Below are 72,089 nucleotides of genomic sequence, written 5' to 3'. Positions count from 1 at the left end.
TCTGCACGATCTGTGCCAAGGGGTCCGAGGACTGAGTTGACATGATCTTAGGCTTCTAATTATGTTACTCACCACACCAAATCAGCTTGGGGCATTGATTAGACGTCCTTGAATCAAACAAGTGGATCAAAGAGTAGAACAGCGAGTAGATTCTTTCCAGATCCCCAATCAGTCCGAATTCAATAAGGACCCAAGAATTCAGACCTCCTCAACCTGAGAGAACTCTTCTTTATGACATACCCCTCTACTGTTCTAGCAAAGACAGACAGAGGTGTTGACCGTATAAAAGAGCGGGGAACATGCGCACCGCCAAACCAATGCTGACAGTGATGCAGACCGTAACCGATCCAAGGCCAGCACAAGGGTCCCGAGCGTCATGACAAAAAGGGTTGAGCGGAGAGGAATTAAGATACAATTAGCTAGGTCAAGAATAGATAGCAAATACAAGTGTTGAAGTAATGCCGCAATTAGAAGCCCCTTGTAAAGGCCAGCGCCAGATTTAAATAGCACAAATGCAGGGTTTATGCGTAACGCGTTACCGGAAAAACAGCTGACGAGTCACGTGACACGGGCGATTGGTCCTTGTGGATAGTCTCCATGGCAACTTCCATTTATGCATTACGGGGGCCCTTGCATGTCGCTTTAGGTGGAAGAACAGTCTGCGAGGCGGTGATGCATGCGAACTCCGCTGACATGTAACAAACACTAAGGCTCTCATAAATAACTCGGGAATACCACCTGATCGGGTGATTGATCTGGAAATGAGATCAATAGCAGTGCAAATGATGACAATGCGCATTAGTGTAAAAGCCCATTTAAAAGAGTTTGGGTACCCACAGACCGAATACTGCCAGAACCCCAGGGAGTATGTCTATGGGACTGGTTCATTCACTGTGCTGTCGTGAGATAAAGACTCCTAAAAGACTAAATCAACTCCTGATTTTTGGTTGAGGGTGGGAGACCAGCAGGGATTCTGTCCCATGGAACTTCCATAGCTGCAATGTTTGAATAAACATAGCCCAAATCAAATTGTAACAGATGGTAGTAAGGTCTGTTTGGAAGGAGCAAGTCAAGATTTCTCCCTAGATGATAAGAAGTTATTCGGTGTCAAGGATAGCTGTAGCTTGATCAATGATGCATTATGCATGACTTCCACTTCCCCATAAACACATGTTCCTATATATAATGTTTACTGGCCAGCATAAAGTGTGAGACAGGTATGGATTAGTTACAACATCCATCAGGGAAACCTTAGTGCCTCAGGCTTTTCAGAAACAAACTCTTAAAACAGACAGAGAAGAATATAGATATTGAAAAACAAATACCTGTTTGTTTGTTTATTTATAGAGCGCGCGGAACCCAAAGGTATCTGGGCGCTTTAGTACAATGAGAATACAATTGGTAGAAGCATTGTGTTACAGATCAAGGCTATTACCAGACAGAATCATTACTTAAGTTACATTCAGTAGTTGAACATAACATGCCGCTTGCCTAGTGTTACAGATCTAGGCAACTAACCGGATAACATAAGTGACAAATGTGTGGCAGAGGAGCTTGGTGACCTTAGTCCTGTTTTGCAAAGAGCCAACATTTAAAACATTTCCAAAATATCCTGAATGAGAGTTCAGCTCTTAGTGCTAAGGGCAGTGAGTTTCAGAGCTTGGCTGCAAGAACTGGGAAGCTGATCCCGCCATACCTTTGTAATTTGTATCTGGGGATGTTTAGACAATGTCTGTATTGAGATCTGGTAGACCTGCTTGACTGGCTTCTGGTGAATTTGTCCACCAGGTTTTTAGGGGCAGAGTTCGATAGGCATTTATGCGTAATCGCTAGAGTCTTAAAATCTGTTCTGTCTTACACAGGGAGCCAGAGGGCTTCGTCTTACTGTGGATATGTGATTGGCTCTCAGGATATTGAGCGCCATTCTAAGTGCATTATTTTGGAGCACTTGTCATTTCTTTAGGTTCTGTTTGTTGGTGCCTAGATACAAAGCATTACAGTAGTCCAGAGGGATAGGGTGGAATCCAGGTAGATGCCTAAGGTTTTAAGTTTGCTAGAAAACTTTGATGTTATTACCATCAATGTTGAAGGCAGTGTACTGGTTGTCCAATTTGTTTAGTCGAGATCGTGAGCCAATCAGCAGAAGCTCAGTCTTGTCGTCATTCAGGCAGAAGCCGTGAGTGGCCATCCATGCCTGAATTATTTAGTAAATTTCATTCAACAGTTTAGCGTCTTTATCGTAAGAACCTGACAACGTGAAGAGGATTTGTGTCTCATCCGCATAGTTATTTTAGGTGACACCCAAATCATCCAGGTGGACAAATAAAAGCTTTGTGAAAATATTATGTAGCATCGGGGAAACACAAGACCCTTGAGGAATTCTGCAAGAGATTGTGGTAGAGTCGTTAGAGGCCGTTGGTACGAGAACCCTCATAGTCCTCTCTGCTAGGAAGGACTGAATCCAAGCGATGGCCTTCGTGGAAAAGGCGGCTGCTGATGTCAGGTGTCTAGTGAGGATTTTCCGGTCGACTAAATCAAAGGCCGCTGATAGGGGTCGAGCAGGAGGAAGAGTGCCAGATTTCCTTTATCTTTTAATTCATCATTCTGAATTTTTAAATCAATGAGGGCTGTTTCAGTACCATGTCTTAAACCCAGATTGTTGCAAGCGTAGAAGGCTATTCTTTCTAAGTGGTTTTGGATTTGAAGGTACGCCGCTCTATCAAAGATTTTCATGGGCCTAAAATTGGTCAGGATACTTGGGTCTAAGTTAGGTTTTTGAGACGAGGCATGACCAATGAATCTTTAAGATTGTTGGGGACTGTGCAGTTTTCAAACAAGGCATTGATCAGAGAGGTAATGAATGGAGTGAATTCCTTAGCCACTTCTTTTATGACTGCTGCAGGGCAGATGTCGCCTTGACATCTTGAGGGCTTTAGGCTGGCTATGATTCCTTCTACATCCTTAATTATGACAGGTGAGAATTCGAAAGGGCAGCAAGGTTTGGGCAGTGGGTCTTGAGGATCAGGGAGATGCCTGATGTCAGGCTATATTTTGTGGCTTCAATCTTGGTTTGTAGGAGAGATACTTTATCTAATAAAGCTTTTTGAATATTGAAGCACCAAGATGTATCTTTAGTACAGGAGTCAGTGGGTGGTGATGGGGACTCTAGCTCCCTAATGATGGTAAACAGCTCTTTAGTGCTCGATTTGGCATTGAGGATTCTATCGTTGAAAGTATTACTTTAATTTTTTATTATGGCAGCTTTGTATTTATTATATGCAGTTGTAAATAGATCCTTATTCAAGTATCTAGGTATTTTTCTCCAATTAGCTTACTTGATTCTTTTGGATCTACGTAGATCTTTCTAATCCGGGGTGAACCACTTATTGAGGTGAGCTCGTGGTTTGGCTTTACGCATTTTTAAGGGGACGACTTTGTCGACGGCCTGGAGAAAGGTGTGATTAGACAATTCTACAAGAGATAACGGGTCCATATTATTGAGCTTAGAACGGTTCGTAATAGGCTGGAGAAGTGGCAGTAGATTTCCCAATGTGACGTTACAAATGTTTCTAGTAAGCACTGGAGGCACTAGAGGAGCGCTCAGGTTTGGTTGCAGGCAGTCCTGGATGGTGAAGGCATGGTGGTCAGACCAAGCACAAGGAGAGTTGGACAGAATCTTGGTTTTGCAGTTTAAATCTGCTATCCAGTCCAAGGTTCTACCTTTATTGTGTGTTGAGATGGATATGTAGTGTGAGATACCTAGTTCTGAGAGAGCATTGGCCGAGGATGTAGCGTTATCATCATTTGTGCCATTAAGTCCTAGGTTTAGATCTCCCAGCATCATGATTTGAGAGCCTGGCTTGGTTTTCCAGGTGTGGAGATGTGTAATGTCTTTCTCCAAAGAGGAGAGTGAGCTAGGGGGTCTGTAAAGTAGATATATGGATAAGGTGCATGTCGCTGATAACGGGAGTTTGACTGAAGAAGTTCTCCCGAGGAGAACGGTTCATTAGTGATTTCTCTATGGCCTAATTGATTTTTAGCAATTTCTGCTACTCCCCCACATCTGCTGGCTTCCCTATCTGTTGTGAACATTGTGTAACTTTCAGGTATCGCTAAGGAGAGGGTAGGGGCAACTGCAGGGTGTAGCCACGTTTCCATAATAGCTAGGAAGTCAAGCTGGTTAGATGAAATGAGGTCGGCAATATCAAGTGCATGGGCTGACAGAGACCTGGAGTTTATGAGGGTTCCTTCGATATGAGGTGTACTTATGTTTGGGAGGTTGAGAACAGGTTGGCAAGTGGGGCTGGTAATGATTTTGGATTCCAGGTTGTCTCTCGTAGTCTTAGTGCCGGGGTATGTTTTGCTATGGGCGCTAGACACACGGTTGATCTTTAAACGAGAGCCTAGTCTTGAGTTTCTAGTATTTACTGGGCAAGGTTGGTTCAGTGTAGGGTGGGTGGCGAACTGCTGGATCCATTGTGTAGAAGTGAGGCAACAGTGACTGGTAGTTAATGTTCTTAGTTTATCATTGTCTACGGTCCTAACAGGCTAAAGAGAGGGGGTAGGAACTTGGTGGGAGCTATGGAATTGAGTAGTAGTAGAAAGGTAGCCATGGTTAAGATTACCTTGCGTAAGTTGGCCATGTAATCTGCGAGGGCTGGGCTGCACTAGGCTGGATGTGTAAAGGTTGCTGATAGAGTAGAAGGTTGTAGGTAAGTGTGGCAAGTAAGGCTGAGGTCGTTCTTATAATAGTGCTTACAACTAGTAAAGACTCAATGGAACCCCGGTGCAAAGCCTCTCTCTGAGGCAGGCTACCTAAGACAAGTGAGCTGTGGTTAGTAAAAGTGTTAGCTAGAAGAGCACTTGAACGCACACAGTAGGGAATATTTTCAAGGTGTCACAACATAAATTCAAGGCGCATTAGTGAGGTGGTCATGATATTACTGGCAACTCAGAGGAGCAACCGGGATACGACAAGTAGGCTGAGGCAAGTAACAGTGTTATCATGACGAACGCTTGGGCACACACACAGTTGCGAATTATCACGGTGTCACAGCATGCACATCATAGGTTCGGAACACATTAGGATGGTGGACGTAATGTTGCTGTGAACTCAAGAAGTGGCCTGATTCAGACAAATGATCTGTGGCATGTAATGGTATACTCAATGAGGCTAGAACAGGCGAGAGTGTAAAAAACAATCATGGGGTAACGACATAAATTCGAACACATTCGTGAAAAGCCTGTAGGGTTACTGTATTATCATGGCAAAGCGAGTGCCGGCAGCGTTCGTCGCCGGTGGGCGTGTAATGCCGAGGTATAGAGAGCAAAGGAAGCCGATAACATATGACATTGAGAAACATACCTTCCAGGCAGCACAGAGAACAGCCACTCTTTGTACACTTCTTAACATTCTGTTTTCTGCAGGAAAAGCAGTAAGTCAGCCACACCATTCCCTTGGTGCCTTTCTGTTAATCTTTGTATTGATTTTAGTTATTGTCTTGCTTTGTTGTTGTCATAAGCATTGCCACTAACAAAATTCTACGAACAAAATTCATTCTATATCCCTACTGAGCCTGAAGGTATAGAAATAAAACTTGTTCTGTACTAATAAAATAGATGTTCTTAAGCCTTGAAGATGACATTAATGTATCACGTATATAGAAGCTGTTTAAGATTTCATTAGCAAACTGTTTCAACAGGGTCAATAACATAAATGTCCGTATGCAGTGACTCTTTTATGGACAGAGAAAATACTTCTTTAAAATACTGAAGATATTGACACGGGGCTCATTTTACAAAATGTACTCATTGCAAACAGTGGACCTCAAACATTAGCACTGAACTTGCTACTGGGTCAATGCATGTAATTTTCAACTCTTGCAAAACGCAGAGCAAAAATAAACTGTCAGAACAAGTACAATCTCTTTTACTCGTTGGTTTAATGCTGTTTTGTAAAAAAATGTCAATATATACAGCAAATTATGATTTGCAGACAGTATTTACAATGGATTCCTTTGAATTTGGCCTGCCTTTTGCAGATTCTAAAGGCTGACTCATTCCACAGGAATCTGTTGTTTTGTGTCTGCGTGAAAATCTCATGCAAGTGTAAAACAAAGTGCACTTTCAAGACTGAGAAGGAAAGCACAACAAACATGAATTCTGTCTACGCCTCTTTACCTTCAAAGGGAATTAAAATGTGCTTGAGTGGTAAAATAAGGTGTAAGCGCTTTACACCTTGCTTTTATACCATGGTGTCCCCCTCCCCAAATCAGAAAATGAGTCTTTTTATTTATTTTATTGTTCATTTATAATGCGCTAAATACCAGCAAGTGGTTTCTAAGCGCGGGATCGGGATTCGAACCAGTTTTGCTTCGCATTGTCTAGCTTCCAAAACAAACGTGCTGCCCCTGAACTATCCATCCTCCCCTCATAAGCTATTTTGGAGGATGATTGTGCATAAAGCGCAAAAAGCACAATATACACATGAACCATCATGAAATAAGGTATTAGCACATCTCTAAATGGAGCCAGATTGTTGAAGTGGGAAATTATACAAGTAGCCAAATAAAGCAGAGATGAACAAGCATGTATTATGTTTCTACAAGGTCAGGAAAAAAGCACTGTCTAGCTTATTTAATGAGTTACCTGTTCGTTAGATATTGTGAACTCGAGTTTGTGCTCCAACAATAATTCAATATGAAAGAGCAAGCTTGGAACCAATAACGACAAATGTTAACAAAATCTGAAAGCCTGATTCAACATATTAGCTAGAGCTTTTTTAGAAGTCGCTGATGGGCTGCTGTGAACTGGAACCAATAGTGGGAAAGGTGTAAGATGATTCTGAGAAACAGAAGACCACAAACTTTCTCAGGCTTCCCACTCTGGTGTGTGGCAAAGTCGCAAAGACCTCCTACTCTTAAAATTACCTATAACACAACCAAGAAACCATGATGGGGGCCATATGTGTGGCATGTATGCCGTTTGTGGGGTACACACAGATCCAAATAACCTTTAGATGCCAAGCACTCACCTCTGAGAGGTTAGCTTTAGCACATACTGGTGATGTGATCCAAGATGGTGATGGAGAATGTATAATCTCCCCTTCTTGGTCTATGTGATCGCAGTTCAGAGACTGAGAATGCTGGCAAATGAGGAGAAACCGGATATCAATAAACCACCGAGAACAGGTAATGGGACTATCCACCAATGAGTTGAAGCTGGAGAGGTATGAGAAGGGAAAGAGACAAAACAGGAAGGGAAAAGCAATGGAGACCTGAAATAGGCAATATGGGCGTGGTAGCTGCAGAAGCCTAGAGGCGAGCTGGCACGAAGAGTAATGTGAGGAGGAGGTGCTCTGAACTTATTGAGGAGGAACCCGGGTGGAGGACTGCACAAGAGAGCCCATGTTGTTGAAGGGGTTCAAAACCTAAAGTCTGTGATGGGAAGAGGATGAAGATGATGATCATGCTCTCTAGAATGAACACAAGAATAGAGGTACTGAAAGAAGCATAAGAGAAGTCAGAAAAAACTCTACTAACCTGTTACATGAGTACTACTGTAGATATCTTTGACGCAATAGGTCTTGCATGGAATAATAATGTTCCTTTCTTGACACAAATAAAAACTATGAAACGGAAGGTGCACTTACAGGATTGGTATACATATTTAACAAGGGTACCTGGTAAAGTCTTGATCCTCTAGGTCAGTGGCCTTCAAACTTTTTTGGTTGGCCCCCCCCTGAGCAAAATATGGGCAGGCCGGGCTCCCCTGAGCAAAATTTACGCAGGCCGCCCCCCCACCCCAAAAGTGCCAGATGGACAATATGTAGAAATGGCTATGAACATTTGCGCGCTGTCACCGCACCCTACTCCCTGTACAGACCCTGGGCTCTACCCACCCTGCTCCCACCACTATCCCAGTGCTCCCGCCCATCCTGCTCCCACCACAGTCCCATAACACAAGCATACACGCATCCATACACATATTTAGATAAAAAATGAATCACCATAAACGTACCTTCTGCAGGGGCCTGCGCGTGGTTGCTAAAATGCCCCGCTGCAGGTTGCTCTGCCCGTATGTGCGAGGAGGCGCAGGAGCGCCCGTTCGTACATACATACATGCAGTGCCCCAGCCAGCATTTCCAATGAGCTATGCAAGGCTGGCGAAGCAAAACGCCCCCAACCTTGCACGTCTCAGTGAGCATGTGCGGCTGGGGAACTGAACTGTCAAAGGCAAACATTGTTTCCCTTTGACAGTTCAGCCAGCCCAGTAGCACTCCCTCAGCTGGAAAAAGCAGCTGAGGGAGTGCTCAGTGTTTCACTGGGCTGGCTCCTCGGCTCCTCCATAATGGTTGAGGGGGCCAGTGGGTGGACGCCCCCTCACCCATTATGGAGCTGCCAGGCTTGGACTGCCCTATAGGGCAATAGGGCAATGACCGTACCAAAAATGCAAAATGCTACTGTAGGCCAGTCAAAATGGGCCACTTTTTTGGCCAATGTGGGCCAGTTTGAGGAGTTTACTTCACTATGCAGTTAGTAGTTTTGACCATTGTTGCTGAATAAATATTCTTTAAATATCACAATTTGTTTACATTTGAACAAAAAACACCCCCTTGGGTATTATTAAAACAGTCTGTGACTAAAGGACTGAATATCCATTTGCAACTGCTGGGCACTTTTTCATTGGTGCCTTAGGCCATGTTATGGTCCAGTCTGACCATGTTAGCTGCCCCTGCCCATTTCCTCCGATCCTAAAAAAACAAAAAAATGTTTACATTTCATGCTGGGCTCTCGTGCCCCCCCCCCCTGCCCCACCCCAGGATGCGGCCCACAGTTTGAAGACCTCTGTTCTAGGTTATCATAACATATCTATGCAAAACTGTGATCAAGACCAATAGTCCCAGACAGAGCTAGATATACATGAATTAATGTCCTTACACCTTCTTTTGTTAAGAAAGATTATATCATATCTTTTTATTCATTTTAAAACAATATATAATAACAGTTCATGAATGTAGAGAACTAAACTTTTGGTCACCAGACACATCTCTTCATTCCACTGAATACATGCATATCCCACGGATCATACACATTCATTCCCTCTCACACAAGCTAACTTCACATTTCAATGCCAGAGTCAGTTCAATTGCCAGGATAACAGACTCAACATAAATAAACTATTGACAAACACCTATAATTAATAACATCAATGTGTCTATTTCTTCAACTATCCGTCAATACGTATTTCAGCTGGTTCTTGCTGCCCTTGTACTTCTATGAAAAGGGGTGCACCAGTTTGACAAAATTGAGTTGTAATGAAAGTGTTAAATATGATTTAGTCATCTTAAACAGTATAGTACAGACTGAACATGTAACCTAGACCAATTCGTTTTTATTATCGACACCGGTGAATACAAAGTTGTAGTTGGATTGGTACACCATTTAGATTCCATTCCTGTCCTGATAAAGGCCGGAGCAGTATTTAGCCTTATGTATGGCTAACGAGAACGGGCTGAAACACGTGTCGATGGATCGTTGAAGAAATAGACACATTGATGTTATTAGTTATAGGTGTTTGTCAATAGTTTATTAATGTTGATAGTCTGTTCTCCCGGCAATTGAACTGGCTGTGCATTATGGGATTGGTGCCAGAATGTAGACATGATCTCCAAGCTGCCCCATTCAGAAGATATTGCAAATATATCCCAACCTAAAATTCCACCCAACCATAAATACAATTATTTCCAGATAAAGTGCTACGATGTATTTTCATAACATTTAGAATGAACTTAATGGAGACCATGGAAATAATGGGTTCTCATTACAAAATAGAGTCTACGCAGATGTCGCTTTTGTATGAACGAGCAGGTTAAAGAAACATTGTGTCATCTATATATTGTCTACCTGAAGCTAAATGACTTATATGTTAAAACATTTAGGAGAATTGCATATAGCACAGAGGCAGTTATATCAGAAGCTATTTGGGCACGATGCATGAATGGATATCAAGTATGTTTAATTTTAGCAATTGTGTCATTTTGGAATGAAATTATGGATTTGTAAAATTAAACTTACAGTATGATGGAATTACACTGCTGATGGCATATCTTTATGAGCATCCATATTACCTTTTCATTTTTGTATTTGCTTTTTTGTGTTTGCTATGTTGTATAAATTGCATTTATTAGTTTTTAGCATATATATATTTATTAGTGTACATAGTTTTATGCAAACTATATATACCCTTTAAATAAAGAAAAAAGATGGGAAGTCATCAGAGTCCGGGTGCGAGCATTGCATGAGGAGTAAGAGATCCTGGAGACCCAACACCACATGCCGTTAAAGCTTCTGAGAAAGTTTGAATGAAATGAAGGACATTTATAGAGCAGAGATATGTGAAGTAAAAAGACAGGTGCCTAACCAACGGAGTTAAAGGGTTGAAAGGTATAAAGTTGCAAAGGAGAGCCCTGAGTTTGCATTCTGGGAAAGGTAGTTAAAGTCTCATGGAGGCTAAAAGTAATTGTAACCAAATTAATATGCTGCTTTCTAGGACATGTAGTGAAAGTACCAAACATAAAAATGGCATTGTAAAATGAGAGCACTGATGCTGCCTGTTCAGAAACATATTGCTAGGACCATAGTCTGAAAAACGTTTTGCGATAAAAGGTCTCATTATGAGTTTGGCGGATTAACCAATGGTAAATCTGCCAAACTCAAATAATGTTACAGCCAGGTGCAATGGCATTACCACATCAGAACTGGATAATAATCCTTCAGAATCTGAGTTGGTGTTATTCCCATTATTAAATTCTATAGGATTCCATTGTGGTCTGGAGGATTTACAATTGTGTAAAGGGGAGTGTGTATGCAAAGGGAAATCAGTGTTATAACATAAAGGATCAAGGTGGCTAAGTCAGCTCTCCTCCCCACATAGGACAGCATGGAGTAAGGCGGCCCCCAGAGACAGGAAGACACACTCTGGCTCAGGTTATTAAAAAAGGCACTTCAAAATGTGGGTAGAGGCCTGCTTGATCTTCCACGTTAAAGTCACTTATCACCAAAGGTTCTTTCACAGTTCAACAAAAGTTCACGTAGGTCGCCCTCTGACGGGCTCAGACCTCTCAAGGCATCAACAGCTCACGTAGGTCTCCCTCTGTCGGGCTTGGACCTCTCAACAAAAAGTACCTGATTCAACATACATCTCCCTCAGCCGGGCTTGTACCTCACAATCACAGCACTTGCAGGGGCTCCCTTTCCCAAGCTTCAATCACATTAATTAGGGGTTCCCTTCCCCTAACTTATTTCACATTCCAGGTCTCCCTGAGTCCGGTTCAGACCTTTCACTGATGTTGAAGACCTTTGAGTGTGCAAGTTTTCTTTTTCATAGACCTCCGCAGGACCACTTTGACTTTCACTTCAGCTCTCTCTTATGTTATTTGCCCTATTGTCTCCTGGTCATGGTAGTTCCATAACACAATCAGAAAAGTTCAAAGAAATCTTTCTCTTAAAGCATTCACCTTTGAACTTCCTCTTTCAGCAGGATCATTCTTGGTCTTGGTGTAAATTTCAGAGTTTGTTAACTTTGTCGCTTTATAACAAGACATCAAACATTTTGCAAAGACTTTCAAGTGGGCTATTTCCTTTGGCCAGACCACTCCGCTACTCTGTATCACCGGCTTCACAATTATCGTAAGTTTAAAGTTCACTACTCGTTTGTCTTCATTCGTGTCTCATCAGCACACGTGCATCTTTCAATTGTGAGATGCACTGTTCTGCCTTCAATCTTTCCTTGACACAAACCTGCCTTTTATGTCTTTCGCTAACTCACCAGTTGTGTGCATTCCTTTCTTTTCTCTGCGGCTTTGATTCACAAGGCAAGGTTGATATCACAGGCTTGACGTCGCCTCCCCAACTCTGCCGTTAACCCGGGAGGGTCGCTGGCGTCCTTGAAACACAATGCAGGCTTCTTCTTGTCTGGGATTTGGCTTTCCCTGCGCATCCTTCACGATTTTCCAGAGGCAATGACCTACTGCAGGTATCTTCAGAGTTTCCCTACACCTCGCTCTGGTCCCTTGATCGATCATCCTGCTACAGTGGGTTCGCCTTTGATCCAGAAGATCTGCTCTTTCTCGTGTCTCACCTTACTCAGAGTGTGTCTCAATGTTCCACCTTTTATCTGTGTGGTTGGGCAAATGGGTATCAGATTAAGGTAAACAAGGTCAAGTGCCTGACTTTGCCTGACTTTATTAACGGGACATGTCCAATGAGATATGTAAGTGTTTGCCTCTTTACTCTCGGTCCTTCTCTTCCTTGGTCCAGTGTTTGTGTAGAAAGGGGGGGGGGGGCGAGTTGGAGCATTGGAGAATACTATAAAATAAGATGCAGAAAGGGCACGGGAAAAGGGGGGATAACATGCCACACCCCCAGACACTGAAGATCCCTCACCCAGGTCATCTTCTCGCACTGGTCCACACCCAGGGTCTAGATCCAAAGGCGATGGCAGCACCCTGGCCACCTGAGGGACATTTTCCTGGGGACTAACAAGTGAGACACCCTTTGGTTTCTCACACTTACCACCCCTCTTAATCGGACAGTAATTCCCCTGGACGGAGTGTAAGTAATGATTTTGGTGGTAATTTCACAGAAATACTGTAAAAGTATTGACAAACTTGTAACAAGCAGAGTGTGAGATAAAGAAACCTGAAGGTGCATTCTGGGAATTATAGTGAGGGGGCTTAAAGAAGTTTTGAGTCATTGTCTAAGCCCACAATCATTAGATGAAGAGTAAAAGCAAGGCGTATGCTCTTTACACTTCACTTTAATAATCGGGGAGATTTTCAATTTATTTGAAGGCGGATAGAGGGCATGGACAAGCATATGCATTTCCGTGTTCCATATTCAAATAGCACAATGGTTTTCATCGGCATGTATTTTCATGCTAGCAGAAACTAAAGGATTCCTATGGAATCCGCCTGATTTTTGCACCTGTTAAAAGCAGACCAATTCCTTAGGAAATACTTGGAAATGCTGCCTGCAAAGTGTTTTATTCACGCATAATTTACATTTTTTTAACAAAATGGATTGGAAACGTTAAGAGCAATGGCAATTCTGCCCATGTTTTGCTATTCACATTTCCACTTTGTTATGGAAATGTCCAACATTTCAGGATCTTTTGCAGGTATGTGCAAATGGACATAATTGCCTTGCATGCAGTTTAGGAGGGATGTAAAATGACCCCCGTTTTGAGATGAACATCTTCATGCTGCATTTTGGGAAGAGTAGTAAAAATAGAAAAGCATTGAAGAGACATTGTGAGATAAATAGCCCTGAAGATTGGTTTTGCGAAACATAGTAGAAGTATTAGGAGACATTGTGCAATAAAGAGGCCAGCCATCGTACCCTGCATGCCCCAGCTTAACCTGACATACAAAGGTGCTCTAAATGCCCACGTGGGGCTGTGGCAGATTTTGCGTCAGAGAACAGTGATGCACCTGAAGAAAGGATTACTATTGGACAGCAATATTGCTGTGAGTCTACCTTTTGGGTGAATCTATGTATCAATGCTTATTACAATTCTGAGTATGATAAACATTAAATCCTATAAATATCTTCCCTACACAGTTTTATCCCTAACCCAACACATGTTTACACTTGGAAAATACTGCTTTTTATACTCTTAAATAGAAACACATTACTGAATTATCTCACTCACATGTTTATCATTTATGTATATTTATTGTCTTGTATAGACAACATATGAGCATAAAATGATCAAACAATATACAGTTCCTAATATTAGCAATAAAGTAGCTGAGTAGATACCCAGCATCCTACCATTCTATTCACTTGCACAATGTTCAAAATACCAACAACCAATCATCAATGTGTGTGTAGTCATTGCGGCTCAGTAAAACATAAAATCATACTCACAATTGTGATGCTGTGGATTGGCAAGCAAGGGGACAGGTGAGGTTATACAGACCAACCTCTGGATAACTCATTAGGTTAACATGGTTAAATAATCCAGGGCTTCTATAGGCAATTAACTAAAACAACCTTAAAGTGGCCTGCAGGCATGGAAAGGAAAAATATATGTTGAACAAATATGGGTAAAATGGCTGTTTTGAGTTCACAAAATATTGCACTTGCCAATTGTTTGACTGAGTGCCAATTTGTAGCCCCATGAGCTGTGATGTCAGGGTGAAGTCATCTAAAAGCTGCTTGCAGCTTGTTTCCAAGGCAGTTCAGCTTTGTAATGTATCTCTGCCTCGAAATTATTCAAGCAGGCATTGGCCTTTTGCCAAATGGTTAAAAACAAAAACCTTATTCATAACAAATCATTTTTGGCTATCAGGCTGCCCTAACTATGCATTTGCAAATAGTTGGTTTGTTTATATTAGCTTCAATGTTTGTCTTTTTTGTTTACATAAACATCAGATATGCTTGCAGTCATGTTTGTTCTGCATATTGCAATTAAATAATTTCAAAATAATTTTCTTGTTTAACAATTTTCAAATGGGAGAAGTTCGAAGGTAGACCTTTGCTTAGTCAAACTTTTATCTCGTGCGTCTCGCATATGAAAAGAAATGCATTTTTTTAATGCACGCAGATTTCTGTTGCTGCAGTTAAAACAGGTTAACCCTATAATGTATTGTGAATGGTTCACTAATGTTCTGTACATTATTCACTTGTGATTAAGAATGAAAAGGGTACAAGCCAATCAGTTTCAATGGAAAGTCATGAAATGCATCTTCTGTCAAAGTCTGTTAGGAATGTTCCATTTGTGAAATGCATCCTTGTCCATATCAATAGGAATGCTTCATTTGTGAAATGCTTCCCTGCCAAAGTCAATAGGAAATGTTCCATGTGTGCCTGCTGGCTTATGTGGCCTGGCTTGGACTTTGGAGCTGTTCAAATTATAGGTATATAATGACAGGTCTGATAGTAAATTCTCAATGTTCCAGCCCCAGCAGATGCTCCACCTTGGAGTAGAAAACAGAAAAGCTTCAAGCCCCTTAACCTAGGCCTGAGAGTCTGCCTTTTTGAAGGCAGGCAGCAGCGAAATTGGTGCAGATGGTCATGTGACCACCGACCAATAGTGACCCACCCCCCATGGATCTATGCGGCTCATTCATTCTCAAGAGGCTAGGCCCAGAAGACACTCCGGCTTAGAGCAGAACAAAGAAAAGCTCTGACTTCCATAACGCAGGCCTATGGCAGAGAGACGGCTATATTGAAGGCAAGCAGCCCTGGGAATTGTATATAAGGCCATGTGACCTGTGACAAAAAGCGACCTACCCTGCAGGCCCATGTAACTAATTATTTCAAATGAAGCCAGCATTGGCAGGTGATACTCCTTCTCAAAGCAGAAGAAAGAAAATATTTGCGCATGCCTGACCGAGGGCCGGAAGGTTACCATAGTGAATGCAAACAGCACTGACATAGTTGTACACATTTTCATGTTTTCCAATATATCCTGGGCCTATGATGTCTCACCAACGGGCATCTCTTGTGAAGGGCAGCAACGGAATGTGCCGTGGATGTTAGACCCCTTTAAGACTTGATAGTGTCTAGGACCCAACCCCATGCCCCCGAGTCACTTCAATTCTCTACATGCTCCAACCCACTAACTATTTACCTCTCCCCTCCACCACTACACCCAACTACTTGGAATAACACAATCCAATTGATGAGTGGCACTGGTTGCTATCAGCCTAACTGCTTCATTTTTGCTCTTTGTCACTAGAGGCCTAATTGCTTACATTTTTTCTGTTGGTTACTACTGGACGAATTGATTACACGTTAATCTGTCGGTCGCTAACAGTATAATTGCTTACATTGTTTCTGCTGGTCACAACTGGCTACCTGCTCAATTGAATTCTGTTCGTTGTTAATGGTCTACTTGCTTAAAGCCACCAGGTTCCCTTCCAGCCACCCATACAGTTATGCTTCCTCATCTACCCCTACGTTTGCTCACCCTCACTCTCACGCTATGACAATGCCTCCAGGTAGCAACAATTAATTGAAATACCATTTTACAATTCCCCCTTCCTCCACCACACTTCCATCTCAATCACCACTGATACCCTCCCGATTGAACCTGTCAACCACAGGAAATAACCAGGTTTCCAATCCCACTCCAATCTACTCTATCCTTCTTGTCAATGATCTAACACTGCACATAATTCCTCCTCCTGCATCCTCCACATACTCTCACCCTCAGACTTTGGAATGCTCCAAACCGCCTTGCTCAGTCCTCGATGAACATGCTGACTCTCACAATCCACCAATGACAGTAATCTATCTTAAACTTGGGTCAATGACACTACCACACCTGCCAAGTTACACTATAACCCCTCCACGTGTATGCATTCCTGCTTTATTAAGAAAGGGGCAGGCATTGGCAGCGCACACCCTTCTGACCCCGTCCACCATCTGACATCTCTGCTACCTCATTCAAGTTTCCTGAAACTCAGATCCTCTCTTCTACACCTGCTGACTGCCCTTCTTACCTTTTGGCCACCTGGCCATCTGAGCTCATTCATCCCAAACTTAACCTACTCTTTGGTTTCCTCCCCCTGAAGCCCCCAATTGCTATCATGGGTGACTTGAACATCTCTGTAATCTCCTCCCTCCACCAACTTGAAATATAAGTTCTTCTCTTCAACCAATCCATGGCCTACCTCTACAACCTTCCCCATCCCACCCAAGGCAACTTCCTGGACCTTTTCTTCCTTTCTTCCTCTGTGGCTTCAACCTCCATCAGTAAAGTCCCTTCCCCATATGACAGTTCCCTCATCCGCTTCAATGCCCCTGTCCTTGAAACAATCTCCCTCTGTCTAAGAGACCTATTTCAAGATGAAAGTTAAAATCCGACTCTCTGGCCCAAGGCCTTAGCCATTAAACAAGCATTCAGTGAGTTCAACCTTGCTCAGAGCTCCTCATTTCAACATCACTACCTTTCCCGTACCGTCTCATTCTCCACCCTTTGTACCCAACCCCAGATTACCTAGCAAAAAAGAATTGCATGGCTACACCTCCACCTATAATGGAAATCTTGCACCCCAACACTTCTTGAATTATAAAAGAAGGCCCTCATCAAACCTCCTTCCACCATAATCAATGTTAAGACATACTACTTCACCAAACTTATCTCAATTTCCACTTGCATGCCTGCAAAGACTTCTCTACCCTCCAGCCCATGTTACACCACTACCCTCATGCTATATCATCTGCTCTGTCAGCTAATGACTTTGCCTGCTACTCTTCTTCTAAAATTCATAGGTTCTGTGACACCCTCTCAACCCCGCTCCCTGTTTCTGTTCTACCTTCAATCTTCACTATGCCCTAACCTTCACATTTTTCCCTCTACCTCAACATTTTCATTGACTCCCATCCTCGGGAATGCCAAATCATTGTGCCCTCTGTCTAACCCATTTGCCATACAAACTACGAAAGACCTTGCATCACTTAACCTTCTCCTAACTGTCATCTGTCTTCAACCTCTTCCTTTCTATTCATACTTTTCCAGTTGCTCCAAGGTAGTCACAGTATCCCTAGTTACCTTAGAAATAATCATTTCTATGACCCGCTTTAATCATGATCATGCAGCTGTTAGTCCACAGACAGACCTGACACATGTTGCTGACTTCTTTTCCTCCACTCACCCATCCTCCATCCCGAATTTCATGAATCTATCTGCTGCCTTTTATGCAGTTATTCACTCTTTTGTCCTGTTATTCCTCTCTAACTTTAGAAACCAAGTAACTGCTATAAACTGGATTGCCACCTACCTCTCTGATTGTTTTGCTATTTCCTGGTACATGTGTACCTCTGATCCTGCCCCTCTCCCATTAGGACTCCCTGAAGGCTCTGTTCTGATTCTGGTGATTTCATGCTCAATGCTCTTGACATGGGCAAGCTTATTTCCTTATTTGGGTTCTTATATCTTCTAGCCTCTAATACCCCTCCTCTTCCACCCTTGCTTATGCCTTTTCCTCCACATCTCCTCACACCCTCCCAAAGGCACGCAACTGTAAGCCTACGTGGAAAGTGATATCAAGCTCCATCACTTTTTAACCTCCACAGCCATTGCTGCAAGGATCAATCTTCTAAGAATGTCCCGCATCCTTTGCTTCTTATATATAATTCCAATAAAACCCTTATATATCGATCATGGTCCTATTCCCCCTCGACTACTGTTGCAGTCTCCAGTTGGGCCTCCCAGCTACTCTTTTGCTCTCTTTGACAAAGTCCTCATCTTTGCAACTCTCACCCTTTACAATCCTACACTACTCATCCTCACACTCTCCCATCCCCTGCATGCCAACTGGCCACCCATGCACAACTGGCCCCTCTATAAACAATTTCTTTTCATCTACAAATCTATTCACAGCCTTAGCGCACTAATATTATTAGCAACACTATGGAAATGAATTGGGATTTATTTAATATCTCCAAATAATTAAATGTTTTAGGGATCCAAGTAGCTGAATGAATGGATGAATGCATGATGTTTAGGATTTTTTTTTAATAATATGAACTAATTAAAAATGTTTAATGAATTTTTTACATTCAAATCAAAATAAAATAAAAATAATGATTTGATCTAGATAACCTTCTGCCTTCTTTCACCGGTTGGTCCCCGCGACCTGGCATCACCATTTGTTTTATTTTAGCGCCCCCCGCCCCACGCCTACCATACTCTATCTCCCATTATTGTATTACTCAAACCCCGTGGTCTGGCACACTCCTGAATCTGTCTCTTGTCAACTCTTGTTGACAATTCTTCTCTCTCTTTGCACTCGAAAGCTAGAACTGCCTGCCTCCTGACATTAAGAACACCACCAGCATTCACTCATTCAAATCGGCACTCCAGTTTCAACTCTTGCTATGCGAAGAAGCACTGCACCTCTTCCTCAACATAGCCAGCCCCTAAATCTTCGCTACTCACCACCGGTGCACTTATTGTCAGTTAATTCCAATCATCTCTCCATGGATATTTAAGTACATGTCCTACTCTTTATTTATTCCTGGTCTATGTACTACTCTATAACTATAACTACAACTATTGCCTGGTTGGTCTTTTTCTTTTGTAAGATAACTGACGCCAGGATCGCCCAGATTGCTGGTTGTAACCCTATAAGTGTTTCTATTGGAGACACGTCCACTGAGTGAATGCAATTACAAATACACATTCTAGGAGGTGTAGTGATAGGTGTCAAAGCAGCACCAAAAAAATGTACAAGACATTGGGGGTCAGTTTCTGAAACCCCTGAATCATTACCGTGAAGTGTTAAAGCAAGGTGTAAGTTCTATATGCTTTCTGCAATGGTCTGAGGATTTTCAATGGATTTGAAGGTGGACGAGGGGCACGAAGCGGCATTCCATCTCTGTGTTTCTCTCTTTCACTGCCTTCAAATAGGAACGACAAAAGATTCCTTTGAGAGCACCTCACAGTTGTACTTGTTAAAAGCAGGCAGATTTCAAATGCTGCCTGCAAAACCATTTTTGCAGGCAGCATTTAGAAAGATGAGTAATTTCACCTATGTCCAACTCTTCACATTGCCACTCCGTTTTGAAACTGTCCAAGATTGCATGGAAGGGGGTCGTTTGCACATAGGTGCAAACAGACATGGCCGTCTTCCATGCAATTTAGGAGGGATATAAAATGATCCCTATTGGCAGAGCAAGCGAGGACTGATGCTGCGTTTTGGAAATGTAAGTGAGTTTGAACGAGAATCACTGAGAGAAATGTCATTCAGATGATATTAAAGAAATACCATCCTGAGAATTTAAAAATAACATATGTAGATAACATCTGAACGTGTTTTTGTGAGCTTCTGGTGCAGGTTTGTTACACAAGGGGCTACGAAACCTTCATGAAATATCATACAGTATCATACATTCTCAGCTTGTCAATCAATCAAAGAGCAGTCACTTAGTCATAATGACAGAATTAATATTAATGATGCCCCATCAAACAAAGTTTGTGCTTTCTATCATTCATTGAGCTTATAAATCGGTTCACAAAGGTATCTTGCCACGAATATGCATAATAGCTTTACCGCATCTATATTTTGTTTTTTTCATATGATTACGATTGGGACGGATGTAGGAATGCATCATGGTGTTATGTAGAGGAGTTTGTATTTACCTAATGGGGGAGATCTAAATTCTCAAAAACTGCAGTCCATGTGAAGGTTTTGGGAAATTCAAAAATAACTCACGTCCGTTTTTCTTAAAAATGCTAAAATGTGTGCCTCTCGTTGTTTTAGGGATGATAATTCATTGGCACCAGGAGCAGTTCACATCACTGCTTTACTGTGGAGAAACAAATACACAGACGGTTCATGAATAGCCCCATTACATATTGTGCATCTCCAAGCACAAAGGGGCTGTAAATGTGATGTTTGTGTCCCCCCTCCGACCCTCCGCACCACTTTGCTGCTTCTTTTTGGCAGATGAGGAAACGTCTCGGACTCTGCTTATGATTTAGATGAGGTGAGTCCAATGAATGTTTAATAGCAGCAATAGCAGAAGATGACACTGGAACATACACAAAACACAACAACGTCAGACCAATTGCTGATGCAGTGTCCCATATCCCTTTTGTCTAATTTTATATAGGTTTCCTAACACATTGAAGTCTATGAGTATGGTCAAGAATGTATGACATCATTCAAGGAGGTTCTTCTTGCTTCCCAATTGTCTGCATAATGTCTTCATAAGTACCCAATTCAAGGTTTCTCTGAAACAATCCCTAAATCTTGTCAATGTGATCAATGAAACTGTGTGCATTCCTTATAAATGAATCTACAGCTCCAATCAGGGATCTATTCAAAGCAGACAGATATTTTTGTTTTATTTTTTTCTGTTATTGTGTTACAGTTGTATAATACAAGTTTTCACAAAACACAAATTAATAAAAAAGATACAAAAAAATACAGAAGAAGGAGATCCATACAATCGATAACTGTAATGCTCACCTGGTATCCACGGGGACGTCACTCAGCCTGTTCTGACCTCTTACGACCCCAAACCCTTCCCTGGAGTCTACTTGACTGGAGACTGGGCCTGAAACGCAGGATTGGTAGAGTTTAACTCCCTATTGTCTCTGTGTGCTTGAACCCCTTCTTCCCCGGGGTCCAACCCTTACCTTTGATCCACAGCTCACCTTGTTTGCTTGGAAAGTGTGGTCTCCGTACTGATTTCAGCGCAAGGGCGCATTGATTAATGCGGGCTTGTTGCTGCCTAGTTACTTCACTGGCAAGAGTCCGACAGGTAAGTATAATGAGTCTTTTGAACAGCTCTCTAACTTCGTTCCTTTCCTTCCTTAGATGATGGCCGGCGTCCGGGGATGGCGACGTGCTGCTGAGATGAGTAGCGCTGAAGGTGAGTGAGAGCGCGATGCGCGATGCAACCCTTTCGTATTTGTATTGAACTGAGTTCTTTTTCTGTGTCTTTTAGGTGCCGCGACGTTTTCAGCGTGGATGCCGGTTATGAAGAAGAAATGCAGTGAGTAAGCGCAGTATGCGGCGCCTCTAGATGTTTCCATGCTAACCTGGAGTGTCTTTTCCCTCTTGCAGATGGATGAGAAGTTCCGGAGACAGAGTTCCCTCAGAGCGGCTGGGATTCAGGTAAGCGTTTGAAGCTCGAACAGTCTTTAAAAATAAGCCAAGATTTGCTGAATGCTTACTAATGCCTTTTTTCTGTTCTTTTCCCTTTTCCTTAAGAAGCGGCGTGCCGGGATGGGAATGACACCGCCGAAGATGTTCGCAGAACAGAAGAAGTGATGAATGATGGGCAGAAGTGCCGCAAGGTAAGGCTGTTCCTAACGGTGTTCTTGTTCTTGCAGGAGCTGAGCGCAGAAGAAAGATGTAGGCCTACTGGAGAATGATCCGAACACAGTGAGTGTCAGGCTGCAGGTGCAGAAAACACAAAGCATGTTTCTCAGCCTGGGTGTAGCTTAAATAGTCTCTGGGTATCCCAGGTATCTCTGGGCTGAACCACACCCAAAAGACTAGACTGCACATGCAGTTCTGGGAACCAAAATATGTGGGGGCATCCATCTTGTCCCCATCAATGCACTACAAGTCAAATCCCCAATGTTATCCTATGGGAGTGAGTGAGTCTGGTGCCACAAGCGCCAAGTCTGACTGCAAGTGGGTCTTTGGAAGGATGGAGAGGCCCTTGAGGGCCATGTAGGTGATCTTGGCCTGGCTCCAGCCTGACATCTTGGAGTGCTGGAGACATGAGGGGCAGGAATCATGACAGCACTCCCCCCCAAGGCCCCTGTCAAGGTGGCTCTTCTGTCTGGTCCTGGTTTGTTTGGATGGTTTTGATGAAATCGTCTAAACAAGTGAGGTGCATGGATGTACTCACAAGGCTCCCATGTCCTGTCTTGTGGATCATACCCCTTCCAGTCTACTAAGCAGTATAATTTGGATCTGACGTACTTTGAATCCAGGATGTCCTTGACTTCGAATTCTGGCTCCCCGGCGACTACTACTGGCTGCGGCGGGCGTTGCTTCCCGGGTCCCAGGTTGAACATGTTTAAGGAGAGACACGTGGAACACAGGATGAATCTGCATGTTTGACGGCAAAGCTAGTCTGACCGCCACAGGATTTATCACGGAGGTGACGGTGAATGGACCCAGGTATCTTGGACGGAAAGTTTGGGTTCCTTTAATGGACACATGTTTAGACGCCAGCCAGACTTTGTCTCCCACTTGGTGGTTGGGGGCCTTTGCTCAGTGTTGATCAGCAAACTTCTTTTGGCGATTCTTAGCTTGAAGTAGGTGTTCAGCTGCCCTTTTAAAGATTTGAGAAATGGTTGTGTGCAAGGTTTTGACTGCTGGCATTTCCAGGGTTGTAGGAACATCCAACTAAGAAGTACGGGGGTGCCTGCCATACATGGTATAAAAGGGTGTCTGCCGAGTGCTCGTGTGCAGGGAATTATTATAAGCATATTCAGCTATCCATAATAGGTCAAACCAGCTTCCTTCAGCTTGGTGTAACATGCAACGCAGATACTGCTCGAGCGTCTGATTTGTCCTCTCAGTTTGACCATCTGTTTGGGGTGGTGACTGGTGGATAGCCGGATGTCGATCTGGGCCATAGAGCAGCATTTTCTCCAGAAGTTAGATACGAATTGAGTACCTCGGTCTGAGACTAAAACTGAAGGAAACCCATGGAGCCGTACGATGCCTTCAAGAAATACCTTTGCGAGAGTGGAAGCATTTGGGAGCCCCTTAAGAGGAATGAAATGTGCCATTTTTGAAAATAGGTCCACGACCACAAGAATAGTGTTAAACCCTTGACTGGGTGGTAAGTCAGTAATAAAATCGAGGGACAACGTGTGCCAGGGTGCTGGTGGGATTTCCAATGGTTGTAATAACCCAGCCGGCTACGGTAATCTGGTTCAGTGCGCGATAGTCGATGCACGTTCTCAAGTCCCCCTCCTTTTTCTGTACGAAGAATAGAGGACTGGCTGCTGAAGACTTTGAGGGACGGATGAACCCGTTGGCCAGGTATTGGGCAAGATAGGCCTTCAGGTGCTGGTTTTCTTGTTCCGTGAGTGTGTCAATTCGCCCACAAGGGATTTGTGCACCGGGTAACAGGTCGATTTGGCAATCATATGGTCTATGCAGTGGCAGGGTATTGGCCTGTTCTTTCTGAAAGACATCTTGAAAGTCCTGGTATTCACTTAGTAGGGTGCCGATTGCCACAGTCGCAAGCGTGGAGGTTCTGGTGTCTATTGGTTGTTTCTCTTGGCGATAACATGTGTGGGTGCAAGTCTCGGGAAAGGCCAATTCTTTTGCTCGCCAATCGATTCGAGGATTGTGAGCCACCAACCATGGCATTCCCAAAATCAACCGGAACTGTGGTGCCTTAATGAGGTCGAAAACGATACATTCTTGGTGTCCATCCTGGCACAGAAGGGTTAAAGCTGCAGTGCATTGGGATACTGGACCAGAAGCTATTTCAGTGCTGTCGACAGTGGTAACAGTGTCGTGGTTGATTTAGGGCCTAACGGAAGCCCCATTTTTGCCCGCAAGATCCTGGTCGATGTAATTGCCAACGGCTCCACTGTCAATGTACGCTCTTACTGCGTGCATCCGAGATGGTTGTTGGTGATTGATCAAGACCACAAGTGGACCCCTACACTTGCCAGGCTGGGGAGTTTTCTGATTCCTTGATGGTATCTTCCTTGTCCGTGGCCCTTACCGTCCTCCTCGGTGGCTTCACAGGGCACTCTTTAAGGAAATGACCTGACCTTCCACAGTACAGACATAACTGCTGCTGTCTCCTTTTATCCCTTTCCGCTTTAGTCAAGGGGGATCTGACCCCCCCGATTTGCATTGGTTCTCTTGAACCTTCCGTTGTGCGGGCAATATTGTCCTTTGAATGCACATTTATAGGGCGAGGGTCCGGTCTGGTTCGATCTGCTCTTCGGTCCTGCAACCTATGATCCAGTTGAACAACAAGGTCAATGAATTCTGAGCAGTCTTTCGGGGGAGTTCAATACTTGTGCGAGAACATCCTTGAGCTCCCCCCACAACCCCTGATGAAATACCGTGGTTCTCTTCGCCACTGGCAATTCTGCTTCAACTACGAGTCTATTGAACGTGGCTATGTATGTTAATTGGTCTTGATTCCCTTGGCGTAGGGACAGAAGTTCGTTGTCTAATGCCTGCCCATGAGTACGAGGGGCGAATAGCTTTTCCATCTCCTGCTGAAAGCCCTTAAAGTCATGCAGCAAAGGATCGTCTTGGGCCACAAAGGGTACAGACCAGTCCGCGGCGCTACCACTCAGGTAGGATAGCACAAAAGCGACCCGTGATTGGTCATTCGGGAAAGGTCTCTGGTCTACAAAGGAAGTGCAGGCTGCACTGGTTCATGAATGTTGCAAACCTCTTGGGATCCCCCGTAAATCGTTCGGGCGGGGCCAAGGGAACTGCCCCAGGAAGGGTTATCTGAACGGGATTGGCTGAGGGGGCTGGCATCGAGGGCGCGCTTCCCGGCAATGGTGCATGCCCTGCTTGTGACTGGAGAAGTTGCCGGCTTAAATCATCAGTGCGTTCTTTGGCTACTATCAGCTCTCTCCTCAGGGTGTTGGTCTCCTGCCTGGCTGCATGTACTTCGGAACGTAGCTGCCCCAACATGTGGGCTAACTGGTCGGTTTCTGACATTTCCATGATGCCCAGGTGGATTTTGATGTGAGGCTTTGTGTTCTGTAACGCTCACCTGGTATCCAGAGGGAGGTCACTCAGCCTGTTCTGACCTCTTGCAACCTCAAACCCTTGCCTGGAGTCTACTTGACTAGAGACTGGGCCTGAAACACATGATTGGTAGAGTCTAACTCCCTATTGTCTTTGTGTGCTTGAACCCCTTCTTCCCCGGGGTCCAACCCTTCCCTTTGATCCACAGCTCACCTTGTTTTCTTGGAAAGTGTGCTCTACGTCCTGCTTTCAGCGCAGGGGCGCGTTGATTGATGCAGGCTCATTGCTACCTAGTTACTTCACTGGCAAGAGTCTGACAGGTAAGTATAATGAGTATTTTGAACAGTTCTCTAACTTCGTTCCTTTCCTTCCTTAGATGATGGCCTGCATCCGTGGATTGCGACGTGCTGCTGAGATGAGTAGTGCTGAAGGTGAGTGAGAGCGCGATGCGCGATGCGACCCTTTCGTATTTGTATTGAACTGGGTTCTTTTTCTGTGTCTTTTAGGTGCCGCAAACTTTTCAGCGTGGATGCCGGTTATGAAGAAGAAATGCGGTGAGTAAGCGCGGTATGCGGCGCATCTAGATGTTTCCACGCTAACCTGGAGTGTCTTTTCCCGCTTGCAGATGGATGAGAAGTTCCGGAGACAGAGTTCCTCCAGAGCGGCTGGGATTCAGGTAAGCGTTTGAAGCTCGTACAGTTTTTAAAAATAAGCAAAGATTTGCTGAATGCTTACTAATGCCTTTTTTCTATTCTTTTACCTTTTCCTTAGGAAGCGGCGTGCCGGGATGGGAATGACACCGCTGAAGATGCCCGCAGAACAGAAGAAGCGATGAATGATGGGCAGAAGCGCCGCAAGGTAAGGCTGTTCCTAACAGTGTTCTTGTTCTTGCAGGAGCTGAGCGCAGAAGAAAGATGCAGGCCAACTGGAGACCGATCCGAACACGGTGAGTGTCACGCTGCAGGTGCAGAAAACACAAAGCTTGTTTCTCAGCCTGGGCGTGGCTTAAATAGTCTCTGGGTATCCCAGGTGTCTCTGGGCTGAATCACACCCAAAAGACTAGACTGCACATGCAGTTCTGGGAACCGAAATATGTGGTGGCATCCATCTTGTCCCCATCAATGCACTACAAGTCCAATCCCCAATGTTATCCTATGGGAGTGAGTGAGTCTGGTGCCACAAGCACCAAGTCTGACTCCAAGTGGGACTTTGGAGGGATGGAGAGGCCTTGAGGGCCATGTAGGTGATCATGGCCTGGCTCCAGCCTGACATCTTGGAGGGCTGGGGACATGAGGGGCAGGAATCATGACAATAACAAACATTAATATTTACCAGAAGTATCAAAAATAGTTAAAAGGAATGCATTATTTCAGTGCATTAAGCCCTTGTTTTTCTAAGGGCCTTAAAACAGCAGTAGTTAAGTATCTTTCGTGGCCTCTATTGGTCTTTTCCAGAAAGCATTTGTAGAAATCTGCATTTTATCATCAACAAAACTGCCAAAGAATTTTTCTCCGACTTCGCTTGTGCCTCCGCAGGTGATAAGATGTTGTAAGGTCTGTGTATCCTTTTGATCACACAGAGAGCAAGTTGAAATGTTGGAGATTTTATTGTCATAGATTGATTGAATATTGCCTGTTCTAACTAAGTTAAGTCTCACTCTGAGATACTCCGTTCTCATTTGGGAGCTTGGAAAACAGGCTAGATAATTTGGCAGATAGCCACTTGGATTGTCCAAAATGGACAAAGAACAGAATGTTGATCGCTTTCATATCTGATCTATGGTCAATATCCAGTCATTCCCCAGCAGAGCATGTTTGACACCAGTGGGATTTTTAATAAGATCATCTATACATCAATCACTTTGTTCTAGCCTATGTTTTGCCTGATTGTATAGATCATGTAGACACTGAGAGGATCCACTTTGCAGCTCAGCTGCAATGTCTATATAAAGGGGCTCTTTACTAGGTGACCATATAGACCTGCACAGTGTTAGTATTTCCCATGCAAAATATGATTTTAGGGAGTGAAGCCCTAATTCATACCTCAAGGATGCAATAGGGTAGCTCGATGTAACATGGAAGATTGTTTTCCAGCTTTTTCCTTCTAATCATGTCCTGTTAAGTAAATTGAAAAAAGGGACTGTTTCAGGGCCATAAAGAAGCAAGGGGATAACTTTAGCCTTAAAGAATTTGATCAATGTAAATATGGAAAATGTACAGAAATTATTATAGATCTTTTCCTTTGGGTTACAAGCAGGAGCAACCGAGATTAATTTAAGTTCAAGGTTGTTTTCCAAATGATTTTTTAGTATGTACTGATTGAAGTTTTATGCCTAAATAAATCAATTACGTGGCCATTGGCACAGTCTGAGCTTCGAGCGACCACTTAAACCTGCCAGAGGCCTTATGCGGTCTTCTAAATGATAAGATTCTTTTGTTTTCGATGGATTCACCACTAGGTCATTTGCTTTAGCATATGAATCGAAGGCAGAAAGTAGACGTTGCAACCCTCTGGGTGAATAATCTAGCAAGATCACATCATCGGCATAGGACATCCAGTATAATGACTGGTGGCCAATTATGGGGCTAGCCAGTGAATGCAGATCCAGTGAACATATTCTTATTTCAGTGTGCCAAAACAGAAGTCCATCTTGCAAGCAACCATATATATTTTCAAGATGGATTCCTATAAATAAACCAGCCCAGTGAGGGATTGTACAGCCTCGTATGGAAGTAGCACAGTAATTCACCAGGTTCTATTCTCATTGGTTCCTAACACTGTAATGTTGTAATGTCTACTCTTTTCAAACTACATCTTTTCCACAACATGACGTAACAGTGAAGGGAACAGAAATATTTTCAATTTTTTTTAATTTTTTTTATTGTGTTAACTGAATTAACAGTTTTTACAAAAAGAAGAAGAAAATCCTTTTTTTTTTCCAAGTTAGATTTCCAGTTGCTTATCAAAGGTCTAAGTCCTTTCCAGGTCTTTCTGATCGTTGACAAATAATGTCCAAGTTCAAACTGTGCAAAAAGTTTACCACAGCGATTACTGGTCTTCGACTTAGCCCATTCATCAAGTATGACCACCAGTAGTCCTCATCCAGTCTTAAGAATTTTGAATAGAGGTGACCTAGATGGGTTTCTCTGTTGCTAGTGGTTCCTGGGCAATGGAGAATCAGGTATTTTAGGCTCTCCTTTGATTCTTGATTCAGGCAGAAACGGCAGGAGTCAGACGCGGATTTGCCTCAGGTTTTCAAGACCTCATTGGTTTTTAGGATGTTCAATCATGCTCTCAAGAAAGTCGAGCGAAAGGTCTTATTTGGAAATTTCAGTAGGCAGCTGATGGGCTCGTTTATTTTTTGGGCAAAAGGTGGGAGATGGGCCACAGATTTGTAATTCAGAGCTTTCTGTTGGGTCTCGCACCAGTCTGCTTCTTTCAATTTTTTAGCCGTTTTTACCGGATTGCCCAGCAGCTCGTTCTCTGAACTACCTATTGATTTTAGAAGAGTTTGGTTTTTATCTATCCAGGTTTTGAGCATTTTGTTTGAACCTTTCTCGATTTCTTCTTGGATCAGTGTGTAGATTTTCTCCACAGATGATTTCACTTCTTTGTAGAACATCAAGCTGTTAAGGGATACTGTGCTTTCGAGTGAGGTAAGACCGAGTTCTCGTCTTATCAGAGTTATTGGGGTAGAGGTTGGTAGTCGGAGGACTTTTTTCCAAAGGGAACCCTCCAATTTCGGCCAAATAGAATCTGAAATGCCAAACATGGCCGCCACGCCATAAGTAAGCGCTGGAACCACTTTCATCCTGTAAAAGTTGGTTGCCGCCTTAACTGAAAAGCGACCACATTTTTTGTCTTTTGTCCATAATGATCAGTTGATTTGTCAAGGTTTTGTTTTTGTTGATCAGGAGGTCTAGCATTGGTTGCTCATTCATTTTGTTGCTAAACATGGTGCCCAGGTATCTAAAAGATTCCACCTCTTCGAGGCGGATGTTATTGAAGAACCATGCCTCTGGAGCTTTTCATTCGGCCGTTTTTGTCAGTCGCATCACTTTAGTTTTCAAGGCGTTGCTTTCCAGGTCATTGGTTTGCAGGTATTGCATCAAATTGGCCAGTTTTCGCTGGAGCCCTATCTTCATTTGGTCGATTAAGATGATATCGTCTGTATAAAGCAGCCTGCTGACTTTTTCAGACCCTAAAGAAGGGGGGAAAGCTTTTACATTCCTTTCGGCGTGTTGGTAGTCGCCAGTGTAGGCATTGTAAAGTGCCGTTGCCAGAGGACATCCCTGCTTTACTCCACAGGTTGTACCAATTGAAGAGGAGAGTACCCCCGTGCCATTAAGTCGCACTCTCACAGATGTTTCAGAGTAAAGTTCTTGAATAGGATCCAGCAAGGAGGGGGGACAGTTCCAGTTAGTAAGTTTTGTCCATAGCTTCTCTCTGTTTACTTTATCGAATGCTTTGGATAAGTCGATAAAAGCCAAGCACAGGGGGGGTGCCCCTTCCTTGACTCTGGCCTTGAGGATGTTGATGCTGAATATGTTTGCCATGGTACTGAGGTTTTTTCTGAAGCCAGTTTGGAAACTGTCCCACCCTTCTGAAGATGACACCCAGGTTTTGAAGCTGTCGAGTAGGAAGGATCCAAAAAGTTTTCTGATGCAGTCAAGGAGTGCTATCGGGTGATAGTTGTTCGGATTGCATCTGTCGCCTGACTTGTAAATTGGCACAATGTTTGCTGTCTTACACGACATCGGAATGGATCTAGTTGCTGTGCACGATTCAAAGATTTCAGCTATCAAGATAGACCAGCTTGCCGGATTTGATTTTAAGTCCATGTTTGACAGGCCATCAGGGCCGGGTGCTCGTGATGATTTTAATTTCTTGATTTGGGATTCGATGCAAGCTGGGTCAGGATCTATGTCCCAATGGGAACTTCGGTGTTTGCCAGGTTCCATCCCCTTATCGGGTGGGCCAAAGAGGGCGGAAAAGTGAGCGATCCAGGCTTCTTCTGGATGCTGGATGATAAAGCGTCCTCACTTGATGAATATTTTGCGTTAATCAATTACCAAAAAGCCTTTGTTTGCTTGCCAGCCAGTACTCGCAGCATTTGCTCAGAGTCATCTTGATATAGCTGGAGTTTAAAGCCTTTTAGCCAGTTTTTGTAAGCGTTTGTGATGGTCCGAGCTGTTTCTCTTTTAGTGGATGAAGGAAAACATCTGGCCTTTCTTGTGGCTCGTCTCATCTCCAGCCTTTTTTCTCTAAGTGTCAAGTTGTTGTGGTGGTGAGTCTTCACTTTATTTCGGTTACCTGTTTTTCGAATCTGGTATGGTTGTAGTAGCGGGCAGTAGTCCGTAAGGCTGCCTGCCTCTTTTGCATTGTCCAGAGATTTTTCTTGACAGTAATTTGTAATTAGTGTCGTAATGAGTGAACCTTTCAGCCTTAAACGTGTGGAGTTGGCATAGGTCTCAATGTTGGTCGTTCTCAGGGCGCTCAAACTTTCATGGACGTCGAGATTGGGAGCTGTCCACGTCATTTTCAGGAGATTATGGTCACTGTTGCGTGTTCTAATGATCTTGAAACCTGTGACCTGTGGCAAGAGGTTTCTAGAAAGATAGACGTGGTCTAGGGTAGCGTGCCTTCCTGCTAACTTCCAAGTGGGGAGGACCGGGTGAGGAACTTTGCCCAAGAAGTGGGCGCTATGAAGGTCAATGGAGTCCATCAGGTTCGCCCATTTTTTTCCTCTTTCTAGGGAGTTTTCTGGCAATTGTAAGATGTTTGGTTTTGATTGGAAGTTTTCGGATTCATTGTCCATGAGCTTGACATTTAAATCGCAGCAAATGATTGTGCTATCAATTTGGTCGTTTGATAGAGCATCCTTCAGAATTTTTTCGATTGTCAGTAGAAAGTGCTCTGTTGCACATTCTTTGGGGTTCCAGTACAGGTTTACTAGTAAGTAAGTGGTTTTCTTTTGTTTACTTGAGTCTTGTTGGTTGTGGCCTCGTTGGATCAATGCTGCCAAGATGTGTGGCTCCTCCTTTATTACTTTGAGGAACTGAAAGTTGGATCCAATGCACAGAGCGATCAATAGTCAATGGTCTGCCTGAGGCTCCTCTCAGAGCTGAGGAAGAAATGATTGCCTAGCCCTCTATCGTTGGTTTGTTTTGGATCCAAGTTTCTTGAAAACACCAGATGTCGGATGATCCGAGGTTTACATCAGAAGAGTACGTCAGGTGAGTAAAACCTTGGGTGTTCCAGGAACCCAAGGTTAGGTTGGTAGTCGGTTCCATATTCGGTGACTGACCAGAGGCATCCTTATTAAATTGCCTTATGTTTGATTGCTAGGATCTTTGTTTTATTGACAGGGCTTTGGGCAACCAGGCCCAACGGTTTGGGTCTTCCTTGGGGCTAGGTTGCTTCTGGTCATCGGTTGAGTTCTCTTTTCCTTTAGTTGGGATTTTTTGTTTGATAGTAATGTTCCAGTTTTTCTGGGGGCCAGGCAGGACTATTTCCAATTATAAGGAGCTTGGACGGTGGCCTTCGTTCTGTTTCCGTGAGGTGGATCTTGGATAGCGCCTGTTTGAAGATGACGAGGCCCGATCGTTCAAGTATGTGGAACCGTTGGTGCCATGGACTTTCCTCTTTTTGGCTCGAGAGCGTCTCTCCGAGCAATCCAGTGAGTGTTCTTTAAGTTTGCAGCCTTCATTGCTTATGTAATCTGTGAGATCGTATCCTAGAGCTCTCAGTTTGTTTTTAGCCTTTGTTAAAGCGTTTTTTATGATTTCGGACTGTATGTGTAAATAAACACTGTCAACTATCTTTTTGTCCTGAAATTCCACAATTGTAAGATCTTCTGTGGATAAAGTTTTTAGTGCTGGAACCAGATGCAAGATTTTTAGGATGGTTTTTCTGTTGAGGATGAAAGAGGCGTCTTCTTTCCAGATACTTTTCAAAATGAAAGTACGAGTCTTAGTAGACCTGGCGGAGCGTCTTATGTGTTCTCTTTTAGCTTGTCGATCTTTGCTTTTGTCACTAGGTGTGGTCGCGTGCTTTGACTTTCGGGGCCCTCTGGACATTAACGTCCGTTGGTATCTTGATGTGAACGAGGGTCTAGTTGTCTGGTCTGATTTCTAGTGCCTTTTTGGGCTCTGGTTTCTAGAAGTTGCGCGCTCCTCCCTGTGGCAACTTCTATGAACTCTAGAGCGCCAATGAGTTGAAGTTTCTGTTAATCATTCCTGTTTTGGTTTTTGAGAATCACCTCTCGTTGGTTGTGTCCTGTTAGAAGGGTGGGACCCAGACTTGGCCTGCTCCAGAGGCTTTTCCGTTTTCTTAGTAGGTGGGTACTGAAACAATTTTCTGTCTTTGTTTTTAGCCAAGAGGTTTAGTTTCTTCTCTTCCAGTGTCAAGAAGATTGGACTTGTTTGCTCCTGAGAGGGCACTTTTTTTTCATGTTTTTGTTTGTGGTCAAGACATTCCACAGATGGCCCAGGGGATTGGCGGTTTGCTTTTCTCTTCCTTTTTTGAGGTGGCTTCCGATCGACCTCGTCCCAATCCTCCCAGGTTTCTGTCTCGTTCAAAGCGGCCTCCATCAGCTCACTTTCCGTGATTGAGCAGATGGTATCGTCCATGTCCTTCTTTTCTTTGGTGATAGTGCGTGAAGGCTTTGGTTGAAAAGGAAGAGTAGGATCACTGGATTTAAACTCGAAAGGTAGGCAAGATTGTTTTAATGAGGAAGTCAGACTATCCTCATTGATTTTAAGTCTGGTAGGAGGTCTGCTACCCTTCGCCTTCAGGGGCCCTCTCGGTGTGACGTCGTCTTTTTGGATGGATTGGTCAAGGGACCAGGTTGCACATCCATTCTTCAGTTGAGGTTTGGTCACAGTTTTCAAGTTGATTTTTCCCAAGTTAATTGGGGGTGACCGCGAGGGCTTAGTACTTAAAGATTTTGTTTTTTCTTTTAATTTCTGTGTGGTCGAACTGTCTGGAAGGGCTTCCGTTGTTATCACTGCGTTCCGACCAGGTGGCACACTTTTTACTTGGTTGGTGGTGACTGTCGCGGCTTCTTTGGCCGAGTTACCTGTAAATTGGAAGGTTTTGATTACTGGCTCGTCGGTTTGGGTGGACCTCAAGCACTTTGTGCAAATGACGAGGTGACCAGATTGCGATAGAACTTCTCCCATGGGTGGTTTGTTAAGTTCCTTTGCAGTGATGTATCCTTCGATGAAGGAGAGTCGCGTTTGCATATGGGCCAGTAGAGTTACTTGGTCTTTTGCAGAATCGTTGAGCGGTTCCTATAGCTTGGTGAAGGGCGCGAGAGCTATGGTAAAGGACGACATGAGGGCCAAGAGGTCTGTTTTTCTTTTTGGTGATGAAGAGGGAGAGCCCGACACAGATCTAGTATCGGGCGTTGGATTTGAGCCTCGTCTTTTCGGCGATGGTTGCCGTGAGTTGGCGAGACTCTCACTTGCAGGGTTCTCTTGGGTGGGTCTGCCAGGAAGTGGGGCTCTTTTCCCCACTTCCTGGTCGGTTGAGTTTGTTAAGTCTTTGCCCGGGAGTTCCATCTGGCGTTTGCTCTTCATAGGAGTTGCAGGGCCTCTTGGCACCAGGTCCTCGGCCAACTTGCTTATGGCAGGGTTGTGAGTGTTTTGCGCTTGGTCAGTGAGAGTTGTGGTGGTCTTTTGTGTCAAGTTGGGTTCCGACACGTTCAAAGCGGTTACAAGACCGGGTCTCTCCACTTTTAGGTGCCATCTTTTCAGGAAAGCAAGTTTGCGCAGGGAGTCCTTGTCGTTTTCGTGATTCAGGTCTTGGTAAGTTCCTTCCAGTAGTTCAGCGTCTGATATCTCAGCTCTGTCTTCATCATGCTGAGGTTTGCTTTTTGTCGCGAAGAAGTCGGCTATGGATCCCATCGCTGATGTTTTTTGCGCCTTACAAAGCCGTGATGGTGTTTTTTCTTTCGTCAGTCGTTTTTTACACGACTGTTGCGTGGTAAGCTTAGAAGAAGTCGTTGTACGTAGTTGAGACTGGCGCTTAATGTAGCTTGCAACCATGGGATTTGGGTGACTTGAAAGTGCTGCTTCTGTCGGTGTGGAATGTGGATCAGAGAAACTGAGTCTTTGTGGAATAGTTGTGGGTTTGATTTCATCCCCTGAGACGTCCAGGTCGTCTTCAGAGTACTGAATTGTAGAGTACGAGCAGTCTTCAGTACTTTTGCCAGCCACTCTGTTTTTAACTGGACTAGGACAGTCCTCATGTTTAAGTGGTTGGTGGATTTCCACTTTAGTTACTTCTTTATTCTGGGGATCAGCTAATTTAGCTGACAAGGTGGTGATTACCAGTGGCTTGGGTAGGCTTGGTGCTTTTAGGGGGGTGACGGTTGATTGATGAGCCCCCAATTCAGATGTCTCCTTTATTTTCAAGTCCTCCTGATTTACTGCAGGAGGAAAGCCCGGTTCTAGGTTCCCTAATGGAGTCGGGCTCCAAAGACCCTCACGGCCTTGCATTGAGGCCGACTGATCCTCTGCTAGCTTCTGTTCGTCCGAGTGCAGTAAGGGCTGCGCGTTCTGCAGGGATGCCTGTGCCGCGTCGCCGAGCCGTCCCGTGTTTTCCAACTCGCTCTGCACTGTTCGCGGCTCGTCGGCAGCGAGGCTCGTCACCTCCGCGACGAGCTCCCGGCCGGCGGTGGCGCACAGCTCGAGAGGAGGAGGACCACAGTCGGGCGCGGCTCGCGGGTCCCGGGGAACAGAGCAGTGCACCCCGTCCACAAGGTCATATTCAGCAGCTTCCTTCTCGGCGACAGCGCAGGTGGCAGGGTGAGCTGCGAGGTCTTCCTCGAGCAAATCTTGAGTGCTGGTAAGTCCCGATGGACTATTTTCCGGAGAGCGGGGGAGGAGGGGTAAGATCTTGTTATCCGCCGGTGGGGCATGGTTGGAGATTGCCCCCGCCAGTGCTGTCGATGCAGGTAGGTCACTCCCCTCCCCGTAGGGAAGCAGTTCCGCTGGCATTGGGACTGCATGAATGTCTTCCGAGCCGGATAAGGCTTTTGAGTAGTCTTCTTTGTGTTTGATGGAGTCCAGTAACGCCAGGCCTTCGGATGATTTAAGTATTTGCTGGGCTGAGGACGCCTTCAAGGGGGGCGGTTTTCTAACGCGGTTCAGCGGCTTCAGAGGGCTCTGCCACTCCAGGCCGCTGTCCTCGCTTCGGGTCCGCTGGCTCCGAAGCCAGTGCCCCTCACTGCCTGTTTCACAGGCTTGCATCTCAGGGCCAGATGGACCGCGGCTCATGTGAGTTTATGAAGGCTGTGTGGGTCACTCCTCCCACCACAGCAACGGAAAGCAGACTGCAGGAGAGCAGGAGAAAGCAGGGACTGCCGTAGACTGCGAGCACCTCAGCGAGCAGCTCCGCGGCTCAAGTGAGTTTATGAAGGCTGTGTGGGTCACTCCTCCCACCACAGCAACGGAAAGCAGACTGCAGGAGAGCAGGAGAAAGCCGGGACTGCCGTAGACTTCGAGCACCTCAGCGATAATGTCATGCAGGTGGCAAAGCAAAAATACCTTTGGAGTGCAGTTAAAAGGGAGGACAAAAACTTCTGATTGTCAGGAGTTCTTTCAAATCATGAGCTTGCTGTATAGTCTGCTTTCAACATTTACCTCATCAATACTCATAATGATTATGGTCGGTAAAAACAGGAAGTATTACAAATATTGCCTGTTTGGAACTATTCCTCTTTAGCCCTAATTAACAGCCCCTTAGAATATATACATTCATGAACTCTACTTGGTTTGATTGTGTAAGTGTACATATGAAAACAAATTAAAGAAAGTCCTCATCTCACTAAAATGTCTAACATTTTAAAGATATGGTAGATTCTGTTTCTGTACATTCATTGTAAACATTTTGGTGAAGCAATTCGTTCCCCAATATCCACTAATGGCTCCATTAACTCTTGTGCTGTGTTTCCATCAGGAATGCTGCACCTGGCAACCACTGTTACAGCGTGTGGTATCCTGTGGGGTACGAGGACATTGTGAGTTCACCACCACTGAAGCAGTAAAGTCATTCCAAACATGCAGCAGTATTTCAGAAATACTGCATGCAGTGTCGCTGAAATCCCCCAGGTCCGGGTTTTCAATAATTTCAAAAATGTGTTTCTATTCATGCTTGCGAGGTGAAGTGCATATGGAAAACCAGTGGTTCAACCCATTGCTGTTAACCTAGAGAGCATGTACACAGAATGGTCAGTAATAAAAGTTGAGACGGTGAGCATATGAAATACCCACATTCTAATTAACACAAGGGGAGGAAGGGGGAACAGAGTATTTATACTGCTCCACTAAACTTGCCCCCTAACTAAGGAAAACCTTCACATATCTTACAAAGGGTTTGGTGGACAGTGGGGTGACACAGGTGTAGCATCGACCTCTTTCTAGATCAGCATTCCAAACCACAGGTGGAAGACATTATGACTCACCACCCTAAAGTGAGGAAACAACACACCAAGTTCAAATTACACAGTGTACATATGAAACAAAAATATTTTTTTTTACCAAAAATATATATTTTATTAGATTGGTTCACAATAGTTAACAAACCTTCGAAATGCTATTAATATATAGCAACACAATACAATATGAAATGTGAAAGGTTGACAAGGAAAAACTCAAAACACAATACACGGGAACGATGACAGTAGGGGGAACCACCTAAAATCAGGTTCAGCGACCAGAATAGAGGAACAATCACTATTCAAAAGGACACACGAGGGACAAATAAATTCACCTACAATGGAGTCAAAACTGAATTACACAACAAAACTCATACTGCATCATACCCAATCAACCCAACATGTTTAATTCCTCATACACCACATCACACACAGTCAGGGGAAATTCATCAGGGGCATGTATTAAAAAAACAACTGTTCACATTAGCTAATGCTTGAGCAACCATGAAGGCTAATAAATCTAGGCCTGAAAAAAGGGGGGGTGGCGTCTTAATCACTATAGAATTGCCTGACCAGTGTCAGGGCTAACCAGTACTGCACACTATCCATATAGTGTCAAGCGATAGGCAAGAGGTGGTAGAAGCAGCTAGGTTGCTGCCTTCACCAACAACTTGATTGCTAATCCTGCCGGATGTCGATGCTGTTCACCTCATTAGGATAAACAGGCAGATATTCAGGCACATTAGTAATGGAGAAACAACGTCGGTCTTAGGTAACCCAGGAAGTTCACAAACGGGTTCAGAATTACACTATGATAGCAGCAGAATGCAGCCTACTATCCAAACAAGCCACGACCTCGGATGGCGACCGTTCACCCGCGTATCGTCATAAATTAGCGAAGATGTCGGGCAACTGATCCGAACAGCTTTGGGTTAAGGTACCCAGATGTAGCCGATGTAAAAATTCGAACGGAGGTACAAAGTCAACCCGCCGTATGGATACAGGTTTATCAGCGCCTCCGAGAGAAACCCAGAATCAAGGAGGGAAACCTCACATTCTAAACCATTAATATTTGCATCCACCAAGTGATGGGAAAACTAGAGCACATCCCTTTATGTTGGGGAGATAATTTAGAATTATGGCATAACAACTGCAAATATATACAGTATTTACCACTTTTGTATTCTACGGCGGTAATGGCAGCATGCAATATTTTGAAACTCCTGCATTAGGTAAATACTACTGAACTGATAATGGGTGTGGTTGGATAAAACAGGCAGTATTTAAAATAAAGCCAGTTTTTTGGAATTCTGCAACACTTATGAGTGTCTCAGTGTATAAAGTCCACATTAAAAAAATGGATATATTTTAACTTTGCATGACCAAATTAGTTTCGTATTAGGTTTTGACTATTAAGTGGCGGTAGCCACCTATAAGCGGAAACCATTGACATGAGAGTACCAGAAAAATGGGTAGCCGCCATGTGAGGAGGGACACACAGCCTGCAGATGTTGGTTGGTTATTTGTCTTCCCTGTCAAAGCACCTGCCCATGCTAAGGCCTATGTGACTTCTCTCCACATCCGTGGCTCTTTCCGCACAAACCACTCCCGTTGTAGACTCTTTTACTGTGTTGTCAAGAAGCTACATGTCTCACAGACTCATCATCAAGCCTTTGTTGTGCAGACAGGAGTCTGCAATCTTTTCCTATCCAGACATGTTGGACGACAAATCCCTACAGTTCTAGCCAGTCTAGTCAATGGTGAGGGATCATAGGAGTTATAGGGGATCAATACGACCCTGGCGGTAGGGGTTAATGGGCCCGTAGAGCTGCCGGCCCCGTTAACTCTCTACCGCTGCATTACGCAGTTTGCTCGCGGGACCCGGTAAAAACGCCTGGTTTTACCAGGCATCCTTAGTGGGTCGTGCGAGCAGGCCAGCATGCAAACAACGGGCCCGTCATTAACGGGCCTGTTGTTAGCATGCTTCCCATTCCCATTGAGCCCTATGGGGATGGGTTCCTGGAATGGGGAAATACCGGGCCCTCCAAGGTCGGAATGGCCCGATTTTTCCCCATTCCAGGAACCCGGACCCCGTACCGGGAATGGGGGTAGCCATGCCGCAAATAGCGGCATGGCTACCTCCAAGGTCGTAATGACCTCCATAGTCCAAAACATATGGAGAGCTGTAGGTTACAGACCCCTTCACTAGGGAAATAACTTAAATTTGACCTCACAGGAGTCAATCCTTGATTCAAATCTGTGAGGTCTTTGCACATTACCACCCATACCTGGAAGCTAGCACTAGCCGGTTTTGAAGTCCTGTTGCTTCATTTTCTTGAGCTGAATTGTTTGAGCTTTTCTATTGAACTGAAACATCTTTTTGTTTAGCGCGTCTAGGGACGGTGTAGACTACGGAGCTATAGGGAGCTGTGATCAGATAGATTTTTATCATATACATATACATAGACTTTGCCCCCACATTTACACACACACACACACACACACACACGTCACACAATCCCACTACCCACACATACACTGCCTATGGACAAACACACACACACACACACCGACCCCCAACATGCAAACTGTCCCCTCACACACACACACACACAAAGCTCTCCAAACACTAATTGCCCTTTCCACACACACCCACTGTGACAAATCCAGGGTGTTTGTTCCTTCTCCTGAGGGGGGAGCAAGTGGGACCTCACTGGGAGTGACTCCCTTCTTGGGGACAAGGACACCCATTCCGACAAGGAACTCTCTTCCTGGAACATGCTAACTGTCTAAATTGGAACTAAAAAGACTGTTGTTAATTCTGTTTTAAATATTTCTGTTTTGAATTCACAGAATAGTGAAATTTCTCCTATCTCTTTGGCTTCAGGGAATTCTGGATCTCGCCTGAACTCCATAGTGGAAGGAGAAGGACACACCCTTTTTGTTTGTGACAATATAGAAAGTACAAGGGACTTTCAAAAGAAGAGAGACTCCTACTAAGGGAAAAGAACCGCTACTCAGAGGCGATCACCCGCAGAATCCCGTCCTGAAGGAGCCGAGCCATGCAGGGCTGTGCGTGAAGCGTGTGGCAGCAAAGAGGACAAGGGAAGCACTAGCCGAACACCTGATGATTTTACTGTGCCTATTCAAAAGCCAATACTATTGACTTTTCCTGTGTTTGTTCCAATACTGGTGGTTTGCTCCTGCTTGATAGATGAGATATTGCATGTTCTCTTACTCTGAGAACTATTTAGGGGCACATTATTTGACGACTGATCAAAAATATGTTTTGGAAATTGCACTTGTAAATAGGTCGCACTACGAGTTTAATTCAGTTTCTTTCATTTGGTAATCTGGGACTCACTAGAACAATTATATAGCACCAAACTATTATTCTTCCAAACAAATGATTGGCGCAAAAGGTTCTTGGTCGTAAAGAAGTATTTACAGAGGAATAATCAAAGTGTTCTTTAATCATTGTTAGGCCTGTACATGGTCTGCAATTAAATTTCGACGATTCCGGGAAATATCTGTAAGCAAGCCAACATAGAAATATGTCCTAAAAAACCAAAGCAACTGTAATATGTATAAATATCGGAACCCACAGTGGCTTAGGGATAGAACCGGCTATGGAAAAGAGTTTGTATTTTGAATCTCTTGGGGGCAAGGTCAAATTCCTGGGCTCTTGGACCAGCATAAAACGGGTCATATCTAAAATAAATAGAACTGAAGGTCTGTTGTGTTCTGTGTTTTATGTGGTCTGAAAGTGATCAATCAACCTTCGAGTGAGGCGCATTCAGAAATCAGCAAGATAACACAATATGCTATGGGCCAAGTTGCGGGCTCATTGAAGGGCACCATTCTTTAACAAAAAAAGAGACCACTTGTGAAAGTAGTTTATTCATAATCAACAAGCAAGGACATATTCAATAGTCAATGGAGAGAGAGAGGGAGAGAGAGAGAGAGAGAGAAAATTGGGAAATTGACCCTTTTTGGGCAATGATATATTCTGGCAGAACTGGGTCAGTGAGTGACTTGGGGCATTAAGGGAGACACTGGGACAATGAGCCCCTTGGAACACAACTTGGACAGTGAGAGTGGAGGGAAGAACTGGGGACATGACAGCCAAGCAGGACAGAACAGGTGCACAGAGTGTGACGTAGTCAAGAACTGGTGAGGGGAGAGTGACTGGTTTTAATTTACACACAATATTATTTGAAAACTGAGCTGTAAAATGAACCATTTTGACCTATTTCTAAAATAAGATTATCGGGTGTGGGGAGCCCACAAACTGGGTTGGTATCATGCCAAATCAGGGACAACATTTACACCCCGCCACTTATAAAAGGAATCATACCATAAAACTGTGCCTGAGCGCGGTACAAAAATCCCCAACCCCATTACTGCGCCCAAGCAGAGCGGGGGTGTCCCCCCCCTCTCCTTGGATGCAGTAACAGGGGTTGCGGGGGTGTCCCTCGTTTGCTTTCCAATACGGTAAGCGGGGGAAAAGATTAAGTGCGCCCCAGTACAGGTAAGTGGGGGAGTGAGGTTTTCGGGATTGCGGGCCGGGCAATCAGGCAGAAGTGCAGTAATGTCAGTGACATTTTCGTTGGCGGAAAAACAGGCGGCGCAGTGATCACATAGGTTCCTTACAAAATTCAGTAACCACAACCAATAACTTTCATGGTAGAGTATTGCCACCTGTTGCCAGTTACGGTTCTACTTCATGTTTATCAGCCTTAGCAAAAGGTACAATGACTCTGGAATCTGATCATGCGTTTGCAGGAGGGAGGCAGAGCACACTACTGAGCTGAAAGCACAGCATGTGTACGACCCTTCCCAGGCCTAAGGTGGCTTACACTGTCCCAGCCATACTGACCTTGAAGAAACAGCATACATGGTCACAGGGAGAGTGGACATGCACAGTTCTGAACAGCTGGACATCTTCCTACCTTCTCCATGAATCTATTATTATACCAAAAAGGATATTAAAATAGGTATATGTAAGAAGGATATTGAGACCCTAAAGGAATGAAACACGTACATAACACGCCCTCTTCCCTACTACAAGTACAGCAATGGCAGCAGCCAACCTCACGTTCTTGACTTCCTCCTACTTCCCTCTCTCCTATTCCCCTTCCGTTCCCCACTCTCCCCTTACCCTACAATGCTCTAAAGCAACCTGAAGGTGGCATTGGCACTACACAAAAAACGTTCGAAACATATCTACATAAATATATTATGAATTACCAGCTGTCTCTGGCATAACATATGCCAATCTAATAGATCATGTGTCTTGTCTGTTTCTACTGTGTATCATGCTACCATCTATACTGGCAGCAACATTATTTTCTACTCTAAAACAAGCTGCCACCTATACATGAAATGGTGCTTCCGTCTAGTGGTAGAAGTATGTGCTTTTAACCAATTGCCACAGACTTCCTTAGCCTTTTATGCATATTTATGGGTGATATACAATTTGCCATTTACACAGTAAATACCACATGCTGACTTGCTCATGGTGCTTGATAATAAGTGTCATTATTACCAAACTCAATGGTACCCAATTTCTTGTCTTTTGAAAAATAAAAGGGTTTGCATGGCCTCTTTGCATGCACTTCTGTGGTTGAAGAGTGTGGGATAAAGTTCACAGGAAATAAAGAAGTGTTCACAAATAATACGTCAGGATACGGTAGTCGGGGTCTCCCTTCTCCAAGTTTTGAGCACAGGACAAGGTAAGACTCCGGAGCACAGCACACACTGGAGCTTTCCTAGCACGAGCTAACAGTTCCGCTTTCAGCAATCAGAACATTCAGTGGTTAAGTCTCTTCTCTACAAAACAGTCTCTTGCCTCCGAGTATCTGATGTGTTCCAGAAATGATAAACAAAAGTTATTTTCTGCTTGCATATAGGATGATGCATTTTCCCCCTGGTTCCCCCTCTTCCGGGATCAGATCTCCAGAATGTTATTTTCGATATCGGAACCTCCGGTTTTCAATCTCTTGCTTCCGAGGGCCTGATATATTCAAAACAGCAAAACAGCAAAAAACAAAAATTATTTCCCTTGTCTTTAGAGTGATGGTTCTTCACCCTTGGGTCCCCCTCTTCCGGGCTCTGACCCCTCTCGAATGTCAGCTTCCTTCCGTCGGGTTCACTACAGCTTTCGACACAATCTCATCTGTGCCATTCACTAATTTTAATGTTCTTTTGGACAGTTCACTGTGGACATCCCTTTGCCGTGTTCACTCTTGTCAACACACTGTATATTGGGACTTCAGACTTTTCCCCTTGGTCATCGGCATCACTCCTTCGGGCTCACTCTTGCCAACTTTTGCAATTCACAAAATGCGGGATTCACTTCACCTTCATTTGCCGGTCAAAGACTTTATAATGTACAGAGGATTTTGCTAGACCCCCATATGACCACTTCGACCCAAATCTCTTGCGCCGTTTCCAAAGCCTTCTGGTAACAGTAGTTTCAACCATAGGGTATTCACCCAGAGTTTTGCAAGCAAGCACCTGTGTGGTGCCTGACTCCCTTGTAGCTGGCTTTCCTCTCTTGAATCAAAATAACAGTTCTTTGTACTTTCTCCTATTAGCCGTTTTGCTACTTTTGTTCAAACACAGTTTGGTTTGTTATCGGTTCTCGTCTCAACTCACCGGCTGTGATGACCTGCTCTGTTTTTCTCTTCTCTGGAGTCAAGGCCAGTACCACGATGGCGAGCGTCTCCCCTCGGCTTGGTTATCAGCAGAGGAAGGCCTTGTGTACCGTTGACATCTGCTGCAACACACGCTGGCTATTGTCCGTGGTCTTACGTTTCCTTCTAGGAGGTTTCATGGGCCTGGTTTGGAAAGAGCAAAGTCACTTCTCTCCTTAATACTCCCTTCTCGATTCGCGCCATCTTTCTCCTCCTCTTGAACTGCCGTGCTGCGTTAGCTCTCTCATTGTGCGGTCTGCCTTGCTTGTATTGTGCTCTCGTGCTCCACTTTTTATCCCTGTGGGGAAGGGAAAGGGCCATCAGGTGTGTGTGATTCTGGGCAATTGCCTGACCCTGGTTTTGGGACACATCAGGTAAACAGCTTCGGTGTTTGTCCATTGTCCTTCTCGATGGATGAAAGGGTTTGGGTTGGAAAAGGGGAAAGTGTCATGAGGAATGACAGTGTTCGTCCTAAGAGTTTTGGTAAGTTCAGAAGGGTAAGATTAGAAGGGTTTGTGAGAATGGCTGTATTTTGTCTGAGGGACAGAAAAGGGAATGACTGGGAGTATTCGGGTAGAGAACCACCAGGAAACAGGGATTCTGGGAGTTTTGGTTTTCGAATTCAACAGGGTTTGGCTTTGAAGGGGATTCAAATAGGGTAGATTCTTCGGGAGGATGGGAGGTTGAGTTGGTACAATTTATTACAGCCTTAAGGACCTTGTCTTTCTCGTCCCTTTCTTCGGTGGAATACCGCGATTCCCCTGGAGTATTCTCCTGAGCACAACCCTCGTTTCCCCTACTCAGGTGATCCTTCCCCATTCATCTACCCTTAGCGTTGGGATAAGAGAGGACCAGTTCGACACTGGGAGAATACCCTCAGGCTTCTCACAGTGAGGAGGTAGATAAAAAGCTGGGAGTGTTATCTTTTGTTTCAGATGAAATTCTGACACCATCTTGGGAAGAAAGGAGGGTCGAACCCTCAGAACTACCTTATCCTTGGAGAATAAAATAAATGGTGGTTTGTATGACAAGGCTTAAAGCTCACTCACTCTGTGAGCAGAAGTGATGGCTACTAAAAACATGTTGTTCATAGTTAATAACGTGAAAGGACAGGAATTAAGAGGTTCAAATGGAGCTCTCAATAAAAAAGTTAGTACCAGGTTAAAATCCCAGGATGGAACCAGAAACAGGACCGGTGGGAATGTATTTGTCAGTCCTTTTAAGAATTGTATGACAAAAAGCATCTTAAAGTAAGAATCTTGTTCGGGCGTGCGTTTAAAAATAATAATGCTGCCAACTATCCCTTAACGGTAGCAACCTTCAGCCCTTGGTGGGCTAAGTGCAGTAAAAAATAAAGTACTGCAGGTGTATTGCAAGAGTAAGGATCTATGCGCCTCATTATAACCATGAAGTCATGGTACACCCGCCTGGATACCGGCAAAGGCTATTACCGTTTCTGGCACTCGGTCTGGCGGCAATGGGGCCAGTAATTATGGCTTTTTGTGCCACTGGGGCACCTACCTTATCTCCAGATTTTAGGTGCCCCACTGGCAAACCTGCAGTCGATCAGTCTGGTAAATAGCTTTTATATACTTTATTATCAGACCGGCTGACATATAATGAGGTCCTTTGTCTTTAGCCCTACACTAGCACCTTGTTCCAACAGCTGGGGTATAGTGCTTTTTTTGCTAGTCTTCCAGCCGAAAGCAATAACCTCCATAACGTATTCCGGGAGGTTCCAATCTTTATATCTTAGCCTCTCAGAAACCAGGTGTGAAGGTTCAGAGCTCTGATTTGTGGGTGAAGAAGACAGCCTCCCTCTTGAGTAGATTCACTGTTTTAGGAAGGCGAATGGAGGGCAGATGACATGACGAGAAGGTATGGGTACCACGTCCTTCTGGCCCAATCCAGAGCAATAAGGATCATGGATTTCCCAAACATCCTCAACCTCTTGATGGCATTAGGAATGATGCAGACTGATGGGAAAGGGTACAGAAGTGGACATTCCCATTCCACTATGAACGTGACCCCAGAGCTCCTCTCTGCGGACATTCCCTGAAGCAGAAGCAGAACAGGTGCACTTACTGTTGATACTTGAGGGTTTCCCCAAAGATTGAAGATCTCTAGAAGGACTTTCCAAGCCACCTCCCACTCGTGGGAGGTCGTGCTCTTCCGTCGTATTCTCTTCTCTGGCTAGGCGAACAGCCAACAGAGAGATCCCATTTTGTAGTGCCCAAAACCAGAGCTGCGTTGCCTCTCTGCTCAGTGGTAGTGACCCTTCACCTCCTCTTTTGTTCGGGTAAAACATGGTGTAAGGAACTCATGGTGGCATCAGTAAAGACAGACACAAGTGATCACAGTTCAAGGGTTTTTATTGAACTATTAATACAGGGCGGCAAACGCCTAACCTAAATCTAAGATAGGAGCAAGCGTTGACCATCAAAACAAAAATAAGGCAGTCCTAGTGGTGTTGTGTCAAAATAAAAGGGCCTATACTAAGAAAAAACGATTGATGGACCCACTGAATGGCATATCTAGAAATCTTGATTGGACATCGGGGGCAAACCCAGACTTACATAGCCGCTCAAATCTCCCGATCACTGTTCTAGAGCCCGTACAACGGTCGACAAAGTCTGAAGCGTCTAAACCTGATTGATGGGACTGGCAAGAGGCCTCTTTACCATCATTCATGAGATTATTGAACCCCTTTCTACATCTTACCTTCAAGAATGTCTTCTGCAGCTTGCAAAATAACCTTCCACAATTCATAGGTATATTTTGCCTGCGCAATAGATGCATTAATGGCTTTTAATGCCATGTTTCCAGCAGAGAATACTCTTTCCTAGTGAGTCATACTTCTTATCGTCCCTATCTGGGGGATGGTTGGATAAGCTGTGGCCTTTGAAGTCGAGGTTGTCACCCGCACCACCCAACTCTTTGGTGTTGGGTGCCTGGAAAGAAAGGATCCACAGAAGAAAGTCTGCATTTCTTCAACAACTCCTTGTTCACAGCCAGAGTGGTATCAGGTTTTTGCCAGTTTTTTTTAGTGCTGTGTGGCAGAGCAGTTATACTGAATCACATTCAGGGAGGCGTTAAGTTATACTTTCAAGTTTTGCCCGAAAGTGTTTCTTGGGACAATGTTTTTAACACACAAAAACACTTGTGGGGGTCCACATTTTTAGTGTGGAGGCTAATTCTTCTTTTAGTACCAATTAATGGGTGACTTCAAAGAAATGTTTTCACCGAAGGTTCCTCATAATAGGCAAGGGATTCTGTCCTTGGGCATGGGATGTGTACAAGCTGCTGCCCATTTAGAAGTCAGCAGATTCAGTTAGAAAGAAGATAAAAGAAAAAAGAAAAACTTGGGGCCACATCTCGAAGAGGAACTGTTTCGGATTTTATTGACCTTCATACAAGGTGTGTGCTCCCCAAGTTGTTGATTCACTCGGTGATCATTCAAAAAACAAGCAATATGCTTGTGGAAAGTTAAAAACAAGGAACTTCATCCATAATGCATTATTGTATGGTCTAGTTCACAGGGTCTCCCTGGTGAGTTTCTGGGATATCCTTGATTAAAATATGGTCGACCGGTTTCGATGATTGTAGCTTATCATCTTCTTCAGGACCGTGATTTAGACGTGTCCCTATCAGATCGAGGGTTGGAGAGGGGCACAGGGGCCAGCATCCCGTCTGCCTGGGAGAAAGGTTTTGAGTCGTGAGGTCACTATAATTCCTTTTCTTAGTCTTAATCATGAATATTTGCAAGTTATTTTAACAATTTCAAGAGATACGTAAGAATTTTAGAATATCTGAACAATCTTAAGGACTATTTTGGTAATTCCTGACTTATCTTTTGCCCAGCATAATGATTCATTACTAGCAGAACCTTTTTAATCAGGTAACCAGTGACGAGTAAGGAAGGAAGAAAAGTTGTGAATTTTATTTCTCAAAATAATGGGTTGTTGTATAGGGGAGATGTGAACCCTTCTGTTAAATCCCAAACTCAGATTGTGATACCTAGAAATCATGAAGACATTGTAATGGAGATGGCTCATCTGACTGGGGGACATTTGAAAATCAGTAAGACCCAAGCCCAAATTGAGAACAGATTTTATTAGCCCAGCATGTATTCTGGTATAAAAAAAAGTATATAAATACCTGTGAGCTTTGCCAGAGGACCAGTACAAAAATGTCTCCTCCTGCTCCTTTACAAACTTTACCTATTATTGATGTTCCCTTTTCCCTAATTGAGATGGACATTGTGGGACAACTAGAAACATCAAAATTAGAAACATCATAAATACATCCTAGTTATTTTAGATAATGCAACCAGGTACCCTGAAGCCTTCCCTTTAAGAAATAATACTTCCCAGCAAATAGTGAAGCATGTATTACTATGTCTTCCCAAACTGGTTTCCCGAAAGAAATCCTGAGGTAAAAGACATTCTCCAAATTAAAACCCTAAGGACCTCAATCTATCATCCCCAGACTGATGGATTAGTTGAAAGGTTCAACCAGATTCTAAAGCATATCCTATTAGTTGAAGCAGATGGGAAGATCTGGGCTGTTATGATACCTTGGGCTCAATTTGCCATCAGAAAACCTCCCCAATCATCTACTGGAGTGTTTCCCTTTGAACTGTTGTATGGAAGAGAACCCCAAGTTGTGTTAGACAAGTTGCAGGAAACATGGGAGGAGAGAGAGGGAGTCACTATTCCTTTATCACAATCTGCTCAAAAACTGAAGGAACACATGGCGGTAGTAAGAACAATAGTTCATCTAAATATGGCAGCCCAGGAACAACAAAAAGAATGTCATGGCAGGAAGGCATTAATGAGATCTTTCTCCATGGGGCAAAAAATGTTGGTCCTTCTTCCCTGATAATAAGATCCTATCTAGATGGCACAGACCATTTGAAGTAATTGAACGGATGGGACCTTAAAATTACAAAATATTACAGCCTGATCAGAAAATTAAACCCACATCTATCATATCAATTTACATAAAGAGAGGAAATAACCTATCAGTAAATATACCTCCATCATGCTAACAAGTCTTCTATCAGTAGAAAACCAGGATAACCAACAAATCTCCTCTGAGCTGTCCCAAACTCAAAAACAGGATTTACTTGATTCATTACAACAATTTCTTGATGTATAAAGGCCTGAACCAGTGTGAGTGAAAGGAGTATACCATTGTATACGTACTCCTCCAGGATAGGTATTACATCAAAAGCCTTACTGCATTCCTGAACGCAGAAAAGTTATTCAGGAAGAAGTAGAAGCCATGTTGAAGGAAGACATTATTGAATCATCACAAAGTCCATGGTCTACCTTGATTGTCTTAGTTGCCAAGCCAGACAATTCCTGTACATTCTGTATCGATTTCAGAAAGGTGAATGATCTGGTCCAATTTGATAGCTATCCTATGCCCAGAATAGATGATCAGATTGATGAATTATGTGATGCCAACAGCATGCCCACTATTGATTTAAATAAAGATTATTGGCAAGTACCTGTTAATCCAACTGATAAATCCATAACTGCTTTTTCTACTCTTCTTGGCTGATTCTAATTAATGGTATTGCCTTTTGGATTGCATAGGGCCCCTGCCACTTTCCAGAGATTGATGAATTAAGTTCTAAGACCTTTTTCATCTTTTTGATGGGGCTTATATTGATTATATCATTATATACAGCAATACCTGGCCTGAACATATGTTGCATTTATCCCAGGTTACCAGAACCTTGGGAAAAGCTGGACTAACGGCTAACCTATAGAAATGCTGCTTAGCTAGATCATCAGTAAAATACTTAGGTTTCTTTGTAGGGAATTGATTAGTGAATAGCCCAACCAGATAAAGTTGAGGCTGTAATGACAACTTCCCCTCCTAAAACAAAGAAAGAGTTACAAGCTTTCCTGGGTCTTGTTGGCTACTATAGAAGGTTTATTCCAAATGTTTCCTCCATCTCTGGTCCTTTTACTGACAAACATAAGAATGTAGCTCCCCAGAAATTACAGTGGTAACCAAGAGATCAACGTTGTTTCGGTAAGTTGAAATATAAGGTAGTGAACCTGTTTTGGAAGTGGCAGATTTGAATCAACCCTTTATTCTGCAAACTGATGCTTCCCATATTGGATTAGGAGCAGTTTTGTCTCAGCTCCATGATGTTGTAGAACATCCAATCCTCTATATAAGCCAGAAGTTATTTGATCAGGAGAAGAACTATGCCACTCTAGAGTTGCAAACCATTGCTATCAAGTGGTGAATAACATATTTTAAATACTATTTAACAGGACGGAAGTTCAAGTTAATTACTGATCATTTGCCTTGTAAATGGTTAAGCTTGAGAAAAGATACCAACACTAGAGTCATGTGCTGATCTTTAGATTTACAGCCTTATTGCTTCTAAGTGGAACAATTAGAAATGTAAAGAACAAGGCAATGTTGATTTTCCCAATTTCTCTTAGAGGCTGAACAAACCAGCAGCATTAGGGGATGGGTATGTGATGAATCAGCGATAATTCCTCCCAGAAACCTGGAATGTGACCAGTTGGACCCAGTCCTGGCGCCTTTGGCGCCAGGCTCATGAGAAAGTGTGCTCTGCACACTTTACTCCTAGTACACGTGCTATTTCATCTCTTGCAGGGCCCCCAGGTGCATCCAGGCCAGGCGTGGCCGTAGGAATGCATTGGGCTACATGTGCAGCATCTTCTGCGAGTGGCATGGTGGAGCCATCAAGCAGGGCACAGGGGCGTGGCTGGGACCAGGCTATTTAAGCCTGTCCCGCCTGCATGCCAGCGCTTCGTGTTAGTCTGCTCATGCAGTGTAACGCTCACCGCCTCATGAAGCGTTTCTTACCAAATTCCAGTAATACCATCCCCTGAAGCGCATCTTACCTGATTCCAGCAATCCCATTGCCTGAAGCATACCATCGCCAGAAGCGCATCTTACCTGCTTCCAGCAATACCATCTATCATCGCCTAACGCGCACCTACCTGACTCAGCAACACTATAGCCTGCAGCGCTTCTTACGTGGTCATAGCAGTCACCGTAGTCGGAGGGCTTCCTTACCTGTTCTGCAGTTCCAACCCTACGCAGGTGCTCTTCTCGGCCAGCTTCCTCGCAGCTCCAGCCATCCATCAGAAACCACATAAAGACAATTCGCTAAGGTCCCGCGCTACACAACCCTCACGCTGACCTTAGGACCAAACTTACCATCTATTTGGGACATTGTAAACTCCTCCGGACTCCATTTGGGCTCACTTCCAGCACCGCGACTCCGCTGGGCCTTCCATCACCTATTGGGGATAAAGAAAGACATTACTAGGAATACGAACACTAATCATGGGAAAAAAGATATTGCAAAAGAATACAGACAATGATCATTGTTGAAGAACCCTTACCTTCGAAGTGGATCAGTCACAGCCGGTCTGGGCTGTCATGTACATGGACCAGTGAAGGAACTAGGTCCACTTAAAGCGCCCCTGCACTTGAGAAGCAGGACGGAGAACTCACCCTCATAGTTAAACAGATAAGACTATATGGGCAGACGCATTCTCACCAGAGCAGTCCACAACATGGGAGCAGGGGAAGAAGCCGGATCCAGGGAAACCAGATCCTGGGAGGGCTGCAACCATGCCCTAAAGTCCCCGCAGAGACCAGGTGAGCATAACACTCTGTTTAACTTTCCCTGTAATCTCACACTTTTGGTGGCTGTTTGCCAAATTGCAGAAGTGTAAAGAAATAACTTTGTTGAAGTGGACTACAAGTCCCAGAATCCGAGAAGTACTGGTATGAGGAAGAGGGCTGAAGAGGCATGCTGTGTAGACAGGCAATTCAGCCTAACAGCACACACCTGAAGGAACCTGGGAGGCATAAAAGGCACCCTCAGGTGCAGACAATTGGAAGGAGCTGGAACTGTGACTGGAATGCGAGCTGTAGCAGTAGTAGCAGAAGGAAGAAGGCACAAAGCTACAAACCAAACAGAAGTGGGAGAACAAGTGGGACGCTGGAATGTGGTGACAGTAGATTTCACCTGCTTGTTCTGAGATCCTCCTGTTCTCTGAAACTCTGAAGTGCAGAGGCTATGCCAAATGGGGAAAGACAGGAGAGCTGTCTTTCCCCATTTGAGCCTGATTGCAATGGTTGCCGTGCAGTGAACATGCTGGAGACTGAGGCGCGGAGCAGTTGTCAAGCAGTGGGTTCCAGGAGCTTCATAAATGTGTGCCCGGACTGGATACACCTTTGCAGAAGAAGGGTGTGGGTCCCTACCAACTAGAAGCAGAAGAAGTTGTGGCAGAAGTTGGGAAAGCAGTGAGACCTGCAGAGCAAGTGTCTGATATGATGGTGAGTGAAGCACAGCATTCAAATACCTTGTGTAAGCTTTGCTGGCAACAGTATCCAGCTCCCTGTTAACTTACATAACAGTTAAGAAGTCGTAGCGTGTCATTAAATAAGGAGAGGAAACACTGTGAAGATCATTTCCGAATACACAACCTGGAAAATAAAATTACGGAACACTTTAACTTGTGAAAACTACATCAAGGAGTGGTCGCGTGTGCCTAATTGTGTATCCTTCACTTTAACACAGGGATACAGTTCAATGCAAATCTTTAAACCCTGAAAACTACATTAAGTAGTGGGATTGTGTGCCTAATTGTGATTTGTAAGGAAATCCTGAACTCTATTCTTTACTTTAAAATGGCATACTTTTAATTTCTAAGAAGTTAAAGGCCCTCATTACAACTGAGGTGCTAAGTGCACCAACTTTACCACCATGGTGTAAACTACGTTTACACCATGGTGGATGGCGGATTTACCGCCCCATTACAAGGTGAGTGGGGCGGTAAATCCCCATTTCCCATTTTCCCTTCCCCATTCCCATTTTTGCCCCATAGGGCATAATGGGAGTGGGGAAGGCGCTAATTACGGCACCGTAAATTACGGTGCCGTAATTAGCACCAAGGTGCCTTAGCACCATGGAACTTAACGCCTGCAAAAAGCAGGCGTTAAGGTGGGAATCAGGCGTTAAGGGTTAACGGTGGCGTTAACCCTTAACGCCTGAGTTGTAATGAGGGCCAAAGTGTATAAACTATTGAAGAAGAGAAGAACTATTGCCCAAGTCAAGATTCTCCCCATATTAATAGTGAAATCAACCTTTCTCAGAGTTGATTAGCAATTTAACTCTACTGTGAAGAGTTCATTGGCCTAAGATACAAGTGTGTAAGCATTACCTGAATCCAAGAGAGTGGCACCAAGGCTTCTGCGTAATTACGAGGGCTGATAAATGTCAGAAAGGTGTAAGTGAGGTTTGTGAAGGGAAACTGGATGCTTGTAAAGACTATTCTGAAGTTGACACAGCCTGTAGTGCCAGAGACTGAGGGGGACAGAGATAAGTGAGTCTTAAAGGCAAACCCAGTTTGTTATTGTGGCAGACAGACAAGCAAGGCAAAGTGGCTGCCCCTTTTGAAGAGGGTTATTCAGAGGAAGAGTGCCTTGCCTACTTGAAGTTGTTGAAATACTTTGAAGTATATCTTGTCAAAGCCTATCTAGAAGTACAAATGACTGAAGCTGTGTTGGTATAGCTAAGTGTCATTGTATTAGCCTAAATAAAGTCGAGCACTGTGAGGCAAAGGGGACTGTTCTCATAGTGTATGAAGTAGAAGAGAAGTTATTGAAGTGGAAGCAGCAGCACTAAGAAGCCACCCTGCCAAAAATACCATTGTGAAGTCTAAAACGGTAACCCAGAGAATACCAACTGTTAACCAAGAACTGTATATTACTGGCAGTTGTGGATATTGCATTTCTTTTTGAACTGTGACAAGTTTTCTTGAAGAGGTGACAAATAATTGGTGCTGGGATTACCATTGGTGCTATTTGGTGAATGTGGAAAGTGGATGTTTCACCAAGGCGAAGAGATTTGCTATCATTGGATCTGTGGTTAACAAACATTTACATTGACATTGAAATATCAAAAACTGATTTGACACATTTCTTTCTTTGGTTGAACAATAGTAGAATTGACCTTGAATTTTGGGGAAGGGAAATCACCCAGGACATTAGAAGGTTATTCAAAGACTGTGAATGGTGTTCATGTTATGTTGGATTGTCATATATTTACTTTGTGTATTTGTTCCTTAGTGTGAGGGCCAGTTATCCTGTGTTAGAGTGTCTCCCCTTAGCTTTAGTTAGGCTGGGAAATCCTCAGCAGAGTAGGGAGAATGAGTCATTTTTTTATTATATTTTCTTAAATAAAATGGCATATGTTGATAAATCATCAGTTGTCTGCCTTGCATAACTGGCCCTAAAGGGTAACTAAGTCTATAGAAAAAGAATGGTAAACAAAACCGGAATGTGTCATGCACTTGTTCCAGGTGAACCAATATACCTTCCTTCCCATGAACCAGCCAGAGCTTTAAAACAGAAAAAAAACCTGGCCGTCAAGGGAGCAAAAGGCAGGAGGAAGCCAGAGCAACGCCAGGAGACCGTCAACTGAAAGGGAACAAAATAGTGTAGAGAATGGGTAAAGCTCATATAAGTATAGACAATAGCAGCCATACCTGAAGAGCTGGTAGAGAAGCTGTGGCTTGGGAAATCCAGAGAAGACGGAAAACCAGTTTGAAGGAGGAAGGAGCTTACCCCAAGTGGAACGAGGGGGCAACTAACGGGAGGGGAACTGTCCTGAGCACTGCTCCCGAGAAGCCAAGTCAAGCCCAGCATCCCCGGAAGCAGGCTCACGATCCTCGTCCCCGGCTCCAGCAAACCCCTATTGGGGCCCTTTGGACCATGTCCTGGCGCCTCTGGCGCCAGGCTCATAAGGAACCTCAGTCCCGGCGCCAGGGGCACCGGGCTCATAATTCTTGCAAAGGTGCTTGGGTGGACCTACCTGTAGCAGACCATGCTGCATACTCACCTTTGCAAATGCTGGCAGGATGAAGTCCCCAGCCTTCTGCTGGGAGGAACTATTCCCTGAACTGGGACTACTTTCTTACCTGGGTGGGGCTGGTGCCACTCCTTAGCTCTGGAACACAGGAACTCTTTTACCTGGGCGAGGCTGAGGAAGAAGACACCCAATCACTCCAACACTATTTAAACCACACCCGATTGGGAAAACGTGCTTCGCGTTATTCTGCATCTGCAGCAGGACGCTCACCGAGTCAGCTCCAGCATTCCAGTGACATCTCCAGCTTCAGCTCAGCAACCTGTGGAAGAAAGACACGAGAACTATACTTACCATACAGGAATCCAGACACCGACAGAACCTGCAAGCAAAAGAAACATAAGGTTAGCAAGTTGCAACACGTTCGCAGTCGCGCTCGCTTACCTGATCCATCTGTGCTTTCACGGATTCTTCGCGGCCTTCTCTTCAGCAGCCTAACGGCACCTGTAAAGACAAAGAACATTGTTAAGTAGGAATCGGGTGAAGGCGGCCGCATTTACTTTTCTTACCTGCTTTTGTGCGCGTATTACGATCTCTTCAACCGCAGCAGCCCGGCACCTGAAAACAAGAAAAGACATTATTTAAGTGCCATTAAAGACTTCAAGAAAGCCTAACACTTACGTGTTTCCCCACGTGCATCCGCGACTGGGAAAACGCTCGCAAGGTCCTGACACCTGCAAATAAGAAAAGAACATTGTTAGAGGTGCTATAATAAGGTCACAGATCATTATACTCACGTACTTCGCACGTGCAACGGCAACGGACGAACAACGCCCGCAGCATCTCAAGACCTGAAAACAGAAAACAAGGGACATTTTTGAGGTGTCATTGAAATTCCCATACCTACGTACAACCGCACGTGTCGCGCTCTCAGTGACCACGCCCTCAGCATCCAGGCCCCTGAAAAAGACAATGCAAAGACTTCATTAAAGGTGCCCATCTCTTCAAGACTATAAACTCTTTATACCTACTGGCATCCGCTCGTGCAGTAACGGCGGCATCACCTTTTGGCCTCTCAGCACCTGTGCCACTTCTAAGGCCACAAAAGACTTTGAGGACCTCCAGTGACGTAACTGGAACCCAGGCACCCCTGCATAAGTCGCAGGATGGAGAGCCCAGCAATTATACGCCTAAGGTGAGAGCTCACCAGGACATTGGACTTTCGGAGAGTTGGCGATTAGTGAGGAGGAAGGCCAGCCAAACGGTCATTAACCCTTTTTTTCTTCCGCCTGCAGAAACCTTACCCTGCAAGCCAGACGGTCAATAAGAGGAAGCCCAGTCCAGAGAGTCATCCGAGCTCTACGCTTCTCAATTGAAGAGACTATAACAGTTCAGCCGGGACCAGCGCCTCCGTGGGAATCAGGTGAGCGTTACAGGAACTAAGAGGCGGCACAAGGGTGCAAGTCGGAAATGGAGGGGAATCAGTTCTCGGGTGAAATACCAAATCCTGTGGCTAATCAAATGAGAGTCCATGGTACAAAAGCCAGGGGTCAACAAATCCGAAAGGTGAGTTTGAGTCCAACACCAAATCCAAAGAGAAATCCAAAGAGGGTCCAAAGGTCAATGTCCAAAGGTTCAATATTCAAAAGGAAATCCGTCCATAATCCAAAAGCACCAAATCCAGAAGGGAAAATCCCAAAATCCAGCTCCAGGTGAAAAGGAGGTCCAAAAAAGACAGATGATGTCCGATGGCCAAACGGTATGGCAGCAAGGAACCGACTACAAACTGAGAAGCAGTTGAGAAGCAATGTGCTGTGTTCCTGGGTTCCTTTTGTACTGCAAACTCCGGTTATCAGGCATCATGTGACAGATCCTGAACATCACGTGATGAGCAGACGAGTTACGGGATGCTGGAGATGTCCTGGGACCATGCAGCGGTGTGGGTGGTGCTGCCACAGTGTCCCAGTAAGCTGCCATGGGAGCTGCCAGGGACGGCGCACTTGTAGTTACGGTTTACAATGAAGCAGCATGCAACATTGAGAAGGTGAGGAGAGTGGGACTGGTGAGGTGAAGGCAGCAAGGAACGAAGCTGCCGAGAACGGGTATGTGAAGGGTGATGTATCAGCGTGCAGACGACAGAATGTTATATGACAAATAAACATTCTGGTGCAAGACCAATCAACAAGGGCAGAATACACTTGTTTAGTTACATAAATCAACTGTGGAGTTGCTGCATAAAATAAAATAATGATTGTTGATTCAAGTGGTTAGTTGAAGTGTGGGCTGACTATGTAAATTGTATGAACGAAAGGGAGAAAAAGGGATTCCTTTCACATTTGTAATACTTTTTTGAAATATTAAGGGTATAGTTAATGTCTGTAGAAATTGAGGTCTTGTGGATGATGGCTTTGTTCTCTTTTTGGCATTGGGTTTGTTTGCTTGCTGGCAGCAGTAGTTGGGTGAGGAAGAACATTTCCGAAGTGTGGTGTAACTGAAGTTATGACTATGAAGAGGCTATGAGTGTTCTGGGCAGCCTCAAGTTCATGAATGAAGGAACCTTGAAGAGCAATTGTGTGTCAAAAGTGCACATGAGTTTTCTGCAGGTCGGGTGGTGAATGATTAAACCTTTTTGAAATTAAATAAAAGAACAATGCCACTAATGAAAATACATAATTTGTGGCACTTCACTTCAAGAGGTATGAAATATTGTGGGTGCACTGTGGAGCAGCCAAGGAAGATGGCGGCTTTCTCGTGAGCTCCATGCAGTGCTAGCAGCCTTGCTTATACTGTAAAGAGTAAAGACACTATCCTGCATGCCGGTGGAGTGACAGGATACAGCAGCACAGAGGGCCGGTTGTGTGCAAGGTTCAGTGCCTTGTGAGTGGAGCGAGGCGGAAAGAACATTGAGGGAAGTCCAGCGGTCTGTCCGACTTGAGCAGTGAGGGCGGCGCATGCTCGCATTCGAGCCCAGATAAGGTGAAGGGCCTATGCAAGCTGGGCGGGCGGCAAAGTGGAACCGATCCCCAGGAGGGTAAAGGAGGAGGTAGCGGCTGCCTACAGTGAATACAGATCAGCGCTGTGGGAGTGGCGTAAGGCAGAGTGACCGCCTGGGAGCAGTCCTTCAGACCTGCTGGCGGGGATAGAAGGAGGCAGTCGCAGCACAATTGTGGTGATAAGGACAACGTGAGACCGAGAGCGAGCTTAGAAGGAGTGCAGGGCTGGTGGAGCTGTCCCCTGGGTGAAGAACAGAAGTGGCGGTAGCTGCTTATGGGAAGCTGAGGGAAGTAAAGCCATACAGCTACGTGCAGCTAAACAGGTGACGCCTGTGGCACCGCAAGATTTGCAGAGTAGATAGGAGCATGGACATAGCAAAGTTGCTACTTTACATAGTAAAAGATTGAACAGGGTTGACACAAAGGGCCCCCACCAGAGCAGCACATTCTAATATTAGTTCTATTATTAGGCACATGCAAGACATTGGATTGGTGGACGTGTGGCGGTTACTGCAGAGAGAGGTTTCACCAATTACTCAACAGTCCACGATATGCATTCGCAGGTAGATGTTTCGTTAGTGTTGGGCACACTGCTAAATAAAGTTACGGGATGTTTTATTACATCTAAGACATTCTCAGATCACTCCCCAGTGGTGATGGTATTGAATTGGCAGATTGAAGGCAGACGACGCAATCCATGGAGGTTTAAACCGGCTGCGCTGTTGGATCCTGCCATTGCGCTCAATTTGCAGGAATGCGTATTACTATACTTTGAGACTAATGTCGGCACGGCCTCCTCAATAGGAACACTATGGCAGGCATTTAACGCATATATTAGAAGGATGGCCATGGCTACCGAATTTGGAGTATTGAAAGCCATTAGAAAAGATTTGAAAGAGTTGGAGATATTACAGCGATGACATATATGTGACCCGACGCCCAAATGTAAAGAAGCCATTAAAGCTGAACTAGATAAGTATCGGAAAGCTGCCCAGAGGAAATTAAGTGTTTCAAACAGATTGATAATGCATAGGAGGTATGGGATGCGGTCGAACGGACCGCATCCAAATGTTCGCATGGACTAATAGTCTGAAAAATCCTACCACCAAAGGTTCCAACCACCAAAAGTTCGAACCTTTGGTGGTAGCATTATAGGTAAGTATAAAAAAAAAGACTGCAATCATGAGGCGTGGCCAGGCGGCACACCATGAGGACGTGTCTCTGTTGAGCTCCGATCTGAAGCGCCCAAATCTGCCAATTTTAGCCCACTCAGATGAAGAATTTCGGTCCCAAACGAACACGGAACTGAAATGAGGTGCTGCTGAGGCCACTTGCAAGTTTGGGAGGCCGAAGACTAGCGATCCGAGTACTTTTGGACCTATGGATCCTGGCACCGGGAAAGACAAAATGGCGGTGCGCGCCATCTCAAGCAACCTATGGGGGAGGAACCCTCACTCGAGCCACGCCGGTCCCAGTGCCCTGGTGGTCGGCCCATCCTGTGGTGACAGACGCTAAGCGCCGATGGGGGAGCGGATCCACAGTGGACGGAGAGCCCTGCAGGAGCGTTATGCCTGAGGTGAGCGAAACCGAGGTGCGGTGGATGTAACGAGGTGCGCCTGCTGAGCTTGTTGTTGCCTTGGGCCAAAACCAACCGTGTAACAACGGCCCTGATTGCCCCTGCGAGCCCTGCTCGGGGCGGTTCGGGTGGAGAGCGGCGGCACTTGGAGGAAGCCTCGCACGCAAAGCTGAAAGGCTATTGACTCTCCGGCTGCCGCCGCTGGAGCGTCGGAGGGGTCGGAGCTCCTTCGCCAGGTCTCCGGCCCTCCGTGGTGCTGCAGCGGGAAACCTGTCGGCCCCCTGTGAGCTTCGCTCGGGGTCCCCTTCGCTGGGTCTTCGGCCCTCCGCGGCGTCGCAGTAAGAGACCTATCGGACCCCTGGGAGCTTGTTCGGGGTCCCAACAGGGGAGTTCAGCTGGGCCGCTGCAGACCGAGAGGAATACCGGTCCTACTGGTTTGTTTCTACGGCCCCACTAATAACGCGGGGTTTGCTCTGCCCGCCCCTGGGAGCACTGCTCGGGGCTGCGCGGCTTGGGACGGTCGGAGATACAGGGGGCCTCCGATTCTCCCGCCTGCACGGGCCGCGGCAGTGCACCGCTCATCCCCACGCACGGGGGCCAAAGAGGAGACACGCCTTTGGGGGATACTTTTGGTCCTCCGGCTCTGAAGCCGGTGCTGCAGCTGGCGTGCTCTAATTTGGAAGTCCCACCCAGAGGGTCTGCAGAAAAGGGCCCTACTTGCCTCGTCGGCCCCGACGAATTCGCAGACCCCCCCTCCTCTCCCCAGTGATCAAGACCACAGAGGATCGAGAGCCCAACCTGCCTACTAAAACCAGCAGTGGACTTGAGTCGATCCTCGCGACCCCCGTGGCTGCCTGATAACAGATGCAGACTATAACCTGAGCAGGTACGGAGCCTAGAAGGGACACGATTAAACACAACAGGGGTCCTGGAGTGCACTGGGAGGCACAGGGAGGCCTGGTGACGGGGAAAGGTCCACGATTAGGAGGAGAGTCTCTGAGAGGGGCCCAGCGACTCGTATTGGCTCTTCCTCCTACAGATATCGGCACCAGCATACATTAGAATAAAAGGTCATAAGATCAATAAAGCTCCGCAGGCACCTTGGTTTCCATGTGAAGTCAAGCAAGCGACATCCACACCACCATCGGGGGATGCCCAAAACGGGGACTAGAAAGAAAATTCACAGCATACAAGCCTATCTGATGCCCCAACCAAGAGATCCAACCAATACCCCGGCATTAACCCCGGAGCTGCATATCAATATGGCCGTGTCCAGGGAGGATCTGGAAAGTATGTTTAAATCCTTTAAGCAAGACATCACCCAGGAAATTAAGAGAGAGATCAAAACCTCCAAGGACTCTCTGGCCCAGTCGCTCGCAGAACTTACATCCCACCTCGGGGGGCTAGAATCCAGAGTCAATGACCTGGAGAATGTTACCTGTGTACAATCCCATGACAACGAAGCCCTGGCAGGAAGAGTAAAAGTACTTGAGGAACATGTGGAGGACATTTGGGCAAAACAAGCGGACCTGGAAAATAGGATGAGACGAAACAATGTTCGCCTCCGTGGGATCCCGCGGAAGATTCCTGACTGGGACCTGGCAGAATATGTTGAGACGTTCTTTAGGGCCCTTCTGGAGTTGCCGCCAAATGAAGAGCTAAAACTGGACAGAACTCACTGGATGTACTCCTCAGCTCAGTTGAAGAAAAATATACCTCCAGATGTGCTCACTCGGGTGCATTTCTACCACCAGAATGAGGATATCATGGCGGCAGCCAGGGACTCAGATTAAATCCGATCTCAGGGCACTGAGATACATCTATTTCAGGATCTGGCCCCATACACCTTGGCACGCAGGCGGCATCTGCATAAAGTGACAGCCTGGCTGAGGGAGCGGAAAATCCGTTATCGTTGGGGGTTCCCATGTGAGCTGCTGTTCGAACTCCACAATCAACACCACATAATATCCTCGGAGGAAGAAGGGAAAAGCCTGATGGAGGAGACACCCGATGGCGTGGATCACAACCCAAGGTCCCCGGACAACGACGGGTCCATCTCCCGTCCGGCGCCGAAGCCCAGGAGGGGGAGGTCCCGCCGTAGGCCTCAGCCTGCTATGACCCCAAGCGGCGAAGCTGAACCAAAGAAAACATCTAAAACCCCCGATGAGGTTCCGTCGCCAACATCCTCGGAAGGGAAAAGCTGGGCAGAGATTTGTACAGGTTGACGGCAAGAGGTCCAATTCACACCTTTCTCTGAGGGTTGATACCCCACGAGGACGCCGCCTGATCCCTGCCATGGCCTGAGGAGGAAGACCTGTCGAGGGAGTGGGGGGCACAACTTGCAATGGTTGCATTCCTCATCGCTCAGGATCGATTTCGTTGAAGGTTTCACCTGTGGCCTAAAACCAGACTGCAGATGGGGATAATTCCCCCTATTTTAAACCCCAGTTTACTTACTGTACTTACCTTTTACCTCCGGATCTTGGCCTAAATGTGTTCTGTGTACTGGAAATTCTCAGTTGATAGCTGATTTGGGCGCCGGATTGGATGGCGCCCGGTAGAATTCTTACTTGGTTAAAATTACCCTGGGGACTACAAGCACTGCAATTTCTGATGGATGTATTTAGCTTAATTGGTATTTTGCGCCTTTCTTATAAGTTTCTCTTTGAGTTTTTTGTATTTTGTTCATCTCTGACGTTGACAGAGAGAAATTATGGTTTGTTCTACCACAGTCTTCATTCTGATTACACCACTGTATCCAACTTAAAGAAATATTTCACACTGGCGTTGGCCGGGAGATCAATATTGGTGCAGAAACCTGAGCGACCGTACCATGGCGACCCCTGGCTATAAATTCATCTCACTTAATGTGCTGGGTCTGAACTCCCCCTTGAAACGTAAAGCACTCCTCCACAAACTGAAGTCCTTAGATGCATCCTTTCTGTTTCTTCAAGAGACTCACCTACGCCCGGCGGATGAATTCCGCCTGAATAATAGACTATATCCCATTCGATTTTTTGCATCGAGTGGGTTGAAAAAGCGAGGGGTTGCCATCTTGGTCTGCAAGGGGATCGCTTTTAAGTCCCTCAGAGAGTTTAGGGATGAGGAAGGGAGGTTGTTACTGGTTAACGCCATCCTAGACGGCCACAAGGTCACCCTGGTCTCTATCTATGGCCCTAACTCCAAACAAAGTCAGTTCTTTATGAAGTTATCTAAAGCTCTATTTGACCACGGTGAGGGGGAGGTGATCCTAGGATGAGATTTTAATGCTGTAATCAACCCCTTAGTTGACAAAACACTACCGCCAAATATAAACGATGGTAACAACTTCAAGGCCCTCACCTCCTTGCTGAAAGATCATTCCTTGATTGAGGTTTGGAGGTATTGCCACCAGGGCGAAAAGAACTACACATATTTCTCAGCAGTACATGGGGGGCTCTCAAGACTAGAAATGTTCTTTATAGTAGACTCCCTGATTCCAAATGCATTGGAGGTTGACATACTCCCAGAAACACTGGCGGACCACTCCCTGGTCCTGTTGGCCATTTCTCCCCCCCGAACCATCTCCCCTTCAACACCCCCCTGGAGACTAAATGACTTTCTACTGGATGACCCAATGATTCGGGCTCATATTAGGGAATCTATGGAGCTATACTATAGAGAAAATGACACGGGAGAGACGGGCTGGGGGACTATCTGGGATGCAGGTAAAGCGGTACTTAGGGGCCATCTAATAGAACAGGCAGCTCAGCGAGGGAGAGCTAGGAAATTGTTGCAGGAGCAATTAGAGGGGGAAGTTATCAGACAAGAAGGGGCACATAAGCAGAAACCCTCTCGGCACATATTACGGGAACTTGAGGATGGCTAAAAAAGCGTTGGAAGCGCATCATATGGGGAGGGCGGCTTATAGTATGATGCGCACCAAACAGTTTTTTTTACACAAAACGGAATAAAGCGAACAGATTATTAGCGGCCAAGATAAGCAGGCTAAGCAAAATAGAATAGACTTCCTGAGAGACAAATCAGGTAAAGGTACATACTCGGAGGAAGGCAAATGTCATATCATAGAAGAATTCTTCAAGGAACATGCGACCCCGCATGTTGGGAACCCACAGCTTACTAGAGAGTTTATAGACAAAGCGGAACTCCCTCAGCTACCCCAATCCCTAAGGGAAACACTGGAAGCTCCAATATCGGGGGAGGAAGTGGAACTCGTCATCAAAACTCTCCCCATTGGGAAGGCTCCAGGCCCAGACGGTTTCACAAACAAATTCTATAAGACCTTTGCAAAAGAACTCACACCACATCTTAATAAGCTATTCAATACCCTATGGGACTCGGGATCGGTTAGACGATCTATGGCTGAATCAAATACTACCCTATTTCTAAAACCTGGGAAAGATCCTACAGGCCCATAGCCTTGCTTAATACTGACGCCAAACTATTTAGCAAAATCATAGCGCGTCGACTGGGGGAGGTACTGCCTCTGTTAATAGACCGAGATCAGACAGGCTTTATCCAGGGCCGTTCGACCCATGACAATATTCATAGATCAATAGATCTAATAGCCCTGGCCCCCTCCATACCTGGCCCGCTTTTTCTATTATCACTAGACGCCCATCAGCCTTTTGACAGCATGTCATGGGATTTCTTACACTCAGTTCTGAAGGGCTTTGGGTTTGGCTCGCACTTTTCCAAGTTGATCCTGGCCAATTTTCAGATCCCCTCCACCCAAATCCGAGTCAATGCTCATTGGACTCCACAGATTCCTCTCGGCAGAGGGACCAGGCAAGGGTGTCCCCTGTCACCCCTGGTCTTTGCTTTACCAATGGAACTGTTAGCCCAACATATCCGTCTCCACTCTAAAATCCAAGGGTTCCAAGTAAAAGATCAAAATCACAAAGTCGCGTTGTATGCAGACGACGTGCTATGTTTTGTGAGAGAAGCTCAGACCTCGGTCCCTCCGCTTATGACCCCGCTTGATAGATTTGCGCAGATCTCGGGTTTCTCAATAAATCCTGCCAAATCTAAAGGGCTAAATATATCTGAAACACCCGATGTACTAAATGCCTTACAGAACACATATTTCCTTAGATGGGTAACCTCTCAAATAACATACCTGAGGGTGCACTTAACTCCTAATTACTCGGGGCTAGTGAGGGCCAACATTCTCCCTCTTTTAAAAGCGGCTAAGGAGTCTCTAATTAAATGGGCTCCCCATGAGATATCATGCCTGGGGCGTATGACAGCTGTTAAAATGGTAGGTAAGAAGATCATCCTCAAGACATTTGGCACATGCGACACTGCCAACATCATATATGGCATTAAATGTCCTTGCGGAAAATACTATGTCGGCCAGTCAACTAGAGCAGCCAAAATCAGATGGAACGAACACCGGTCATGTATCCGTAATTCCAACCCTAATTCGGCTGTAGCTCGCCACTGGGCCTTGAACAATCACAATCTTTCACAGATTAAGTTTCTGATTCTGGAGGTACTCACAAGAAATAATCCTCATGAAGATTTAGGTCTGCGCCTCAATCGCAGAGAGACATTTTGGATTGATAAACTCTGTAGTTTGGTCCCGAGCGTTCTGAATGAGGAGATCAATTACCACTGTTATATTTGATTGTGATACTACTGTTTTGCCTGTGTTAAAGGTCTATGCTTTGCCATGTTTTCACACATAAGGGTCTCTACTGTTCCTCTTGTGACTTTACTGTTTCTACTGTTCTTTCTGTGCTTGAGTTGTATACTTTAACATGTTTTCATACATAGGGGTCTCTTTGCCCTGTGCTCTAATTATTACTTTTTGATTGCATTGGCTACTCTATATGATGCTCAGAGTAATTTGTGAAAGATGTTCTGAACACTTGGATACTGCTCTTTTTACATTTCCACATGTTGACAGCCGTTGAGCTTAACTTGTTCGAATCACTCTACCTCATGTAGCCTTTTTTGCTTTATTTTCTTAATTATTGTCTGGCATATGTTGCCTTTTGTCTAATCATGTTTGGATCATTCTAATAACAGCCCTAGTGCATGTCCCGGACGTATGTCTGGGACCCAAGGCATAGCTCTCAACCATTTATGTTGCAAAGGCGGGTGAAATCACCCGATTTTGTTTTTGGCGGGTGAGACGCCCATTGAAATAAATGGGCGTGCTGGAGGCTTGGCGGGTGATTCAGCCCTTTACAAGGCGGGTGACACCCGCCAAAAGCGTGTGAGTTGAGAGCTATGCCCAAGGTGCCGCCCCTGGGCGACCCCTTACGCACTGTGACTGCACTTCAACTGCTCATATACGTTTGAATAGTCTTACTATTACCTTAGCTTAATTTCGTTATGTCTTGCTGTCCAGACAGCTTAAAGACCTGTGATAGTATTTTTTCTATCTTTACTACTTTGTTACTTCATATATTTATTTGGAATTTTGTCATTACAATTATGGGCACCCATTGGTGATGCCCCATAAATACCTCATTTTTAATTTTTGTGGGCCCTGGCTGACTTTACAACAGTATTCGTGACCAGATAGCCACAGGACCTGTGACAGTATTTTTTCTATCTTCATTATTCTAATGTTTAATTTTTTTTCGGATTTTATCATCACAATTATGGGCACCTATTGATGATGCCCCATAAATATTTGGTTTGTCATTTTTGTGAGCCCTGGCCGATTTTACATCATTAATTGTGACCACCTGCATCTCACAGAAACGAGGTGGTCACATGCTAAACAAAAGAACCGTTGCCTAGACAACGGCTTCACACTGCAGTCTGAGTCACTGCCCTGCAGCTGCACAGTGGAGGATCGTTTCTCTCTGTGTATTACAAGGTAAGAATCTGATTACAATCCTTCTCTTTGACCAAGTATGAGTGTAAAACACAGTATCTAATTGGATCTTTTATGATCCACAGATTGGTTTCCGTGTAAGCACAAGTGGATTTTCTCCATGCCTTTGTGCATGATGTCATTTACAACCCACTGCTGAGTGGGCATGAACGCAGGACGTTCTGTTTTTCACCACTGACCACACCAATGAGGTAAATCCACACCTAATATTCTTTGGTTTCATTTATTTACCTTATAAACAACTTACAGCATTTTTCTTTTTCTTTTTTGCTATTGATATTTACCCATGATGTAACATCTATTGATTGGTATGTTTCCTTTCATTTTTTTCAATGTATGTTTCGTTTGAATGGTCGCCATTATATGAATTTATGTCACATACTTGCATTTGTTATGTTATATACTTGCTTGCTGGACTTATATAATTAGACTCGCCCTGATGAAGGAAATCATTTCCGAAATGCATTGGCTTTTTTAGTCTAATACATGTGGATTGTGGCAACTGCTTCCTCACTAAGGATTATTAGTGATAGCTTTTTGTTTGAACTACTATGGATAAATCATTTTTGATATGAATCAGAAAGACTCATCTTCCTTTCTCTAAGAAGTATGGTATATTATGGATACTTGAACATATTGTCGTGAATCAGATATAAATACGTGCCCATCTTGGGCCCCATATGAGAGCGGTTGTGTGACCCAGTATTATTACTTGGTCTCCAGCGCGTGTTGCAATTATAAGTCCGGGTGTCTCCAGACTTGTCACAGCCAGCTCCTTTTCAATTGGATGTATATTCTTTTTTGAAACATTTGATTTTTACTTGAATATTCTGAACATTTTTGAATACATGGTGGTGCCCACTCTCTTCTCTGTTTAGCTGTTAAAATGACCCAGCTACCCCGACTCCTTAATGCCTTTCAGGCGCTCCCAGTCCATATTCCAGAACGAGACCTACATGACTTGCAGAAAGAAATTTCCCGATTTATCTGGCAGCGTAAAACCCCCAGACTTCAGTGCAAGATCCTTACCAGAGGTAGGCAGATTGGAGGCCTAGAGCTCCCCTCTATTTTGAGATATTACCGAGCCTCTCAAATCGCCCCTACCTTGGGATGGGCTATTCCGGAGGACCCCCCCAAATGGCAGGATATAGAACAGCTTTTCTCCAAGGCCCCCCTCTCCCACCTTCCATTTTTATCGCGGGAAGCATGGGCCTCTCACCCCCCCACTTCTCCCAACCACGAGTTCCACGCTTAAGTGCTGGGATAGGCAGATCACCTTGAGGGGGCTGACCCCGGGCATGGGTCCCTTGAGCCCGATCACACAGAATCCTGCCTTTACTCCGGGGCTTCATCCTAGATCTTTTCACAACTGGTCAGGAACTAGGACCCTGAGATTGCAGGAGTTATACGTAGACAGTATTCCCTTAACCTTTGTTCAATGTAAGGAGAAATCTAATCTATCCGAAACCGAAAGGTTCAAATACATTCAATTTAGGCACTGGGTCACTAACCCGGCTGTTAAAAAAGCTGCTATCAGGCCTCCCACAGGCATAGAGCTAATTGCTGCAGAAGGACAATGGCCCCACAAAGTAGCCACATGCTACTGTCTCTTAGAAATAGCCCCAGAGGAGGAAAAATTGCCTTACATGGAGGCCTGGGAGAGAGAGCTGGGGAGAGAGATTGCCCCGGAATCATGGCAAAGAATCTGGGACAGAGCACACAAGTCTTCTAGATGCACATCGGTTAGGGAATGCGCAATAAAAATATGCTTCTGATGGTATTTTACGCCAACGAGATTGCACGCTATGAAGGTAGATTACCCTGATACTTGCTGGCACGGATGTGGAGCCAAAGGAGATTTGGGACACATGTGGTGGCACTGCCCAGTCATTTAGTCCTTCTGGCTGGAAATTCGCTCTAAAATTAAGGACATCTGTGGATCCCTCCTCCCCATGGACCCTTTAGTGATGGTGCTAGGTGATTCCCCTGAGGATGGATCATATCCTCAATCTGGTCCCAGAGCGCAGCTAATCACTCAACTACTGATGGCGGCCCGCCTTACGCGTGCGCGATCCTGGAAAGAACCTGAGGGCCCCCACATTGCACACTGGTGGGTCAAGGTCTGAGAACTCCTAGGAATGGAATGGAAAAGCTAACAGCTGCAATAATGAACCGAACAGATAAATTCCGACAAGTTTGGGGCCCATTCCTAGATTATGTGGAAGAAAAGGAACACATGTTCTTCCAACCTAGACTGGTCAAATGGCTTCTTCAGTCCCGAAACGGGCGGAGGGAAGAAGGGACCCCATCTAACTGAATCCAGAAGGGGCGGAGGTTAACGGACATCAAGGGTCATGCCCGGGTCTCGATGCGATGCAAGCTGTGGTTTCCTTTTTTCTTTTTTTTTTCTCTTTTCTTTCGCTTCCTCTTCTCCCTTTAAGGAAGAAGTTACAGAACATACAATAGCAAGTTAACTTCCCCAAGAGTAATTGCGTTATCACTAATGGAGTTATAGTTGTTAAAATGAAATGTCAATGTATCGTTGTAAATTAATTGCTCACAGGGACAATTCCTGAGGTTTATTAAGCTGGCGAATTTTGACGAAATTGCTGAACTGCCTCTAATTAATGGTGCCAGGGTTATACATCGTAAGATTGTGATGTGCATTGATGTTTCAATAAAAAAGATCTTGACAAAAAAAAAAAAGACTGCAGAAAAAAGAAAAGAAAAGGACCCTGCGGCGCCGATTTCCAATAACGGAAGTGAAAGGGAACTGGCGCCGCAGGAAACTAGCGTGAAGAAGAAGGTAAGTAGGGTATGTTTATGTTGGGTGTGTGGGTGGGGGTGTGCTGAGGGTGTGGGTGGGGGTGTTTATGGGTGTGTTGTGGGGGTGTTGTGTGTGTGAGTATGATGTGTGTTCGCATGAGAAAGGTGCTAACTTTTGGTAGTTCGCACCTTTTTCATGCGAACGTTCCGGACGCGTTAAATTCAGCCACGGCCGGATCACTTAGATTCGGAGATGTAGGGAAGCAAACAGTCTGAGCCAGCTGATGGCTCACATGGTGAGGGGGGACGTGGGTTCAGGCATCATGTGAAGTCGCGAGCAGGGTCAGTTGTCCATACAGGTGTAGCAATCAATGCAGTGTTCATTGCATTCTACAAATAGCCATAACAACAAAAGGGTAGTGCGACCCGGGAGGTAATGGAGCATTATTTGCAATGGTCCTGACCTTACTGCTCTCAGGGGAAGCACAGGCAGCTCTTGAGGTGCCAATGTCGTTGGAGGAGATTAAGTGGGCGATCTATACCTTGCCGAGGGGAAGGCATCCGGGTCAGCTGGGTTGGTGGTTGAGTTTTACAAAGAATATCTGGAAATTATTGATCCCTACTTACTGCAAGTGTGGGAAGAAGCATTACTGAAGGGTATCCTTCCGGACACATTGCGGGAAGCAATGATTATATTGTTGCTAAAACCTGATAAGGCGGCGGACGAATGTGGGTCCTATCGACCGCTGTCATTAATAAATATGGATGCAAAAATCTTTGCGAAGGCCATAGGGAATAGGCTACTCCCTCTGAATCCTAACATAATAAACCCTGACCAATCAGGGTTTATTCCAGGACAGTCTACAGCGCTAAATATACGCAGCTTGTATAGTATTATGTCAAACGTAGTTCCTTAAGTGCAAGCAGTGGCAATATCGTTAAATATGTAGAAGGCATTTAACACAGTTTTGTGAGCGTTCCTGTTTCAAGTGTTGGAGATTTATGGGTTTGGGCTGAATTTTATTGCTTGAGTTAGATTGCTCTACACAAAACCAGTGGCGAGAGTTTGTACGAATGGTGTAGTTTCAGCAACAATTGAACTGAAAGGAGGGATGAGACAGGGATGTCTGCTGTTGCCTCTGCTGTTGCTATGGTAATAGAGCCTTTTGCGGTCCTCATACGCACTAAATACAAAGGTGCAGGAATCCGATTGTGGGATGAGCCAGTGATGATCTCGCTGTATGCCGATGACATATTATTGTATGTTAGAAACCCGGAGAGGAATTTCAGACATAGGGTGGGCGCAGTGAGCAATTTTGGGAAATATTCGGGTCTTAATTTAAACAGAAATAAATCTGAGATTTTCCCACTATCTGACCAGACAGAGAAAACGGATGCTACGGGTGGTCTTCTGTGATCAGCAGACTCGATCAAATACTTAGGGATATTGTATTCCCGCTGACAGCAGCTGAATTTAGAAAGGAACTATAAGGAATGCATGGTTAAACTGAAGGCAAACTGAGCAGATGGGGGCAGTTTCCGATGTTGCTGATGGGAAGACTTTCGCTAGTTAAGATGGCGATTCTGCCCAAGTTGCTCTATATGTTTTCCAATACACCTATGTGGCCAGACTGAGCATATTTTAAAGAACTTGCGAAGGAGTGCACAGCCTTTATATGGACATATGGCCCAGTGAGAAAGAAATGGTCATCATTAAATTTGCTGTATGAGGAGGGAGGCATATCATCAATGAGATTCAACATGTATTATGTGATGGCATAACTCTACTATGCAGTCTACTGGTACATGGGGACTGGGGAACCTCCACACGTAGCCTTGGAGCGGGAGGCGGCGGGATTGTTCTTCCTTGCAGTCACTACTGGTCAGAGGTGTGCATAACTTGACTAAACCTCTACACCCGGTTGGGGCTACAGTTAAGGCGTGGAAGTGTCTCCTTGGCTAGTAGGACATGAAGGTACCAGGTGATAAGAATGCTCCTCTATGTGGGTCCTCCTGGGTAGCTCCCACGTTAGATGGGGCTATAAAAAAGTCATGGGAAGACATGAGAAGTTGAATAGGAGATCAGCCCCTGCAATTGTTGTATTATCAACGTATGAGATCAGTGTTTAAGATTCACTGGTTGACCTTCCCTGCAGAACCACCTACACATACAATACAGTTGTATATAATGACCAATCTGAGATTAAATAAACAGCGTATACACACTTTATAAACTGGGGCTTAATGACATGAGAATAGCGATGCCCTAGGATAGAAACAAATGCCGTAGAGATCTGTAGATGGAATTTTCAGATGCTGAATGGAAGGCCACTTGTGGACTGTGCAAGAGAGTCTCATCAATGCCATGATGTGCAGCCTACCTGAAAATCCCAAATAGAAGAAGTGGGTCTCGGATATGGATATGTGTATGTCACTCAAGAGGAGAATGTACAATGCACAGGGGTGTCCGGGTAAAAGATGCAAAGTTTGGAACAAATGGGAAGTAGGCAGTGGTTAGTCAGTTGAAGAAGGAAATCCCACGACCTCAGATATCTAAATCATATTAATAGTGGATGTACCTTTCATGCTTGTCTGTCTAAGGGCTCCTTTATATATATTGCTAATTTTTTATTTTTGTTTTTATGTTAGGTGTTTGGAAAACTAATACATTGTATCATAAAAAAGAGAGTCTCATTAAACTCTACATTCCGCTTAATTATTATTATAGTTATTATTTTTATTAAAATGTATTAGTGTATATCATAAACTTCTCATTTGTTATATATATAGAAAAATGAAGTTAAATAATAATTTCAATCATCTATTTTCTGTCAGTCTGTCTTATTCTACCATGTTCGGACTTCTATTGACAATTTTGGTTATCATCTTCTACTTTTTCCTTATTGCTTGTCACTTCCATATAATTGTGACTGAATTGGTAGGAGTTCAGTTCACTCGTGTTTTCCAGTCAGCCTTCCACATTCATTCAATTCATGGCGGCAATTTGTCATATCTTCTTGTGGGGGTTTAGTTTTCCATTTCTTCCATAATGTTATTCCAGAATTGGATGATGGTAAAGGCTAGTTTTTTGTTGTTCGCCAGAAGGATTTGCGTCCATCGTTAGTTGGGGTCTAGCTGTGTATTGGATTTCATGAACATGTCCCCAAATAGGATTTGCTTCTCTGTTAATGCTGGACATACCATTATTATATGGTATACATTTTCTATACTTCCGGTTTGTTTGCAGAATCGGCAGTACTGTTGATTCGTCGGAATGATTTTCCTTTTTGCCAGCACTTCACGTATTTGCAAGATGTTTAGTCAGAGCCTCATGAACGTGTCGTGTCTGGAGTGCTGGAAACATCTTAAGATAATTTGGAGGATCGTTGATCGCTCTCGCCTCGCATTTGCAATGGCGGACAAGTTGATATTGCGCTTTGAGATGTAGCGTGTTACTCCAATCATTATAGGCGATTTTCTTTTTTGCTTTTTGTGGGCGTTGTATGAGCATATCCATAGAGATGTCTGCGTCTATTCTTTTGGACTCAACAAAGATTTTCTAGGCATCTAGTGCTGTGTCATTGCTTGAGCTAGATCTAGAACAAAATATTTTGATTGCTGGTAGGCGCTCGTCGCTGAGAATTTTCTTATAC

Source organism: Ambystoma mexicanum, chromosome 2q (assembly GCF_040938575.1).
Source record: "Ambystoma mexicanum isolate Mex_15411 chromosome 2q, UKY_AmexF1_1, whole genome shotgun sequence".
Taxonomy (NCBI): Eukaryota; Metazoa; Chordata; class Amphibia; order Caudata; family Ambystomatidae; genus Ambystoma; species Ambystoma mexicanum.
The sequence above is the reverse complement of the archived record's forward strand: the minus strand, read 5'-3'. Positions refer to the sequence as shown.